Here is a 69,717-nt window from a genome sequence, read left to right on the forward strand (position 1 = left end):
GTGTGAGTGGGCTAGTTCCCATTAGATAAGAGCACCTTTGTGCCTCTCCAGGTCAGAGGGACATTCCTCTAATGGGAAATATATACTTTAGTGTGAGTGGGCTAGGTCCCATTAGACGAGGGAACCTCTCTGCCTCTCCAGGTAGGAGGGCTGTTTCTCTAATGGGAAATAGCTGCTTCGGTGTGAGTAGGCTAGTTCCCATTAGACGAGGAAAACTTTCTGCCTCTCCAGGTAGGAGGGCAGTTCCTCTGATGGGAAATAGCTGCTTCGGTGTGAGTGGGCTATTTCCCATTAGACAAGAGGACCTTTCTGCCTCTTCAGGTTGGACGGCCGTTTCCCTAATGGGAAATAGCTGCTTCGGTGTGAGTAGGCTCGTTCCCATTCGACGAGGGGACCTTTCTGCCTCTCCAGGTCGGAGGGCCGTTTCTCTAATGGGAAATAGTTGCTTCGGTGTGAATAGGCTAGTTCCAATTAGACGAGAGGACCTTTCTGCCTCTCCAGGTCGGAGGGCCATTTCGCTAATGGGAAATAGCTGCTTCGGTGTGAGTAGGCTAGTTCCCATTAGACGAGGAAAACTTTCTGCCTCTCCAGGTAGGAGGGCAGTTCCTCTGATGGGAAATAGCTGCTTCGGTGTGAGTGGGCTATTTCCCATTAGACGAGAGGACCTTTCTGCCTCACCAGGTCGGAGTGCCGTTTCTCTAATGGGAAATAGCTACTTCAGTGTGAGTGGGCTAGTTCCCATTAGACGAGAGGACCTTTCTGCCTCTCCAGTTCGCAGGGCCGTTTCTCTAATGGGAAATAGCTACTTCAGTGTGAGTGGGCTAGTTCCCATTAGACGAGAGGACCTTTCTGCCTCTCCAGGTCGGAGGGCCGTTTCTCTGATGGGAAATAGCTGCTTCGGTGTGAGTAGGCTAGTTCCCATTAGACGTGGGGACCTTTCTGCCTCTCCAGGTAGGAGGGCCGTTTCTCTAATAGGAAATAGCTGCTTCGGTGTGAGTGGGCTAGTTCCCATTAGACGAGAGGACCTTTCTGCCTCTCCAGGTAGGAAGGCCGTTTCTCTAATGGGAAATAGCTGCTTCGGTGTGAGTAGACTAGTTCCCATTAGACGAGGGAACCTCTGTGCCTCTCCAGGTAGGAGGGGAGTTTCTCTGATGGGAAATAGCTGCTTCGGTGTGAGTGGGCTAGTTCCCATTAGACAAGAGGACCTTTCTGCCTCTCCAGGTTGGACGTCCGTTTCCCTAATGGGAAATAGCTGCTTCGGTGTGAGTAGGCTCGTTCCCATTCGACGAGGGGACCTTTCTGCCTCTCCAGGTCGGTGGGCCGTTTCCCTAATGGGAAATAGCTGCTTCGGTGTGAGTAGGCTCGTTCCCATTCGACGAGGGGACCTTTCTGCCTCTCCAGGTCGGAGGGCCGTTTCTCTAATGGGAAATAGTTGCTTCGGTGTGAGTGGGCTAGTTCCCATTAGACGAGAAGACCTTTCTGCCTCTCCAGGTCGGCGGGCCATTTCTCTAATGGGAAATAGCTGCTTCGGTGTGAGTAGGCTAGTTCCCATTAGACAAGAGGACCTTTCTGCCTCTCCAGGTCGGAGGGCCGTTTCTCTAATGGGAAATAGTTGCTTCGGTGTGAGTGGGCTAGTTCCCATTAGACGAGAGGACCTTTCTGCCTCTCCAGGTCGGCGGGCCATTTCTCTAATGGGAAATAGCTACTTAAGTGTGAGGTGGCTAGTTCCCATTAGACAAGAGTATATTTCTGCCTCTCCAGGTCTGAGGGCCGTTTCTCTAATGGGAAATAGCTGCTTCGGTGTGAGTAGGCTAGTTCCCATTAGACAAGGGGACCTTTCTGCCTCTCCACGTCAGAGAGCCGATTCGCTAATGTGAAATAGCTGCTTCAGTGTGAGTAGGCTAGTTGCCATTAGACGAGAAGACCTTTCTGCCTCTCCAGGTCGGAGCGCCATTTCTCTAATGGGAAATAGCTGCTTCGGTGTGAGTAGGCTAGTTCCCATTAGACGAGGGAAACTTTCTGCCTCTCCAGGTAGGAGGGCAGTTCCTCTGATGGGAAATAGCTGCTTCGGTGTGAGTGGGCTATTTCCCATTAGACAAGAGGACCTTTCTGCCTCTCCAGGTTGGACGGCCGTTTCCCTAATGGGAAATAGCTGCTTCAGTGTGAGTAGGCTCGTTCCCATTCGACGAGGGGACCTTTCTGCATCTCCAGGTCGGAGGGCCGTTTCTCTAATGGGAAATAGTTGCTTCGGTGTGAATAGGCTAGTTCCAATTAGACGAGAGGACCTTTCTGCCTCTCCAGGTCGGAGGGCCATTTCGCTAATGGGAAATGGCTGCTTCGGTGTGAGTAGGCTAGTTCCCATTAGAGGAGAGGACCTTTCTGCCTCTCCAGGGTTGAGGGCCGTTTCTCTAATGGGAAAAAGATGTTACAGCGTGAGTGGGCTAGTTCCCATTAGACGAGAGGACCTTTCTGCCTCACCAGGTCGGAGTGCCGTTTCTCTAATGGGAAATAGCTACTTCAGTGTGAGTGGGCTAGTTCCCATTAGACGAGAGGACCTTTCTGCCTCTCCAGTTCGGAGGGCCGTTTCTCTAATGGGAAATAGCTACTTCAGTGTGAGTGGGCTAGTTCCCATTAGACGAGAGGACCTTTCTGCCTCTCCAGGTCGGAGGGCCGTTTCTCTCATGGGAAATAGCTGCTTCGGTGTGAGTGGGCTAGTTCCCATTAGACGAGAGTACCTTTCTGCCTCTCCAGGTAGGAAGGCCGTTTCTCTAATGGGAAATAGCTGCTTCGGTGTGAATAATAATAATAATAATAATAATAATTAGGCTTTTATATAGCGCTACAAACCCTCAGGTATCTGAGCGCTGCTTATTATTACCCACGGTGTGTGGTGCTCATTTATCGACCTCGGAAGGATGAAAGGCTGAGTTTGGCCCCGCCGGGATTCGTCAAAGCGGGCGCTCTACTCGCTGTGCCACTTGACCGGCTAGTTCCCATTAGACGAAGGAACCTCTCTGCCTCTCCAGGTAGGAGGGCAGTTTCTCTGATGGGAAATAGCTGCTTCGGTGTGAGTGGGCTAGTTCCCATTAGACAAGCGGACCTTTCTGCCTCTCCAGGTTGGACGTCCGTTTCCCTAATGGGAAATAGCTGCTTCGGTGTGAGTAGGCTCGTTCCCATTCGACGAGGGGACCTTTCTGCCTCTCCAGGTCGGTGGGCCGTTTCCCTAATGGGAAATAGCTGCTTTGGTGTGAGTAGGCTCGTTCCCATTCGATGAGGGGACCTTTCTGCCTCTCCAGGTCGGAGGGCCGTTTCTCTAATGGGAAATAGTTGCTTCGGTGTGAGTGGGCTAGTTCCCATTAGACGAGAGGACCTTTCTGCCTCTCCAGGTAGGAAGGCCGTTTCTCTAATGGGAAATAGCTGCTTCGGTGTGAGTAGGCTAGTTCCCATTAGACGAGGGAAACTTTCTGCCTCTCCAGGTAGGAGGGCAGTTCCTCTGATGGGAAATAGCTGCTTCGGTGTGAGTGGGCTATTTCCCATTAGACAAGAGGACCTTTCTGCCTCTCCAGGTTGGACGGCCGTTTCCCTAATGGGAAATAGCTGCTTCGGTGTGAGTAGGCTCGTTCCCATTCGACGAGGGGACCTTTCTGCCTCTCCAGGTCGGAGGGCCGTTTCTCTAATGGGAAATAGTTGCTTCGGTGTGAATAGGCTAGTTCCAATTAGACGAGAGGACCTTTCTGCCTCTCCAGGTCGGAGGGCCATTTCGCTAATGGGAAATAGCTGCTTCGGTGTGAGTAGGCTAGTTCCCATTAGAGGAGAGGACCTTTCTGCCTCTCCAGGGTTGAGGGCCGTTTCTCTAATGGGAAAAAGATGTTACAGCATGAGTGGGCTAGTTCCCATTAGACGAGAGGACCTTTCTGCCTCACCAGGTCGGAGTGCCGTTTCTCTAATGGGAAATAGCTACTTCAGTGTGAGTGGGCTAGTTCCCATTAGACGAGAGGACCTTTCTGCCTCTCCAGTTCGGAGGGCCGTTTCTCTAATGGGAAATAGCTACTTCAGTGTGAGTGGGCTAGTTCCCATTAGACGAGAGGACCTTTCTGCCTCTCCAGGTCGGAGGGCCGTTTCTCTCATGGGAAATAGCTGCTTCGGTGTGAGTGGGCTAGTTCCCATTAGACGAGAGGACCTTTCTGCCTCTCCAGGTAGGAAGGCCGTTTCTCTAATGGGAAATAGCTGCTTCGGTGTGAGTAGACTAGTTCCCATTAGATGAGGGAACCTCTCTGCCTCTCCAGGTAGGAGGGCAGTTTCTCTGATGGGAAATAGCTGCTTCGGTGTGAGTGGGCTAGTTCCCATTAGACAAGAGGACCTTTCTGCCTCTCCAGGTCGGAGGGCCGTTTCTCTAATGGGAAATAGTTGCTTCGGTGTGAGTGGGCTAGTTCCCATTAGACGAGAGGACCTTTCTGCCTCTCCAGGTCGGCGGGCCATTTCTCTAATGGGAAATAGCTACTTAAGTGTGAGGTGGCTAGTTCCCATTAGACAAGAGTATATTTCTGCCTCTCCAGGTCTGAGGGCCGTTTCTCTAATGGGAAATAGCTGCTTCGGTGTGAGTAGGCTAGTTCCCATTAGACGAGGGGACCTTTCTGCCTCTCCACGTCAGAGAGCCGATTCGCTAATGTGAAATAGCTGCTTCAGTGTGAGTAGGCTAGTTGCCATTAGACGAGAAGACCTTTCTGCCTCTCCAGGTCGGAGCGCCATTTCTCTAATGGGAAATAGCTGCTTCGGTGTGAGTGGGCTAGTTCCCATTAGACGAGAGGACCTTTCTGCCTCTCCAGGTAGGAAGGCCGTTTCTCTAATGGGAAATAGCTGCTTCGGTGTGAGTAGGCTAGTTCCCATTAGACGAGGGAAACTTTCTGCCTCTCCAGGTAGGAGGGCAGTTCCTCTGATGGGAAATAGCTGCTTCGGTGTGAGTGGGCTATTTCCCATTAGACAAGAGGACCTTTCTGCCTCTCCAGGTTGGACGGCCGTTTCCCTAATGGGAAATACCTGCTTCGGTGTGAGTAGGCTCGTTCCCATTCGACGAGGGGACCTTTCTGCCTCTCCAGGTCGGAGGGACGTTTCTCTAATGGGAAATAGTTGCTTCGGTGTGAATAGGCTAGTTCCAATTAGACGAGAGGACCTTTCTGCCTCTCCAGGTCGGAGGGCCATTTCGCTAATGGGAAATAGCTGCTTCGGTGTGAGTAGGCTAGTTCCCATTAGAGGAGAGGACCTTTCTGCCTCTCCAGGGTTGAGGGCCGTTTCTCTAATGGGAAAAAGATGTTACAGCGTGAGTGGGCTAGTTCCCATTAGACGAGAGGACCTTTCTGCCTCACCAGGTCGGAGTGCCGTTTCTCTAATGGGAAATAGCTACTTCAGTGTGAGTGGGCTAGTTCCCATTAGACGAGAGGACCTTTCTGCCTCTCCAGTTCGGAGGGCCGTTTATCTAATGGGAAATAGCTACTTCAGTGTGAGTGGGCTAGTTCCCATTAGACGAGAGGACCTTTCTGCCTCTCCAGGTCGGAGGGCCGTTTCTCTCATGGGAAATAGCTGCTTCGGTGTGAGTGGGCTAGTTCCCATTAGACGAGAGGACCTTTCTGCCTCTCCAGGTAGGAAGGCCGTTTCCCTAATGGGAAATAGCTGCTTCGGTGTGAGTGGGCTAGTTCCCATTAGACAAGAGGACCTTTCTGCCTCTCCAGGTTGGACGGCCGTTTCCCTAATGGGAAATAGCTGCTTCGGTGTGAGTAGGCTCGTTCCCATTCGACGAGGGGACCTTTCTGCCTCTCCAGGTCGGTGGGCCGTTTCTCTAATGGGAAATAGTTGCTTCGGTGTGAGTGGGCTAGTTCCCATTAGACGAGAGGACATTTCTGCCTCACCAGGTCGGAGGGCCGTTTCTCTTATGGGAAATAGCTACTTCAGTGTGAGTGGGCTAGTTCTCATTAGATGAGAGGACCTTTCGGCCTCTCCAGTTCGGTGGGCCGTTTCACTAATGGGAAATAGCTACTTCAGTGTGAGTGGGCTAGTTCCCATTAGACAAGAGGACCTTTCTGCCTCTCCAGGTTGGACGGCCGTTTCCCTAATGGGAAATAGCTGCTTCGGTGTGAGTAGGCTCTTTCCCATTCCACGAGGGGACCTTTCTGCCTCTCCAGGTCGGAGGGCCGTTTCTCTCATGGGAAATAGCTGCTTCAGTGTGAGTAGTCTAGTTCCCATTAGAGAAGGGGACCTTTCTGCTCTCCAGGTCGGAGGGCCGTTTCTCTAATGGGAAATAGCTGCTTAGTGTGAGTGGGCTAGTTCCCATTAGATAAGAGCACCTTTGTGCCTCTCCAGGTCAGAGGGACATTCCTCTAATGGGAAATATATACTTTAGTGTGAGTGGGCTAGGTCCCATTAGACGAGGGAACCTCTCTGCCTCTCCAGGTAGGAGGGCTGTTTCTCTAATGGGAAATAGCTGCTTCGGTGTGAGTAGGCTAGTTCCCATTAGACGAGGAAAACTTTCTGCCTCTCCAGGTAGGAGGGCAGTTCCTCTGATGGGAAATAGCTGCTTCGGTGTGAGTGGGCTATTTCCCATTAGACAAGAGGACCTTTCTGCCTCTCCAGGTTGGACGGCCGTTTCCCTAATGGGAAATAGCTGCTTCGGTGTGAGTAGGCTCGTTCCCATTCGACGAGGGGACCTTTCTGCCTCTCCAGGTCGGTGGGCCGTTTCCCTAATGGGAAATAGCTGCTTCGGTGTGAGTAGGCTCGTTCCCATTCGACGAGGGGACCTTTCTGCCTCTCCAGGTCGGAGGGCCGTTTCTCTAATGGGAAATAGTTGCTTCGGTGTGAGTGGGCTAGTTCCCATTAGACGAGAGGACCTTTCTGCCTCTCCAGGTCGGCGGGCCATTTCTCTAATGGGAAATAGCTGCTTCGGTGTGAGTAGGCTAGTTCCCATTAGACGAGGGGACCTTTCTGCCTCTCCACGTCAGAGAGCCGATTCGCTAATGTGAAATAGCTGCTTCAGTGTGAGTAGGCTAGTTGCCATTAGACGAGAAGACCTTTCTGCCTCTCCAGGTCGGAGGGCCGTTTCTCTAATGGGAAATAGTTGCTTCGGTGTGAATAGGCTAGTTCCAATTAGACGAGAGGACCTTTCTGCCTCTCCAGGTCGGAGGGCCATTTCGCTAATGGGAAATAGCTGCTTCGGTGTGAGTAGGCTAGTTCCCATTAGACGAGGAAAACTTTCTGCCTCTCCAGGTAGGAGGGCAGTTCCTCTGATGGGAAATAGCTGCTTCGGTGTGAGTGGGCTATTTCCCATTAGACGAGAGGACCTTTCTGCCTCACCAGGTCGGAGTGCCGTTTCTCTAATGGGAAATAGCTACTTCAGTGTGAGTGGGCTAGTTCCCATTAGACGAGAGGACCTTTCTGCCTCTCCAGTTCGCAGGGCCGTTTCTCTAATGGGAAATAGCTACTTCAGTGTGAGTGGGCTAGTTCCCATTAGACGAGAGGACCTTTCTGCCTCTCCAGGTCGGAGGGCCGTTTCTCTCATGGGAAATAGCTGCTTCGGTGTGAGTAGGCTAGTTCCCATTAGACGTGGGGACCTTTCTGCCTCTCCAGGTAGGAAGGCCGTTTCTCTAATAGGAAATAGCTGCTTCGGTGTGAGTGGGCTAGTTCCCATTAGACGAGAGGACCTTTCTGCCTCTCCAGGTAGGAAGGCCGTTTCTCTAATGGGAAATAGCTGCTTCGGTGTGAGTAGACTAGTTCCCATTAGACGAGGGAACCTCTGTGCCTCTCCAGGTAGGAGGGGAGTTTCTCTGATGGGAAATAGCTGCTTCGGTGTGAGTGGGCTAGTTCCCATTAGACAAGAGGACCTTTCTGCCTCTCCAGGTTGGACGTCCGTTTCCCTAATGGGAAATAGCTGCTTCGGTGTGAGTAGGCTCGTTCCCATTCGACGAGGGGACCTTTCTGCCTCTCCAGGTCGGTGGGCCGTTTCCCTAATGGGAAATAGCTGCTTCGGTGTGAGTAGGCTCGTTCCCATTCGACGAGGGGACCTTTCTGCCTCTCCAGGTCGGAGGGCCGTTTCTCTAATGGGAAATAGTTGCTTCGGTGTGAGTGGGCTAGTTCCCATTAGACGAGAGGACCTTTCTGCCTCTCCAGGTCGGCGGGCCATTTCTCTAATGGGAAATAGCTGCTTCGGTGTGAGTAGGCTAGTTCCCATTAGACGAGGGGACCTTTCTGCCTCTCCACGTCAGAGAGCCGATTCGCTAATGTGAAATAGCTGCTTCAGTGTGAGTAGGCTAGTTGCCATTAGACGAGAAGACCTTTCTGCCTCTCCAGGTCGGAGCGCCATTTCTCTAATGGGAAATAGCTGCTTCAGTGTGAGTAGGCTAGTTGCCATTAGACGAGAAGACCTTTCTGCCTCTCCAGGTCGGAGCGCCATTTCTCTAATGGGAAATAGCTGCTTTGGTGTGAGTAGGCTAGTTCCCATTAGACGAGGGGACCTTTCTGCCTCTCCACGTCAGAGAGCCGATTCGCTAATGTGAAATAGCTGCTTCAGTGTGAGTAGGCTAGTTGCCATTAGACGAGAAGACCTTTCTGCCTCTCCAGGTCGGAGCGCCATTTCTCTAATGGGAAATAGCTGCTTCGGTGTGAGTAGGCTAGTTCCCATTAGACGAGGGAAACTTTCTGCCTCTCCAGGTAGGAGGGCAGTTCCTCTGATGGGAAATAGCTGCTTCGGTGTGAGTGGGCTATTTCCCATTAGACAAGAGGACCTTTCTGCCTCTCCAGGTTGGACGGCCGTTTCCCTAATGGGAAATAGCTGCTTCAGTGTGAGTAGGCTCGTTCCCATTCGACGAGGGGACCTTTCTGCATCTCCAGGTCGGAGGGCCGTTTCTCTAATGGGAAATAGTTGCTTCGGTGTGAATAGGCTAGTTCCAATTAGACGAGAGGACCTTTCTGCCTCTCCAGGTCGGAGGGCCATTTCGCTAATGGGAAATGGCTGCTTCGGTGTGAGTAGGCTAGTTCCCATTAGAGGAGAGGACCTTTCTGCCTCTCCAGTGTTGAGGGCCGTTTCTCTAATGGGAAAAAGATGTTACAGCGTGAGTGGGCTAGTTCCCATTAGACGAGAGGACCTTTCTGCCTCACCAGGTCGGAGTGCCGTTTCTCTAATGGGAAATAGCTACTTCAGTGTGAGTGGGCTAGTTCCCATTAGACGAGAGGACCTTTCTGCCTCTCCAGTTCGGAGGGCCGTTTCTCTAATGTGAAATAGCTACTTCAGTGTGAGTGGGCTAGTTCCCATTAGACGAGAGGACCTTTCTGCCTCTCCAGGTCGGAGGGCCGTTTCTCTCATGGGAAATAGCTGCTTCGGTGTGAGTGGGCTAGTTCCCATTAGACGAGAGTACCTTTCTGCCTCTCCAGGTAGGAAGGCCGTTTCTCTAATGGGAAATAGCTGCTTCGGTGTGAATAATAATAATAATAATAATAATAATTAGGCTTTTATATAGCGCTACAAACCCTCAGGTATCTGAGCGCTGCTTATTATTACCCACGGTGTGTGGTGCTCATTTATCGACCTCGGAAGGATGAAAGGCTGAGTTTGACCCCGCCGGGATTCGAACCTGCGTTAACAGGCTCTGCACGGGTGTCAAAGCGGGCGCTCTACTCGCTGTGCCACTTGACCAGCTAGTTCCCATTAGACGAAGGAACCTCTCTGCCTCTCCAGGTAGGAGGGCAGTTTCTCTGATGGGAAATAGCTGCTTCGGTGTGAGTGGGCTAGTTCCCATTAGACAAGCGGACCTTTCTGCCTCTCCAGGTTGGACGTCCGTTTCCCTAATGGGAAATAGCTGCTTCGGTATGAGTAGGCTCGTTCCCATTCGACGAGGGGACCTTTCTGCCTCTCCAGGTCGGTGGGCCGTTTCCCTAATGGGAAATAGCTGCTTTGGTGTGAGTAGGCTCGTTCCCATTCGACGAGGGGACCTTTCTGCCTCTCCAGGTCGGAGGGCCGTTTCTCTAATGGGAAATAGTTGCTTCGGTGTGAGTGGGCTAGTTCCCATTAGACGAGAGGACCTTTCTGCCTCTCCAGGTAGGAAGGCCGTTTCTCTAATGGGAAATAGCTGCTTCGGTGTGAGTAGGCTAGTTCCCATTAGACGAGGGAAACTTTCTGCCTCTCCAGGTAGGAGGGCAGTTCCTCTGATGGGAAATAGCTGCTTCGGTGTGAGTGGGCTATTTCCCATTAGACAAGAGGACCTTTCTGCCTCTCCAGGTTGGACGGCCGTTTCCCTAATGGGAAATAGCTGCTTCGGTGTGAGTAGGCTCGTTCCCATTCGACGAGGGGACCTTTCTGCCTCTCCAGGTCGGAGGGCCGTTTCTCTAATGGGAAATAGTTGCTTCGGTGTGAATAGGCTAGTTCCAATTAGACGAGAGGACCTTTCTGCCTCTCCAGGTCGGAGGGCCATTTCGCTAATGGGAAATAGCTGCTTCGGTGTGAGTAGGCTAGTTCCCATTAGAGGAGAGGACCTTTCTGCCTCTCCAGGGTTGAGGGCCGTTTCTCTAATGGGAAAAAGATGTTACAGCATGAGTGGGCTAGTTCCCATTAGACGAGAGGACCTTTCTGCCTCACCAGGTCGGAGTGCCGTTTCTCTAATGGGAAATAGCTACTTCAGTGTGAGTGGGCTAGTTCCCATTAGACGAGAGGACCTTTCTGCCTCTCCAGTTCGGAGGGCCGTTTCTCTAATGGGAAATAGCTACTTCAGTGTGAGTGGGCTAGTTCCCATTAGACGAGAGGACCTTTCTGCCTCTCCAGGTCGGAGGGCCGTTTCTCTCATGGGAAATAGCTGCTTCGGTGTGAGTGGGCTAGTTCCCATTAGACGAGAGGACCTTTCTGCCTCTCCAGGTAGGAAGGCCGTTTCTCTAATGGGAAATAGCTGCTTCGGTGTGAGTAGACTAGTTCCCATTAGACGAGGAAACCTCTCTGCCTCTCCAGGTAGGAGGGCAGTTTCTCTGATGGGAAATAGCTGCTTCGGTGTGAGTGGGCTAGTTCCCATTAGACAAGAGGACCTTTCTGCCTCTCCAGGTCGGAGGGCCGTTTCTCTAATGGGAAATAGTTGCTTCGGTGTGAGTGGGCTAGTTCCCATTAGACGAGAGGACCTTTCTGCCTCTCCAGGTCGGCGGGCCATTTCTCTAATGGGAAATAGCTACTTAAGTGTGAGGTGGCTAGTTCCCATTAGACAAGAGTATATTTCTGCCTCTCCAGGTCTGAGGGCCGTTTCTCTAATGGGAAATAGCTGCTTCGGTGTGAGTAGGCTAGTTCCCATTAGACGAGGGGACCTTTCTGCCTCTCCACGTCAGAGAGCCGATTCGCTAATGTGAAATAGCTGCTTCAGTGTGAGTAGGCTAGTTGCCATTAGACGAGAAGACCTTTCTGCCTCTCCAGGTCAGAGCGCCATTTCTCTAATGGGAAATAGGTGCTTCGGTGTGAGTGGGCTAGTTCCCATTAGACGAGAGGACCTTTCTGCCTCTCCAGGTAGGAAGGCCGTTTCTCTAATGGGAAATAGCTGCTTCGGTGTGAGTAGGCTAGTTCCCATTAGACGAGGGAAACTTTCTGCCTCTCCAGGTAGGAGGGCAGTTCCTCTGATGGGAAATAGCTGCTTCGGTGTGAGTGGGCTATTTCCCATTAGACAAGAGGACCTTTCTGCCTCTCCAGGTTGGACGGCCGTTTCCCTAATGGGAAATAGCTGCTTCGGTGTGAGTAGGCTCGTTCCCATTCGACGAGGGGACCTTTCTGCCTCTCCAGGTCGGAGGGACGTTTCTCTAATGGGAAATAGTTGCTTCCGTGTGAATAGGCTAGTTCCAATTAGACGAGAGGACCTTTCTGCCTCTCCAGGTCGGAGGGCCATTTCGCTAATGGGAAATAGCTGCTTCGGTGTGAGTAGGCTAGTTCCCATTAGAGGAGAGGACCTTTCTGCCTCTCCAGGGTTGAGGGCCGTTTCTCTAATGGGAAAAAGATGTTACAGCGTGAGTGGGCTAGTTCCCATTAGACGAGAGGACCTTTCTGCCTCACCAGGTCGGAGTGCCGTTTCTCTAATGGGAAATAGCTACTTCAGTGTGAGTGGGCTAGTTCCCATTAGACGAGAGGACCTTTCTGCCTCTCCAGTTCGGAGGGCCGTTTATCTAATGGGAAATAGCTACTTCAGTGTGAGTGGGCTAGTTCCCATTAGACGAGAGGACCTTTCTGCCTCTCCAGGTCGGAGGGCCGTTTCTCTCATGGGAAATAGCTGCTTCGGTGTGAGTGGGCTAGTTCCCATTAGACGAGAGGACCTTTCTGCCTCTCCAGGTAGGAAGGCCGTTTCTCTAATGGGAAATAGCTGCTTCGGTGTGAGTAGACTAGTTCCCATTAGACGAGGGAAACTCTCTGCCTCTCCAGGTAGGAGGGCAGTTTCTCTGATGGGAAATAGCTGCTTCGGTGTGAGTGGGCTAGTTCCCATTAGACAAGAGGACCTTTCTGCCTCTCCAGGTTGGACGGCCGTTTCCCTAATGGGAATAGCTGCTTCGGTGTGAGTAGGCTTGTTCCCATTCGACGAGGGGACCTTTCTGCCTCTCCAGGTCAGAGGGCCGTTTCTCTAATGGGAAATAGTTGCTTCGGTGTGAGTGGGCTAGTTCCCATTAGACGAGAGGACCTTTCTGACTCTCCAGGTCGGCGGGCCATTTCTCTAATGGGAAATAGCTGCTTCGGTGTGAGTAGGCTAGTTCCCATTAGACGAGGGGACCTTTCTGCCTCTCCACGTCAGAGAGCCGATTCGCTAATGGGAAATAGTTGATTCAGTGTGAGTAGGCTAGTTGCCATTAGACGAGAAGACCTTTCTGCCTCTCCAGGTCGGAGCGCCATTTTTCTAATGGGAAATAGCTACTTAAGTGTGAGGTGGCTAGTTCCCATTAGACAAGAGTATATTTCTGCCTCTCCAGGTCCGAGGGCCGTTTCTCTAATGGGAAATAGCTGCTTTGGTGTGAGTAGGCTAGTTCCCATTAGACGAGGGGACCTTTCTGCCTCTCCAGGTAAGAGAGCCGATTCGCTAATGGGAAATAGCTGCTTCAGTGTGAGTAGGCTAGTTGCCATTAGACGAGAAGACCTTTCTGCCTCTCCAGGTCGGAGCGCCATTTCTCTAATGGGAAATAGCTGCTTCGGTGTGAGTGGGCTAGTTCCCATTAGACGAGAGGACCTTTCTGCCTCTCCAGGTAGGAAGGCCGTTTCTCTAATGGGAAATAGCTGCTTCGGTGTGAGTAGGCTAGTTCCCATTAGACGAGGGAAACTTTCTGCCTCTCCAGGTAGGAGGGCAGTTCCTCTGATGGGAAATAGCTGCTTCGGTGTGAGTGGGCTATTTCCCATTAGACAAGAGGACCTTTCTGCCTCTCCAGGTTGGACGGCCGTTTCCCTAATGGGAAATAGCTGCTTCGGTGTGAGTAGGCAAGTTCCCATTCGACGAGGGGACCTTTCTGCCTCTCCAGGTCAGAGGGCCGTTTCTCTAATGGGAAATAGTTGCTTCGGTGTGAATAGGCTAGTTCCAATTAGACGAGAGGACCTTTCTGCCTCTCCAGGTCGGAGGGCCATTTCGCTAATGGGAAATAGCTGCTTCGGTGTGAGTAGGCTAGTTCCCATTAGAGGAGAGGACCTTTCTGCCTCTCCAGGTCGGAGGGCCGTTTCTCTAATGGGAAATAGCTGCTTTGGTGTCAGTAGGCTAGTTCCCATTAGACGAGAGGACCTTTCTGCCTCTCCAGGGTTGAGGGCCGTTTCTCTAATGGGAAAAAGATGTTACAGCGTGAGTGGACTAGTTCCCATTAGACGAGAGGACCTTTCTGCCTCACCAGGTCGGAGGGCCGTTTCTCTAATGGGAAATAGCTACTTCAGTGTGAGTGGGCTAGTTCCCATTAGACGAGAGGACCTTTCTGCCTCTCCAGGTCGGAGGGCCGTTTCTCTCATGGGAAATAGCTGCTTCGGTGGGAGTAGGCTAGTTCCCATTAGACGTGGGGACCTTTCTGCCTCTCCAGGTAGGAGGGCCATTTCTCTAATAGGAAATAGCTGCTTCGGTGTGAGTGGGCTAGTTCCCATTAGACGAGAGGACCTTTCTGCCTCTCCAGGTAGGAAGGCCGTTTCTCTAATGGGAAATAGCTGCTTCGGTGTGAGTAGACTAGTTCCCATTAGACGAGGGAACCTCTCTGCCTCTCCAGGTAGGAGGGCAGTTTCTCTGATGGGAAATAGCTGCTTCGGTGTGAGTGGGCTAGTTCCCATTAGACAAGAGGACCTTTCTGCCTCTCCAGGTTGGACGGCCGTTTCCCTAATGGGAAATAGCTGCTTCGGTGTGAGTAGGCTCGTTCCCATTCGACGAGGGGACCTTTCTGCCTCTCCAGGTCGGTGGGCCGTTTCTCTAATGGGAAATAGTTGCTTCGGTGTGAGTGGGCTAGTTCCCATTAGACGAGAGGACATTTCTGCCTCACCAGGTCGGAGGGCCGTTTCTCTTATGGGAAATAGCTACTTCAGTGTGAGTGGGCTAGTTCTCATTAGATGAGAGGACCTTTCAGCCTCTCCAATTCGGTGGGCCGTTTCACTAATGGGAAATAGCTACTTCAGTGTGAGTGGGCTAGTTCCCATTAGACAAGAGGACCTTTCTGCCTCTCCAGGTTGGACGGCCGTTTCCCTAATGGGAAATAGCTGCTTCGGTGTGAGTAGGCTCTTTCCCATTCCACGAGGGGACCTTTCTGCCTCTCCAGGTCGGAGGGCCGTTTCTCTCATGGGAAATAGCTGCTTCAGTGTGAGTAGTCTAGTTCCCATTAGAGAAGGGGACCTTTCTGCTCTCCAGGTCGGAGGGCCGTTTCTCTAATGGGAAATAGCTGCTTAGTGTGAGTGGGCTAGTTCCCATTAGATAAGAGCACCTTTGTGCCTCTCCAGGTCAGAGGGACATTCCTCTAATGGGAAATATATACTTTAGTGTGAGTGGGCTAGGTCCCATTAGACGAGGGAACCGCTCTGCCTCTCCAGGTAGGAGGGCTGTTTCTCTAATGGGAAATAGCTGCTTCGGTGTGAGTAGGCTAGTTCCCATTAGACGAGGAAAACTTTCTGCCTCTCCAGGTAGGAGGGAAGTTCCTCTGATGGGAAATAGCTGCTTCGGTGTGAGTAGGCTATTTCCCATTAGACAAGAGGACCTTTCTGCCTCTCCAGGTTGGACGGCCGTTTCCCTAATGGGAAATAGCTGCTTCGGTGTGAGTAGGCTCGTTCCCATTCGACGAGGGGACCTTTCTGCCTCTCCAGGTCGGAGGGCCGTTTCTCTAATGGGAAATAGTTGCTTCGGTGTGAATAGGCTAGTTCCAATTAGACGAGAGGACCTTTCTGCCTCTCCAGGTCGGAGGGCCATTTCGCTAATGGGAAATAGCTGCTTCGGTGTGAGTAGGCTAGTTCCCATTAGACGAGGAAAACTTTCTGCCTCTCCAGGTAGGAGGGCAGTTCCTCTGATGGGAAATAGCTGCTTCGGTGTGAGTGGGCTATTTCCCATTAGACGAGAGGACCTTTCTGCCTCACCAGGTCGGAGTGCCGTTTCTCTAATGGGAAATAGCTACTTCAGTGTGAGTGGGCTAGTTCCCATTAGACGAGAGGACCTTTCTGCCTCTCCAGTTCGCAGGGCCGTTTCTCTAATGGGAAATAGCTACTTCAGTGTGAGTGGGCTAGTTCCCATTAGACGAGAGGACCTTTCTGCCTCTCCAGGTCGGAGGGCCGTTTCTCTCATGGGAAATAGCTGCTTCGGTGTGAGTAGGCTAGTTCCCATTAGACGTGGGGACCTTTCTGCCTCTCCAGGTAGGAGGGCCGTTTCTCTAATAGGAAATAGCTGCTTCGGTGTGAGTGGGCTAGTTCCCATTAGACGAGAGGACCTTTCTGCCTCTCCAGGTAGGAAGGCCGTTTCTCTCATGGGAAATAGCTGCTTCGGTGTGAGTAGACTAGTTCCCATTAGACGAGGGAACCTCTGTGCCTCTCCAGGTAGGAGGGGAGTTTCTCTGATGGGAAATAGCTGCTTCGGTGTGAGTGGGCTAGTTCCCATTAGACAAGAGGACCTTTCTGCCTCTCCAGGTTGGACGTCCGTTTCCCTAATGGGAAATAGCTGCTTCGGTGTGAGTAGGCTCGTTCCCATTCGACGAGGGGACCTTTCTGCCTCTCCAGGTCGGTGGGCCGTTTCCCTAATGGGAAATAGCTGCTTCGGTGTGAGTAGGCTCGTTCCCATTCGACGAGGGGACCTTTCTGCCTCTCCAGGTCGGAGGGCCGTTTCTCTAATGGGAAATAGTTGCTTCGGTGTGAGTGGGCTAGTTCCCATTAGACGAGAGGACCTTTCTGCCTCTCCAGGTCGGCGGGCCATTTCTCTAATGGGAAATAGCTGCTTCGGTGTGAGTAGGCTAGTTCCCATTAGACGAGGGGACCTTTCTGCCTCTCCACGTCAGAGAGCCGATTCGCTAATGTGAAATAGCTGCTTCAGTGTGAGTAGGCTAGTTGCCATTAGACGAGAAGACCTTTCTGCCTCTCCAGGTCGGAGCGCCATTTCTCTAATGGGAAATAGCTGCTTCAGTGTGAGTAGGCTAGTTGCCATTAGACGAGAAGACCTTTCTGCCTCTCCAGGTCGGAGCGCCATTTCTCTAATGGGAAATAGCTGCTTCGGTGTGAGTAGGCTAGTTCCCATTAGACGAGGGGACCTTTCTGCCTCTCCACGTCAGAGAGCCGATTCGCTAATGTGAAATAGCTGCTTCAGTGTGAGTAGGCTAGTTGCCATTAGACGAGAAGACCTTTCTGCCTCTCCAGGTAGGAGGGCAGTTCCTCTGATGGGAAATAGCTGCTTCGGTGTGAGTGGGCTATTTCCCATTAGACAAGAGGACCTTTCTGCCTCTCCAGGTCGGAGGGCCGTTTCTCTAATGGGAAATAGTTGCTTCGGTGTGAGTGGGCTAGTTCCCATTAGACGAGAGGACCTTTCTGCCTCTCCAGGTCGGCGGGCCATTTCTCTAATGGGAAATAGCTACTTAAGTGTGAGGTGGCTAGTTCCCATTAGACAAGAGTATATTTCTGCCTCTCCAGGTCTGAGGGCCGTTTCTCTAATGGGAAATAGCTGCTTCGGTGTGAGTAGGCTAGTTCCCATTAGACGAGGGGACCTTTCTGCCTCTCCACGTCAGAGAGCCGATTCGCTAATGTGAAATAGCTGCTTCAGTGTGAGTAGGCTAGTTGCCATTAGACGAGAAGACCTTTCTGCCTCTCCAGGTCGGAGCGCCATTTCTCTAATGGGAAATAGCTGCTTCGGTGTGAGTGGGCTAGTTCCCATTAGACGAGAGGACCTTTCTGCCTCTCCAGGTAGGAAGGCCGTTTCTCTAATGGGAAATAGCTGCTTCGGTGTGAGTAGGCTAGTTCCCATTAGACGAGGGAAACTTTCTGCCTCTCCAGGTAGGAGGGCAGTTCCTCTGATGGGAAATAGCTGCTTCGGTGTGAGTGGGCTATTTCCCATTAGACAAGAGGACCTTTCTGCCTCTCCAGGTTGGACGGCCGTTTCCCTAATGGGAAATAGCTGCTTCGGTGTGAGTAGGCTCGTTCCCATTCGACGAGGGGACCTTTCTGCCTCTCCAGGTCGGAGGGACGTTTCTCTAATGGGAAATAGTTGCTTCGGTGTGAATAGGCTAGTTCCAATTAGACGAGAGGACCTTTCTGCCTCTCCAGGTCGGAGGGCCATTTCGCTAATGGGAAATAGCTGCTTCGGTGTGAGTAGGCTAGTTCCCATTAGAGGAGAGGACCTTTCTGCCTCTCCAGGGTTGAGGGCCGTTTCTCTAATGGGAAAAAGATGTTACAGCGTGAGTGGGCTAGTTCCCATTAGACGAGAGGACCTTTCTGCCTCACCAGGTCGGAGTGCCGTTTCTCTAATGGGAAATAGCTACTTCAGTGTGAGTGGGCTAGTTCCCATTAGACGAGAGGACCTTTCTGCCTCTCCAGTTCGGAGGGCCGTTTATCTAATGGGAAATAGCTACTTCAGTGTGAGTGGGCTAGTTCCCATTAGACGAGAGGACCTTTCTGCCTCTCCAGGTCGGAGGGCCGTTTCTCTCATGGGAAATAGCTGCTTCGGTGTGAGTGGGCTAGTTCCCATTAGACGAGAGGACCTTTCTGCCTCTCCAGGTAGGAAGGCCGTTTCTCTAATGGGAAATAGCTGCTTCGGTGTGAGTAGACTAGTTCCCATTAGACGAGGGAAACTCTCTGCCTCTCCAGGTAGGAGGGCAGTTTCTCTGATGGGAAATAGCTGCTTCGGTGTGAGTGGGCTAGTTCCCATTAGACAAGAGGACCTTTCTGCCTCTCCAGGTTGGACGGCCGTTTCCCTAATGGGAATAGCTGCTTCGGTGTGAGTAGGCTTGTTCCCATTCGACGAGGGGACCTTTCTGCCTCTCCAGGTCAGAGGGCCGTTTCTCTAATGGGAAATAGTTGCTTCGGTGTGAGTGGGCTAGTTCCCATTAGACGAGAGGACCTTTCTGACTCTCCAGGTCGGCGGGCCATTTCTCTAATGGGAAATAGCTGCTTCGGTGTGAGTAGGCTAGTTCCCATTAGACGAGGGGACCTTTCTGCCTCTCCACGTCAGAGAGCCGATTCGCTAATGGGAAATAGTTGATTCAGTGTGAGTAGGCTAGTTGCCATTAGACGAGAAGACCTTTCTGCCTCTCCAGGTCGGAGCGCCATTTTTCTAATGGGAAATAGCTACTTAAGTGTGAGGTGGCTAGTTCCCATTAGACAAGAGTATATTTCTGCCTCTCCAGGTCCGAGGGCCGTTTCTCTAATGGGAAATAGCTGCTTTGGTGTGAGTAGGCTAGTTCCCATTAGACGAGGGGACCTTTCTGCCTCTCCAGGTAAGAGAGCCGATTCGCTAATGGGAAATAGCTGCTTCAGTGTGAGTAGGCTAGTTGCCATTAGACGAGAAGACCTTTCTGCCTCTCCAGGTCGGAGCGCCATTTCTCTAATGGGAAATAGCTGCTTCGGTGTGAGTGGGCTAGTTCCCATTAGACGAGAGGACCTTTCTGCCTCTCCAGGTAGGAAGGCCGTTTCTCTAATGGGAAATAGCTGCTTCGGTGTGAGTAGGCTAGTTCCCATTAGACGAGGGAAACTTTCTGCCTCTCCAGGTAGGAGGGCAGTTCCTCTGATGGGAAATAGCTGCTTCGGTGTGAGTGGGCTATTTCCCATTAGACAAGAGGACCTTTCTGCCTCTCCAGGTTGGACGGCCGTTTCCCTAATGGGAAATAGCTGCTTCGGTGTGAGTAGGCAAGTTCCCATTCGACGAGGGGACCTTTCTGCCTCTCCAGGTCAGAGGGCCGTTTCTCTAATGGGAAATAGTTGCTTCGGTGTGAATAGGCTAGTTCCAATTAGACGAGAGGACCTTTCTGCCTCTCCAGGTCGGAGGGCCATTTCGCTAATGGGAAATAGCTGCTTCGGTGTGAGTAGGCTAGTTCCCATTAGAGGAGAGGACCTTTCTGCCTCTCCAGGTCGGAGGGCCGTTTCTCTAATGGGAAATAGCTGCTTTGGTGTCAGTAGGCTAGTTCCCATTAGACGAGAGGACCTTTCTGCCTCTCCAGGGTTGAGGGCCGTTTCTCTAATGGGAAAAAGATGTTACAGCGTGAGTGGACTAGTTCCCATTAGACGAGAGGACCTTTCTGCCTCACCAGGTCGGAGGGCCGTTTCTCTAATGGGAAATAGCTACTTCAGTGTGAGTGGGCTAGTTCCCATTAGACGAGAGGACCTTTCTGCCTCTCCAGGTCGGAGGGCCGTTTCTCTCATGGGAAATAGCTGCTTCGGTGGGAGTAGGCTAGTTCCCATTAGACGTGGGGACCTTTCTGCATCTCCAGGTAGGAGGGCCGTTTCTCTAATAGGAAATAGCTGCTTCGGTGTGAGTGGGCTAGTTCCCATTAGACGAGAGGACCTTTCTGCCTCTCCAGGTAGGAAGGCCGTTTCTCTAATGGGAAATAGCTGCTTCGGTGTGAGTAGACTAGTTCCCATTAGACGAGGGAACCTCTCTGCCTCTCCAGGTAGGAGGGCAGTTTCTCTGATGGGAAATAGCTGCTTCGGTGTGAGTGGGCTAGTTCCCATTAGACAAGAGGACCTTTCTGCCTCTCCAGGTTGGACGGCCGTTTCCCTAATGGGAAATAGCTGCTTCGGTGTGAGTAGGCTCGTTCCCATTCGACGAGGGGACCTTTCTGCCTCTCCAGGTCGGTGGGCCGTTTCTCTAATGGGAAATAGTTGCTTCGGTGTGAGTGGGCTAGTTCCCATTAGACGAGAGGACATTTCTGCCTCACCAGGTCGGAGGGCCGTTTCTCTTATGGGAAATAGCTACTTCAGTGTGAGTGGGCTAGTTCTCATTAGATGAGAGGACCTTTCGGCCTCTCCAATTCGGTGGGCCGTTTCACTAATGGGAAATAGCTACTTCAGTGTGAGTAGGCTAGTTCCCATTAGAAAAGAGGACCTTTCTGCCTCTCCAGGTTGGACGGCCGTTTCCCTAATGGGAAATAGCTGCTTCGGTGTGAGTAGGCTCTTTCCCATTCCACGAGGGGACCTTTCTGCCTCTCCAGGTCGGAGGGCCGTTTCTCTCATGGGAAATAGCTGCTTCAGTGTGAGTAGTCTAGTTCCCATTAGAGAAGGGGACCTTTCTGCTCTCCAGGTCGGAGGGCCGTTTCTCTAATGGGAAATAGCTGCTTAGTGTGAGTGGGCTAGTTCCCATTAGATAAGAGCACCTTTGTGCCTCTCCAGGTCAGAGGGACATTCCTCTAATGGGAAATATATACTTTAGTGTGAGTGGGCTAGGTCCCATTAGACGAGGGAACCTCTCTGCCTCTCCAGGTAGGAGGGCTGTTTCTCTAATGGGAAATAGCTGCTTCGGTGTGAGTAGGCTAGTTCCCATTAGACGAGGAAAACTTTCTGCCTCTCCAGGTAGGAGGGAAGTTCCTCTGATGGGAAATAGCTGCTTCGGTGTGAGTGGGCTATTTCCCATTAGACAAGAGGACCTTTCTGCCTCTCCAGGTTGGACGGCCGTTTCCCTAATGGGAAATAGCTGCTTCGGTGTGAGTAGGCTCGTTCCCATTCGACGAGGGGACCTTTCTGCCTCTCCAGGTCGGAGGGCCGTTTCTCTAATGGGAAATAGTTGCTTCGGTGTGAATAGGCTAGTTCCAATTAGACGAGAGGACCTTTCTGCCTCTCCAGGTCGGAGGGCCATTTCGCTAATGGGAAATAGCTGCTTCGGTGTGAGTAGGCTAGTTCCCATTAGACGAGGAAAACTTTCTGCCTCTCCAGGTAGGAGGGCAGTTCCTCTGATGGGAAATAGCTGCTTCGGTGTGAGTGGGCTATTTCCCATTAGACGAGAGGACCTTTCTGCCTCACCAGGTCGGAGTGCCGTTTCTCTAATGGGAAATAGCTACTTCAGTGTGAGTGGGCTAGTTCCCATTAGACGAGAGGACCTTTCTGCCTCTCCAGTTCGCAGGGCCGTTTCTCTAATGGGAAATAGCTACTTCAGTGTGAGTGGGCTAGTTCCCATTAGACGAGAGGACCTTTCTGCCTCTCCAGGTCGGAGGGCCGTTTCTCTCATGGGAAATAGCTGCTTCGGTGTGAGTAGGCTAGTTCCCATTAGACGTGGGGACCTTTCTGCCTCTCCAGGTAGGAGGGCCGTTTCTCTAATAGGAAATAGCTGCTTCGGTGTGAGTGGGCTAGTTCCCATTAGACGAGAGGACCTTTCTGCCTCTCCAGGTAGGAAGGCCGTTTCTCTAATGGGAAATAGCTGCTTCGGTGTGAGTAGACTAGTTCCCATTAGACGAGGGAACCTCTGTGCCTCTCCAGGTAGGAGGGGAGTTTCTCTGATGGGAAATAGCTGCTTCGGTGTGAGTGGGCTAGTTCCCATTAGACAAGAGGACCTTTCTGCCTCTCCAGGTTGGACGTCCGTTTCCCTAATGGGAAATAGCTGCTTCGGTGTGAGTAGGCTCGTTCCCATTCGACGAGGGGACCTTTCTGCCTCTCCAGGTCGGTGGGCCGTTTCCCTAATGGGAAATAGCTGCTTCGGTGTGAGTAGGCTCGTTCCCATTCGACGAGGGGACCTTTCTGCCTCTCCAGGTCGGAGGGCCGTTTCTCTAATGGGAAATAGTTGCTTCGGTGTGAGTGGGCTAGTTCCCATTAGACGAGAGGACCTTTCTGCCTCTCCAGGTCGGCGGGCCATTTCTCTAATGGGAAATAGCTGCTTCGGTGTGAGTAGGCTAGTTCCCATTAGACGAGGGGACCTTTCTGCCTCTCCACGTCAGAGAGCCGATTCGCTAATGTGAAATAGCTGCTTCAGTGTGAGTAGGCTAGTTGCCATTAGACGAGAAGACCTTTCTGCCTCTCCAGGTCGGAGCGCCATTTCTCTAATGGGAAATAGCTGCTTCAGTGTGAGTAGGCTAGTTGCCATTAGACGAGAAGACCTTTCTGCCTCTCCAGGTCGGAGCGCCATTTCTCTAATGGGAAATAGCTGCTTCGGTGTGAGTAGGCTAGTTCCCATTAGACGAGGGGACCTTTCTGCCTCTCCACGTCAGAGAGCCGATTCGCTAATGTGAAATAGCTGCTTCAGTGTGAGTAGGCTAGTTGCCATTAGACGAGAAGACCTTTCTGCCTCTCCAGGTCGGAGCGCCATTTCTCTAATGGGAAATAGCTGCTTCGGTGTGAGTAGGCTAGTTCCCATTAGACGAGGGAAACTTTCTGCCTCTCCAGGTAGGAGGGCAGTTCCTCTGATGGGAAATAGCTGCTTCGGTGTGAGTGGGCTATTTCCCATTAGACAAGAGGACCTTTCTGCCTCTCCAGGTTGGACGGCCGTTTCCCTAATGGGAAATAGCTGCTTCAGTGTGAGTAGGCTCGTTCCCATTCGACGAGGGGACCTTTCTGCATCTCCAGGTCGGAGGGCCGTTTCTCTAATGGGAAATAGTTGCTTCGGTGTGAATAGGCTAGTTCCAATTAGACGAGAGGACCTTTCTGCCTCTCCAGGTCGGAGGGCCATTTCGCTAATGGGAAATGGCTGCTTCGGTGTGAGTAGGCTAGTTCCCATTAGAGGAGAGGACCTTTCTGCCTCTCCAGGGTTGAGGGCCGTTTCTCTAATGGGAAAAAGATGTTACAGCGTGAGTGGGCTAGTTCCCATTAGACGAGAGGACCTTTCTGCCTCACCAGGTCGGAGTGCCGTTTCTCTAATGGGAAATAGCTACTTCAGTGTGAGTGGGCTAGTTCCCATTAGACGAGAGGACCTTTCTGCCTCTCCAGTTCGGAGGGCCGTTTCTCTAATGGGAAATAGCTACTTCAGTGTGAGTGGGCTAGTTCCCATTAGACGAGAGGACCTTTCTGCCTCTCCAGGTCGGAGGGCCGTTTCTCTCATGGGAAATAGCTGCTTCGGTGTGAGTGGGCTAGTTCCCATTAGACGAGAGTACCTTTCTGCCTCTCCAGGTAGGAAGGCCGTTTCTCTAATGGGAAATAGCTGCTTCGGTGTGAATAATAATAATAATAATAATAATAATTAGGCTTTTATATAGCGCTACAAACCCTCAGGTATCTGAGCGCTGCTTATTATTACCCACGGTGTGTGGTGCTCATTTATCGACCTCGGAAGGATGAAAGGCTGAGTTTGGCCCCGCCGGGATTCGAACCTGCGTTAACAGGCTCTGCACGGGTGTCAAAGCGGGCGCTCTACTCGCTGTGCCACTTGACCGGCTAGTTCCCATTAGACGAAGGAACCTCTCTGCCTCTCCAGGTAGGAGGGCAGTTTCTCTGATGGGAAATAGCTGCTTCGGTGTGAGTGGGCTAGTTCCCATTAGACAAGCGGACCTTTCTGCCTCTCCAGGTTGGACGTCCGTTTCCCTAATGGGAAATAGCTGCTTCGGTGTGAGTAGGCTCGTTCCCATTCGACGAGGGGACCTTTCTGCCTCTCCAGGTCGGTGGGCCGTTTCCCTAATGGGAAATAGCTGCTTTGGTGTGAGTAGGCTCGTTCCCATTCGACGAGGGGACCTTTCTGCCTCTCCAGGTCGGAGGGCCGTTTCTCTAATGGGAAATAGTTGCTTCGGTGTGAGTGGGCTAGTTCCCATTAGACGAGAGGACCTTTCTGCCTCTCCAGGTAGGAAGGCCGTTTCTCTAATGGGAAATAGCTGCTTCGGTGTGAGTAGGCTAGTTCCCATTAGACGAGGGAAACTTTCTGCCTCTCCAGGTAGGAGGGCAGTTCCTCTGATGGGAAATAGCTGCTTCGGTGTGAGTGGGCTATTTCCCATTAGACAAGAGGACCTTTCTGCCTCTCCAGGTTGGACGGCCGTTTCCCTAATGGGAAATAGCTGCTTCGGTGTGAGTAGGCTCGTTCCCATTCGACGAGGGGACCTTTCTGCCTCTCCAGGTCGGAGGGCCGTTTCTCTAATGGGAAATAGTTGCTTCGGTGTGAATAGGCTAGTTCCAATTAGACGAGAGGACCTTTCTGCCTCTCCAGGTCGGAGGGCCATTTCGCTAATGGGAAATAGCTGCTTCGGTGTGAGTAGGCTAGTTCCCATTAGAGGAGAGGACCTTTCTGCCTCTCCAGGGTTGAGGGCCGTTTCTCTAATGGGAAAAAGATGTTACAGCATGAGTGGGCTAGTTCCCATTAGACGAGAGGACCTTTCTGCCTCACCAGGTCGGAGTGCCGTTTCTCTAATGGGAAATAGCTACTTCAGTGTGAGTGGGCTAGTTCCCATTAGACGAGAGGACCTTTCTGCCTCTCCAGTTCGGAGGGCCGTTTCTCTAATGGGAAATAGCTACTTCAGTGTGAGTGGGCTAGTTCCCATTAGACGAGAGGACCTTTCTGCCTCTCCAGGTCGGAGGGCCGTTTCTCTCATGGGAAATAGCTGCTTCGGTGTGAGTGGGCTAGTTCCCATTAGACGAGAGGACCTTTCTGCCTCTCCAGGTAGGAAGGCCGTTTCTCTAATGGGAAATAGCTGCTTCGGTGTGAGTAGACTAGTTCCCATTAGACGAGGGAACCTCTCTGCCTCTCCAGGTAGGAGGGCAGTTTCTCTGATGGGAAATAGCTGCTTCGGTGTGAGTGGGCTAGTTCCCATTAGACAAGAGGACCTTTCTGCCTCTCCAGGTCGGAGGGCCGTTTCTCTAATGGGAAATAGTTGCTTCGGTGTGAGTGGGCTAGTTCCCATTAGACGAGAGGACCTTTCTGCCTCTCCAGGTCGGCGGGCCATTTCTCTAATGGGAAATAGCTACTTAAGTGTGAGGTGGCTAGTTCCCATTAGACAAGAGTATATTTCTGCCTCTCCAGGTCTGAGGGCCGTTTCTCTAATGGGAAATAGCTGCTTCGGTGTGAGTAGGCTAGTTCCCATTAGACGAGGGGACCTTTCTGCCTCTCCACGTCAGAGAGCCGATTCGCTAATGTGAAATAGCTGCTTCAGTGTGAGTAGGCTAGTTGCCATTAGACGAGAAGACCTTTCTGCCTCTCCAGGTCGGAGCGCCATTTCTCTAATGGGAAATAGCTGCTTCGGTGTGAGTGGGCTAGTTCCCATTAGACGAGAGGACCTTTCTGCCTCTCCAGGTAGGAAGGCCGTTTCTCTAATGGGAAATAGCTGCTTCGGTGTGAGTAGGCTAGTTCCCATTAGACGAGGGAAACTTTCTGCCTCTCCAGGTAGGAGGGCAGTTCCTCTGATGGGAAATAGCTGCTTCGGTGTGAGTGGGCTATTTCCCATTAGACAAGAGGACCTTTCTGCCTCTCCAGGTTGGACGGCCGTTTCCCTAATGGGAAATAGCTGCTTCGGTGTGAGTAGGCTCGTTCCCATTCGACGAGGGGACCTTTCTGCCTCTCCAGGTCGGAGGGACGTTTCTCTAATGGGAAATAGTTGCTTCGGTGTGAATAGGCTAGTTCCAATTAGACGAGAGGACCTTTCTGCCTCTCCAGGTCGGAGGGCCATTTCGCTAATGGGAAAAAGATGTTACAGCGTGAGTGGGCTAGTTCCCATTAGACGAGAGGACCTTTCTGCCTCACCAGGTCGGAGTGCCGTTTCTCTAATGGGAAATAGCTACTTCAGTGTGAGTGGGCTAGTTCCCATTAGACGAGAGGACCTTTCTGCCTCTCCAGGTCGGAGGGCCGTTTCTCTCATGGGAAATAGCTGCTTCGGTGTGAGTGGGCTAGTTCCCATTAGACGAGAGGACCTTTCTGCCTCTCCAGGTAGGAAGGCCGTTTCTCTAATGGGAAATAGCTGCTTCGGTGTGAGTAGACTAGTTCCCATTAGACGAGGGAAACTCTCTGCCTCTCCAGGTAGGAGGGCAGTTTCTCTGATGGGAAATAGCTGCTTCGGTGTGAGTGGGCTAGTTCCCATTAGACAAGAGGACCTTTCTGCCTCTCCAGGTTGGACGGCCGTTTCCCTAATGGGAATAGCTGCTTCGGTGTGAGTAGGCTTGTTCCCATTCGACGAGGGGACCTTTCTGCCTCTCCAGGTCAGAGGGCCGTTTCTCTAATGGGAAATAGTTGCTTCGGTGTGAGTGGGCTAGTTCCCATTAGACGAGAGGACCTTTCTGACTCTCCAGGTCGGCGGGCCATTTCTCTAATGGGAAATAGCTGCTTCGGTGTGAGTAGGCTAGTTCCCATTAGACGAGGGGACCTTTCTGCCTCTCCACGTCAGAGAGCCGATTCGCTAATGGGAAATAGTTGATTCAGTGTGAGTAGGCTAGTTGCCATTAGACGAGAAGACCTTTCTGCCTCTCCAGGTCGGAGCGCCATTTTTCTAATGGGAAATAGCTACTTAAGTGTGAGGTGGCTAGTTCCCATTAGACAAGAGTATATTTCTGCCTCTCCAGGTCCGAGGGCCGTTTCTCTAATGGGAAATAGCTGCTTCGGTGTGAGTAGGCTAGTTCCCATTAGACGAGGGGACCTTTCTGCCTCTCCAGGTAAGAGAGCCGATTCGCTAATGGGAAATAGCTGCTTCAGTGTGAGTAGGCTAGTTGCCATTAGACGAGAAGACCTTTCTGCCTCTCCAGGTCGGAGCGCCATTTCTCTAATGGGAAATAGCTGCTTCGGTGTGAGTGGGCTAGTTCCCATTAGACGAGAGGACCTTTCTGCCTCTCCAGGTAGGAAGGCCGTTTCTCTAATGGGAAATAGCTGCTTCGGTGTGAGTAGGCTAGTTCCCATTAGACGAGGGAAACTTTCTGCCTCTCCAGGTAGGAGGGCAGTTCCTCTGATGGGAAATAGCTGCTTCGGTGTGAGTGGGCTATTTCCCATTAGACAAGAGGACCTTTCTGCCTCTCCAGGTTGGACGGCCGTTTCCCTAATGGGAAATAGCTGCTTCGGTGTGAGTAGGCAAGTTCCCATTCGACGAGGGGACCTTTCTGCCTCTCCAGGTCAGAGGGCCGTTTCTCTAATGGGAAATAGTTGCTTCGGTGTGAATAGGCTAGTTCCAATTAGACGAGAGGACCTTTCTGCCTCTCCAGGTCGGAGGGCCATTTCGCTAATGGGAAATAGCTGCTTCGGTGTGAGTAGGCTAGTTCCCATTAGAGGAGAGGACCTTTCTGCCTCTCCAGGTCGGAGGGCCGTTTCTCTAATGGGAAATAGCTGCTTTGGTGTCAGTAGGCTAGTTCCCATTAGACGAGAGGACCTTTCTGCCTCTCCAGGGTTGAGGGCCGTTTCTCTAATGGGAAAAAGATGTTACAGCGTGAGTGGACTAGTTCCCATTAGACGAGAGGACCTTTCTGCCTCACCAGGTCGGAGGGCCGTTTCTCTAATGGGAAATAGCTATTTCAGTGTGAGTGGGCTAGTTCCCATTAGACGAGAGGACCTTTCTGCCTCTCCAGGTCGGAGGGCCGTTTCTCTCATGGGAAATAGCTGCTTCGGTGGGAGTAGGCTAGTTCCCATTAGACGTGGGGACCTTTCTGCCTCTCCAGGTAGGAGGGCCGTTTCTCTAATAGGAAATAGCTGCTTCGGTGTGAGTGGGCTAGTTCCCATTAGACGAGAGGACCTTTCTGCCTCTCCAGGTAGGAAGGCCGTTTCTCTAATGGGAAATAGCTGCTTCGGTGTGAGTAGACTAGTTCCCATTAGACGAGGGAACCTCTCTGCCTCTCCAGGTAGGAGGGCAGTTTCTCTGATGGGAAATAGCTGCTTCGGTGTGAGTGGGCTAGTTCCCATTAGACAAGAGGACCTTTCTGCCTCTCCAGGTTGGACGGCCGTTTCCCTAATGGGAAATAGCTGCTTCGGTGTGAGTAGGCTCGTTCCCATTCGACGAGGGGACCTTTCTGCCTCTCCAGGTCGGTGGGCCGTTTCTCTAATGGGAAATAGTTGCTTCGGTGTGAGTGGGCTAGTTCCCATTAGACGAGAGGACATTTCTGCCTCACCAGGTCGGAGGGCCGTTTCTCTTATGGGAAATAGCTACTTCAGTGTGAGTGGGCTAGTTCTCATTAGATGAGAGGACCTTTCTGCCTCTCCAGTTCGGTGGGCCGTTTCACTAATGGGAAATAGCTACTTCAGTGTGAGTGGGCTAGTTCCCATTAGACAAGAGGACCTTTCTGCCTCTCCAGGTTGGACGGCCGTTTCCCTAATGGGAAATAGCTGCTTCGGTGTGAGTAGGCTCTTTCCCATTCCACGAGGGGACCTTTCTGCCTCTCCAGGTCGGAGGGCCGTTTCTCTCATGGGAAATAGCTGCTTCAGTGTGAGTAGTCTAGTTCCCATTAGAGAAGGGGACCTTTCTGCTCTCCAGGTCGGAGGGCCGTTTCTCTAATGGGAAATAGCTGCTTAGTGTGAGTGGGCTAGTTCCCATTAGATAAGAGCACCTTTGTGCCTCTCCAGGTCAGAGGGACATTCCTCTAATGGGAAATATATACTTTAGTGTGAGTGGGCTAGGTCCCATTAGACGAGGGAACCTCTCTGCCTCTCCAGGTAGGAGGGCTGTTTCTCTAATGGGAAATAGCTGCTTCGGTGTGAGTAGGCTAGTTCCCATTAGACGAGGAAAACTTTCTGCCTCTCCAGGTAGGAGGGCAGTTCCTCTGATGGGAAATAGCTGCTTCGGTGTGAGTGGGCTATTTCCCATTAGACAAGAGGACCTTTCTGCCTCTCCAGGTTGGACGGCCGTTTCCCTAATGGGAAATAGCTGCTTCGGTGTGAGTAGGCTCGTTCCCATTCGACGAGGGGACCTTTCTGCCTCTCCAGGTCGGAGGGCCGTTTCTCTAATGGGAAATAGTTGCTTCGGTGTGAATAGGCTAGTTTCAATTAGACGAGAGGACCTTTCTGCCTCTCCAGGTCGGAGGGCCATTTCGCTAATGGGAAATAGCTGCTTCGGTGTGAGTAGGCTAGTTCCCATTAGAGGAGAGGACCTTTCTGCCTCTCCAGGTCGGAGGGCCGTTTCTCTAATGGGAAATAGCTGCTTTGGCGTCAGTAGGCTAGTTCCCATTAGACGAGAGGACCTTTCTGCCTCTCCAGGGTTGAGGGCCGTTTCTCTAATGGGAAAAAGATGTTACAGCGTGAGTGGACTAGTTCCCATTAGACGAGAGGACCTTTCTGCCTCACCAGGTCGGAGTGCCGTTTCTCTAATGGGAAATAGCTACTTCAGTGTGAGTGGGCTAGTTCCCATTAGACGAGAGGACCTTTCTGCCTCTCCAGTTCGGAGGGCCGTTTCTCTAATGGGAAATAGCTACTTCAGTGTGAGTGGGCTAGTTCCCATTAGACGAGGGAACCTCTCTGCCTCTCCAGGTAGGAGGGCAGTTTCTCTGATGGGAAATAGCTGCTTCGGTGTGAGTGGGCTAGTTCCCATTAGACAAGAGGACCTTTCTGCCTCTCCAGGTTGGACGGCCGTTTCCCTAATGGGAAATAGCTGCTTCGGTGTGAGTAGGCTCGTTCCCATTCGACGAGGGGACCTTTCTGCCTCTCCAGGTCGGTGGGCCGTTTCTCTAATGGGAAATAGTTGCTTCGGTGTGAGTGGGCTAGTTCCCATTAGACGAGAGGACATTTCTGCCTCACCAGGTCGGAGGGCCGTTTCTCTAATGGGAAATAGCTACTTCAGTGTGAGTGGGCTAGTTCTCATTAGACAAGAGGACCTTTCTGCCTCTCCAGTTCGGTTGGCCGTTTCACTAATGGGAAATAGCTGCTTCGGTGTGAGTAGGCTAGTTCCCATTAGACGAGGGAACCTTTCTGCCTCTCCAAGTAGGAGTCCAGTTTCTCTGATGGGAAATAGCGGCTTCGGTGTGAGTGGGCTAGTTCCCATTAGACAAGAGGACCTTTCTGCCTCTCCAGGTTGGGCGTCCGTTTCTCTAATGGGAAATTGCTGCTTCGGTGTGAGTAGGCTCGTTCCCATTCGACGAGGGGACCTTTCTGCCTCTCCACGTCGGAGGGCCGTTTCTCTAATGGGAAATAGTTGCTTCGGTGTGAGTAGGCTCGTTCCCATTCGACGAGAGGACCTTCCTGCCTCTCCAGGTCGGAGAGCCGTTTCTCTAATGGGAAATAGCTGCTTCGGTGTGAGTAGGCTAGTTCCCATTAGACGAGGGAACCTTTCTGCCTCTCCAAGTAGGAGTCCAGTTTCTCTGATGGGAAATAGCGGCTTCGGTGTGAGTGGGCTAGTTCCCATTAGACAAGAGGACCTTTCTGCCTCTCCAGGTTGGGCGTCCGTTTCTCTAATGGGAAATTGCTGCTTCGGTGTGAGTAGGCTCGTTCCCATTCGACGAGGGGACTTTTCTGCCTCTCCACGTCGGAGGGCCGTTTCTCTAATGGGAAATAGTTGCTTTGGTGTGAATAGGCTAGTTCCAATTAGACGAGAGGACCTTTCTGCCTCTCCAGGTCGGAGGGCCATTTCTCTAATGGGAAATAGCTGCTTCGGTGTGAGTAGGCTAGTTCCCATTAGACGAGAGGACATGTCGGCCTCTCCAGGGCGGAGGGCCGTTTCTCTAATGGGAAAAAGGTGTTGCAGTGTGAGTGGGCTAGTTGCCATTAGATGAGAGGACCTTTCTGCCTCACCAGGTCGGAGGGCCGTTTCTCTAATGGGAAATAGCTGTTTCAGTGTGAGTGGGCTAGTTCCCATTAGACGAGAGGACCTTTCTGGCTCTCCAGGTTGGAGGGCCGTTTCTCTAATGGGAAATAGCTGCTTTGGTGTGAGTAGGCATGTTCCCATTAGACGAGAGGAACTTTCTGCCTCTCTTGGTCGGAGGGCCGTTTATCTAATGGGAAATAGCTGCTTCATTGTGAGTGGGATACTTCCCATTAGACGAGAGGACGTTTCTGTCTCTCCAGTTCGGAGGGCCGTTCCTCTAATCGGAAATAGCTGCTTCGGTGTGAGTTAGCTAGTTCCCATTAGACGAGAGGACCTTTCTGACTCTCCAGGTCAGTTGGCCGTTTCCCTAATGGTAAATCGCTACTTCGGTGTGAGTGGGCTAATTCCCATTAGACGAGAGTACCTTTCTGCCTCTCCAGGTCAGAGGGCCGTTTCTCTAATGGGAAAAAGCTGTTTCGGTGTGAGTGGGCTAGTTCCCATTAGACGAGAGGACCTTTCTGCCTCTCCAGGTCGGAGGGCCGTTTCCCTAATGGGAAATAGCTGCTTCGGTGTGAGTGGGCTAATTCCCATTAGACAAGAGTACCTTTCTGCCTCTCCAGGTCAGAGGGCCGTTTCTCTAATGGGAAATAGCTGCTTCGGTGTGAGTGGGCTAGTTCCCATTAGACGAGAGGACCTTTCTGCCTCTCCAGGTCGGCGGGCCATTTCTCTAATGGGAAATAGCTGCTTCGGTGTGAGTAGGCTAGTTCCCATTAGACGAGGGGATCTTTCTGCCTCTCCACGTCAGAGAGCCGATTCGCTAATGGGAAATAGCTGCTTCAGTGTGAGTAGGCTAGTTGCCATTAGACGAGAAGACCTTTCTGCCTCTCCAGGTCGGAGCACCATTTCTCTAATGGGAAATAGCTGCTTCGGTGTGAGTGGGCTAGTTCCCATTAGACGAGAGGACCTTTCTGCCTCTCCAGGTAGGAAGGCCGTTTCTCTAATGGGAAATAGCTGCTTCGGTGTGAGTAGGCTAGTTCCCATTAGACGAGGGAAACTTTCTGCCTCTCCAGGTAGGAGGGCAGTTCCTCTGATGGGAAATAGCTGCTTCGGTGTGAGTGGGCTATTTCCCATTAGACAAGAGGACCTTTCTGCCTCTCCAGGTTGGATGGCCGTTTCCCTAATGGGAAATAGCTGCTTCGGTGTGAGTAGGCTCGTTCCCATTCGACGAGGGGACCTTTCTGCCTCTCCAGGTCAGAGGGCCGTTTCTCTAATGGGAAATAGTTGCTTCGGTGTGAATAGGCTAGTTCCAATTAGACGAGAGGACCTTTCTGCCTCTCCAGGTCGGAGGGCCATTTCGCTAATGGGAAATAGCTGCTTTGGTGTCAGTAGGCTAGTTCCCATTAGAGGAGAGGACCTTTCTGCCTCTCCAGGGTTGAGGGCCGTTTCTCTAATGGGAAAAGATGTTACAGCGTGAGTGGGCTAGTTCCCATTAGACGAGAGGACCTTTCTGCCTCACCAGGTCGGAGTGCCGTTTCTCTAATGGGAAATAGCTACTTCAGTGTGAGTGGGCTAGTTCCCATTAGACGAGAGGACCTTTCTGCCTCTCCAGTTCGCAGGGCCATTTCTCTAATGGGAAATAGCTACTTCAGTGTGAGTGGGCTAGTTCCCATTAGACGAGAGGACCTTTCTGCCTCTCCAGGTTGGAGGGCCGTTTCTCTCATGGGAAATAGCTGCTTCGGTGTGAGTAGGCTAGTTCCCATTAGACGTGGGGACCTTTCTGCCTCTCCAGGTAGGAGGGCCGTTTCTCTAATAGGAAATAGCTGCTTCGGTGTGAGTGGGCTAGTTCCCATTAGACGAGAGGACCTTTCTGCCTCTCCAGGTAGGAAGGCCGTTTCTCTAATGGGAAATAGCTGCTTCGGTGTGAGTAGACTAGTTCCCATTAGACGAGGGAACCTCTCTGCCTCTCCAGGTAGGAGGGGAGTTTCTCTGATGGGAAATAGCTGCTTCGGTGTGAGTGGGCTAGTTCCCATTAGACAAGAGGACCTTTCTGCCTCTCCAGGTTGGACGTCCGTTTCCCTAATGGGAAATAGCTGCTTCGGTGTGAGTAGGCTCGTTCCCATTCGACGAGGGGACCTTTCTGCCTCTCCAGGTCGGTGGGCCGTTTCCCTAATGGGAAATAGCTGCTTCGGTGTGAGTAGGCTCGTTCCCATTCGACGAGGGGACCTTTCTGCCTCTCCAGGTCGGAGGGCCATTTCTCTAATGGGAAATAGTTGCTTCGGTGTGAGTGGGCTAGTTCCCATTAGACGAGAGGACCTTTCTGCCTCTCCAGGTCGGCGGGCCATTTCTCTAATGGGAAATAGCTGCTTCGGTGTGAGTAGGCTAGTTCCCATTAGACGAGGGGACCTTTCTGCCTCTCCACGTCAGAGAGCCGATTCGCTAATGTGAAATAGCTGCTTCAGTGTGAGTAGGCTAGTTGCCATTAGACGAGAAGACCTTTCTGCCTCTCCAGGTCAGAGCGCCATTTCTCTAATGGGAAATAGCTGCTTCAGTGTGAGTAGGCTAGTTGCCATTAGACGAGAAGACCTTTCTGCCTCTCCAGGTCGGAGCGCCATTTCTCTAATGGGAAATAGCTGCTTCGGTGTGAGTAGGCTAGTTCCCATTAGGCGAGGGGACCTTTCTGCCTCTCCACGTCAGAGAGCCGATTCGCTAATGTGAAATAGCTGCTTCAGTGTGAGTAGGCTAGTTGCCATTAGACGAGAAGACCTTTCTGCCTCTCCAGGTCGGAGCGACATTTCTCTAATGGGAAATAGCTGCTTCGGTGTGAGTAGGCTAGTTCACATTAGACGAGGGAAACTTTCTGCCTCTCCAGGTAGGAGGGCAGTTCCTCTGATGGGAAATAGCTGCTTCGGTGTGAGTGGGCTATTTCCCATTAGACAAGAGGACCTTTCTGCCTCTCCAGGTTGGACGGCCGTTTCCCTAATGGGAAATAGCTGCTTCGGTGTGAGTAGGCTCGTTCCCATTCGACGAGGGGACCTTTCTGCCTCTCCAGGTCAGAGGGCCGTTTCTCTAATGGGAAATAGTTGCTTCGGTGTGAATAGGCTAGTTCCAATTAGACGAGAGGACCTTTCTGCCTCTCCAGGTCGGAGGGCCATTTCGCTAATGGGAAAAAGATGTTACAGCGTGAGTGGGCTAGTTCCCATTAGACGAGAGGACCTTTCTGCCTCACCAGGTCGGAGTGCCGTTTCTCTAATGGGAAATAGCTACTTCAGTGTGAGTGGGCTAGTTCCCATTAGACGAGAGGACCTTTCTGCCTCTCCAGTTCGGAGGGCCGTTTCTCTAATGGGAAATAGCTACTTCAGTGTGAGTGGGCTAGTTCCCATTAGACGAGAGGACCTTTCTGCCTCTCCAGGTCGGAGGGCCGTTTCTCTCATGGGAAATAGCTGCTTCGGTGTGAGTGGGCTAGTTCCCATTAGACGAGAGGACCTTTCTGCCTCTCCAGGTAGGAAGGCCGTTTCTCTAATGGGAAATAGCTGCTTCGGTGTGAGTAGACTAGTTCCCATTAGACGAGGGAACCTCTCTGCCTCTCCAGGTAGGAGGGCAGTTTCTCTGATGGGAAATAGCTGCTTCGGTGTGAGTGGGCTAGTTCCCATTAGACAAGAGGACCTTTCTGCCTCTCCAGGTTGGACGTCCGTTTCCCTAATGGGAAATAGCTGCTTCGGTGTGAGTAGGCTCGTTCCCATTCGACGAGGGGACCTTTTTGCCTCTCCAGGTCGGTGGGCCGTTTCCCTAATGGGAAATAGCTGCTTCGGTGTGAGTAGGCTCGTTCCCATTCGACGAGGGGACCTTTCTGCCTCTCCAGGTCGGAGGGCCGTTTCTCTAATGGGAAATAGTTGCTTCGGTGTGAGTGGGCTAGTTCCCATTAGACGAGAGGACCTTTCTGTCTCTCCAGGTCGGCGGGCCATTTCTCTAATGGGAAATAGCTGCTTCGGTGTGAGTAGGCTAGTTCCCATTAGACGAGGGGACCTTTCTGCCTCTCCACGTCAGAGAGCCGATTCGCTAATGTGAAATAGCTGCTTCAGTGTGAGTAGGCTAGTTGCCATTAGACGAGAAGACCTTTCTGCCTCTCCAGGTCGGAGCGCCATTTCTCTAATGGGAAATAGCTGCTTCGGTGTGAGTGGGCTAGTTCCCATTAGACGAGAGGACCTTTCTGCCTCTCCAGGTAGGAAGGCCGTTTCTCTAATGGGAAATAGCTGCTTCGGTGTGAGTAGGCTAGATCCCATTAGACGAGGGAAACTTTCTGCCTCTCCAGGTAGGAGGGCAGTTCCTCTGATGGGAAATAGCTGCTTCGGTGTGAGTGGGCTATTTCCCATTAGACAAGAGGACCTTTCTGCCTCTCCAGGTTGGACGGCCGTTTCCCTAATGGGAAATAGCTGCTTCGGTGTGAGTAGGCTCGTTCCCATTCGACGAGGGGACCTTTCTGCCTCTCCAGGTCGGAGGGACGTTTCTCTAATGGGAAATAGTTGCTTCGGTGTGAATAGGTAGTTCCAATTAGACGAGAGGACCTTTCTGCCTCTCCAGGTCGGAGGGCCATTTCGCTAATGGGAAATAGCTGCTTCGGTGTGAGTAGGCTAGTTCCCATTAGAGGAGAGGACCTTTCTGCCTCTCCAGGGTTGAGGGCCGTTTCTCTAATGGGAAAAAGATGTTACAGCGTGAGTGGGCTAGTTCCCATTAGACGAGAGGACCTTTCTGCCTCACCAGGTCGGAGTGCCGTTTCTCTAATGGGAAATAGCTACTTCAGTGTGAGTGGGCTAGTTCCCATTAGACGAGAGGACCTTTCTGCCTCTCCAGTTCGGAGGGCCGTTTCTCTAATGGGAAATAGCTACTTCAGTGTGAGTGGGCTAGTTCCCATTAGACGAGAGGACCTTTCTGCCTCTCCAGGTCGGAGGGCCGTTTCTCTCATGGGAAATAGCTGCTTCGGTGTGAGTGGGCTAGTTCCCATTAGACGAGAGGACCTTTCTGCCTCTCCAGGTAGGAAGGCCGTTTCTCTAATGGGAAATAGCTGCTTCGGTGTGAGTAGACTAGTTCCCATTAGACGAGGGAACCTCTCTGCCTCTCCAGGTAGGAGGGCAGTTTCTCTGATGGGAAATAGCTGCTTCGGTGTGAGTGGGCTAGTTCCCATTAGACAAGAGGACCTTTCTGCCTCTCCAGGTTGGACGGCCGTTTCCCTAATGGGAATAGCTGCTTCGGTGTGAGTAGGCTCGTTCCCATTCGACGAGGGGACCTTTCTGCCTCTCCAGGTCAGAGGGCCGTTTCTCTAATGGGAAATAGTTGCTTCGGTGTGAGTGGGCTAGTTCCCATTAGACGAGAGGACCTTTCTGCCTCTCCAGGTCGGCGGGCCATTTCTCTAATGGGAAATAGCTGCTTCGGTGTGAGTAGGCTAGTTCACATTAGACGAGGGGACCTTTCTGCCTCTCCACGTCAGAGAGCCGATTCGCTAATGGGAAATAGTTGATTCAGTGTGAGTAGGCTAGTTGCCATTAGACGAGAAGACCTTTCTGCCTCTCCAGGTCGGAGCGCCATTTCTCTAATGGGAAATAGCTACTTAAGTGTGAGGTGGCTAGTTCCCATTAGACAAGAGTATATTTCTGCCTCTCCAGGTCCGAGGGCCGTTTCTCTAATGGGAAATAGCTGCTTCGGTGTGAGTAGGCTAGTTCCCATTAGACGAGGGGACCTTTCTGCCTCTCCAGGTCAGAGAGCAGATTCGCTAATGGGAAATAGCTGCTTCAGTGTGAGTAGGCTAGTTGCCATTAGACGAGAAGACCTTTCTGCCTCTCCAGGTCGGAGCGCCATTTCTCTAATGGGAAATAGCTGCTTCGGTGTGAGTGGGCTAGTTCCCATTAGACGAGAGGACCTTTCTGCCTCTCCAGGTAGGAAGGCCGTTTCTCTAATGGGAAATAGCTGCTTCGGTGTGAGTAGGCTAGTTCCCATTAGACGAGGGAAACTTTCTGCCTCTCCAGGTAGGAGGGCAGTTCCTCTGATGGGAAATAGCTGCTTCGGTGTGAGTGGGCTATTTCCCATTAGACAAGAGGACCTTTCTGCCTCTCCAGGTTGGACGGCCGTTTCCCTAATGGGAAATAGCTGCTTCGGTGTGAGTAGGCTCGTTCCCATTCGACGAGGGGACCTTTCTGCCTCTCCAGGTCAGAGGGCCGTTTCTCTAATGGGAAATAGTTGCTTCGGTGTGAATAGGCTAGTTCCAATTAGACGAGAGGACCTTTCTGCCTCTCCAGGTCGGAGGGCCATTTCGCTAATGGGAAATAGCTGCTTCGGTGTGAGTAGGCTAGTTCCCATTAGAGGAGAGGACCTTTCTGCCTCTCCAGGTCGGAGGGCCGTTTCTCTAATGGGAAATAGCTGCTTTGGTGTCAGTAGGCTAGTTCCCATTAGACGAGAGGACCTTTCTGCCTCTCCAGGGTTGAGGGCCGTTTCTCTAATGGGAAAAAGATGTTACAGCGTGAGTGGACTAGTTCCCATTAGACGAGAGGACCTTTCTGCCTCACCAGGTCGGAGTGCCGTTTCTCTAATGGGAAATAGCTACTTCAGTGTGAGTGGGCTAGTTCCCATTAGACGAGAGGACCTTTCTGCCTCTCCAGTTCGGAGGGCCGTTTCTCTAATGGGAAATAGCTACTTCAGTGTGAGTGGGCTAGTTCCCATTAGACGAGAGGACCTTTCTGCCTCTCCAGGTCGGAGGGCCGTTTCTCTCATGGGAAATAGCTGCTTCGGTGTGAGTGGGCTAGTTCCCATTAGACGAGAGGACCTTTCTGCCTCTCCAGGTAGGAAGGCCGTTTCTCTAATGGGAAATAGCTGCTTCGGTGTGAGTAGACTAGTTCCCATTAGACGAGGGAACCTCTCTGCCTCTCCAGGTAGGAGGGCAGTTTCTCTGATGGGAAATAGCTGCTTCGGTGTGAGTGGGCTAGTTCCCATTAGACAAGAGGACCTTTCTGCCTCTCCAGGTTGGACGGCCGTTTCCCTAATGGGAAATAGCTGCTTCGGTGTGAGTAGGCTCGTTCCCATTCGACGAGGGGACCTTTCTGCCTCTGCGGGTCAGAGGGCCGATTCTCGAATGGGAAATACCTGCGTCAGTGTGAGTGGGCTAGTTCCCATTAGACGAGAGGATCTTTCTGCCTCTCCAGGTTGGAGGGCCGTTTCTCTAATGGGAAAAAGCTGCTTTGGTGTGAGTAGGCTTGTTCCCATTAGACGAGAGGAACATTCTGCCTCTCTTGGTCGGAGGGCCGTTTATCTAATGGGAAATAGCTGCTTCGGTGTGAGTAAGCTAGTTCCCATTAGACGAGAGGACCTTTCTGCCTCTCCGGGTCGGAGGGCTGTTTCTCTAATGGGAAATAGCTGCTTCGGTGTGAGTGGGCTACTTCCCATTAGACAAGAGGACCTTTCTGCCTCTCCAGGTCGGAGGGCTGTTCCTCTAATGGGAAATAGCTGCTTCGGTGTGAGTGGGCTAGTTCCCATTAGACGAGAGGACCTTTTTGCCTCTCCAGGTCGGAGGGACGTTTCTCTAATGGGAAATAGCTGCTTCGGTGTGAGTGGGCTAGTTCCCATTAGAAGAGAGGACGTTTCTGCCTCTCCAGGTCGGAGGGCCATTTCTCTAATGGGAAATAGCTGCTTCGGTGTGAGTAGGCTAGTTCCCATTAGACGAGGGGACCTTTCTGCCTCTCCACGTCAGAGAGCCGGTTCTCTAATGGGAAATAGCTGCTTCAGTGTGAGTAGGCTAGTTCCCATTAGACGAGAAGACCTTTCTGCCTCTCCAGGTCGGAGCGCCATTTCTCTAATGGGAAATAGCTGCTTAAGTGTGAGGTGGCTAGTTCCCATTAGACGAGAGTACCTTTCTGCCTCTCCAGGTCGGAGGGCCGTTTCTCTAATGGGAAATAGCTGCTTCGGTGTGAGTGGGCTAGTTCCCATTAGACGAGAGGATCTTTCTGCCTCTCCAGGTCGGAGGGCCGTTTCCCTAATGGGAAATAGCTGCTTTGGTGTGAGTAGGCTAGTTCCCGTTAGACGAGGGAACCTTTCTGCCTCTCCAGGTCGGAGGGCCGTTTCTCTAATGGGAAATAGCTGCTTCAGTGTGAGTGGGCTAGTTCCCATTAGACAAGAGCACCTTTCTGCCTCTCCAGGTCAGAGGGCCATTTCTCTAATGGGAAATAGATACTTCAGTGTGAGTGGGCTAGTTCCCATTAGACAAGAGCACCTTTCTGCCTCTCCAGGTCAGAGTGTTAGGCAGAAACCTGTGCAGTTCCCTTAGGGACCACTGCAAAAGATTTAGGACTACAGGTGGTTGGCAGTAAACCCAATTGGTAGCAGTCTGTACCACCCAGATTTACCTGGTAGCTGTGGCTGAGCAGTCAGACTTCTCTCAAGATGAGTTAGGCAGTATGAAGAGTATACACAATAGGTACAAAGACACAGTAGTACAAGCAAACACTGACCAGAGCTTTGGTGTAAAAGTATATAATTATTTATTTAAAGACACACTTGTAAATTACACTAGCACAAAAAGAGGTAAGTAGATTCAACACACAGTCACTATTACTAGATGTACATCCCTCATTCCTTATTAGACAAGTCTTAGCTAACACCACTTATTTCCAGACAGAGGTGAGCACTTAACTAAAGATGGCACTCCAATAAGTTAAGAAAAAGGGAGGGAAAAGGCAGAAATTAGGAAAAGCACACAACACAATACTTTAGAAGCACCCAGCAAGGCAGGAAAGTCAAGTATACTTGTGAGCAAAAAGTTCAGAGGCCAGGCTCCCTCTTAGAGAGAACAGAGCACCAATGCGCGCAAGATCACACAGTTTAAAAGTCTTGAAAAGTCTTGCAGGGAGTTCAGAAAAGAATTAAGTCAGCTCAGAAAAGTTCAGTTAGCCAGCCTAGGGCCAACCCAAGTGGTAAGTGGAGGCTTTAAGAGTCACCCCACACAGTCCGTTGCGAGGGAGGCCAAGAGGACACAGTACCTTCAAAGTGGAGAGGATCCTCCAGCGGGGGCAGTTGTTCCTGGCAGCAGGTGCAAGTCACGGCGTCGTCCAGAGGAAGCGATGGTCTCGACGTGGAGGAAAGCTGAAGGCCTTTGCACTACCAGGGAAGAAACCAGCCGCGGAGTTCTCCGGTTAAAAGGTATGATCCTTTTATTCGTGTTAGTGGAAAAACCGTGGTATCCAGGTTGCCGGGGTGCTCGGCACAGGCAAGGCGGCCACGAGATGATCCGGTATGTCGAAAAGACGGGCAAACTGGTTATCCCCACCAGTCAAAGGAAGAAGACTCTCCGGGCTGGAGATCTCCTCTGTCGTCGGGGAAAGTGGCGAGACGGTTCAGCAGGGCTCCACCTTTGGTGTCGTCGTTGCAGGTCGGCTCTGCTTCTCCCTCTTCGGATTCTTTAGGTCCTGTGGCGACTTCTGAAGTTCCAGTCCCCAAAGCCCTGCTTTTATGCAGCAAACCCCCATTCATTCAGCCTAGCTGTCAATCAAACATGCTAAGTGGTGAGCCGGGCAGCTCACCACTTGGGCCAATCACACAAGAGTGCGACTTGAGTTGCCAAGGCAACTCAGTCCAGGGTGCCTAAAACCCCTCCCACACCCCCTGTGGTACCCAGACAGAGTGGCACCACTTTTGGAGGCTTCTGTGGAGAAGCCCGCCAAAAAAGTGGAACAAAGGGCTCGACTTCGGTTGGAGTCACAGAAGCGAACACAAACACAATTTTGGAACTGAATTTCGGCAAAAAATACCAACCAGTGATTTTATATTAATTTAATAAACCGGCAGTATGTTCGAGGCTATATTAAAAAGTGGTAGCCTCGAACAATGCGAAAATCCCATAGGAAAATATTTGCGGTCGAATATAAAAAGTAGTATCCACTGCCACCAGCCAAAACTCGATCAGGGGGGACGGAGACGTGCCCCCTCGAACAACAGACCCCGGGGCAATCGAATTGCCCCGACCAGTACGTCCACAATATGATGGTTTGTACTGCTTTCTGTTCATAATTTGGGACTAGTAAAGCCAATGGTGACTTTACATGCCCTGGGTGACAGTAGTCAGTCCCAGGGTATGGAGTTCATGTTGGGGGTCACTATGACACCCCTGGGTTACTGCACTGAGGGTGCTGTGTAACCCACATACCAAAAACACATGAAGCCCTATGGGGTAAAGGACCCCATAGCCCATAAAACACATTCAAAGTCAAAGGAACACCTCAAATCATGTCTATGAGTGGGAGTAAAAGAGTCTCACTCTTAGCAGGAGAGAAAAAAACTAAACCCCAAAAATCCAGCAAAGCTGCTGAGGGACTCAACATGATTGGGAAATTAGTCTTAACAGAGAATTCTCCCTAACAAAGAGGGCTGTTACTCTAATTCGAAATAGGTGCTTCGGTGTGAGTAGGCTAGTTCCCATTAGACGAGAGGACCGTTTCTCTAATGGGAAATAGCTTCTTTAGTGTGAGTGGGCTAGTTCCCATTAGACAAGAGCACCTTTCTGCCTCTCCAGGTAGGAGGGCCATTTCTCTAATGGGAAATAGCTGCTTCGGTGTGAGTACGCTAGTTCCCATTAGACGAGAGGACCTTCATGCCTCTCCAGGTCGGAGAGCCGTTTCTCTAATGGGAAATAGCTGCTTCGGTGTGAGTAGGCTAGTTCCCATTAGACGAGAGGACCTTTCTGTCTCTCCAGGTCAGAGGGCTGTTTCTCTAATGGGAAACAGCTGCTTCAGTTTGAGTGGGCCAGTTTCCATTAGACGAGAGGACCTTTCTGCCTCTCCAGGTCGGAGGGCTGTTTCTCTAATGGGAAACAGCTGCTTCAGTTTGAGTGGGGTAGTTCCCATTAGACGAGTAGACCTTTCTGCCTCTCCAGGTCGGAGGGCTGTTTCTCTAATGGGAAACAGCTGCTTCAGTTTGAGTGGGCTAGTTCCCATTAGACGAGAGGACCTTTCTGCCTCTCCAGGTAGGAGGGGAGTTTCTCTGATGGGAAATAGCTGCTTCGGTGTGAGTGGGCTAGTTCCCATTAGACAAGAGGACCTTTCTGCCTCTCCAGGTCGGAGGGCCGTTTCTCTGATGGGAAATAGCTGCTTTGGTGTGAGTAGGCTTGTTCCCATTAGACGAGAGGAACATTCTGCCTCTCTCGGTCGGAGGGCCGTTTATCGAATGGGAAATAGCTGCTTCGGTGTGAGTAAGCTAGTTCCCATTAGACGAGAGGACCTTTCTGCCTCTCCAGGTCGGAGGGCCGTTTCTCTAATGGGAAATAGCTGCTTCGGTGTGAGTGGGCTACTTCCCATTAGACGAGAGGACCTTTCTGCCTCTCCAGGTCGGAGGGCCGTTCCTCTAATGGGAAATAGCTGCTTCGGTGTGAGTGGGATAGTTCCCATTAGACGAGAGGACCTTTCTGCCTCTCCAGGTCGGAGGGCCGTTTCTCGAATGGGAAATAGCTGCTTTGGTGTGAGTGGGCTAATTCCCATTAGACGAGAGTACCTTTCTGCCTCTCCAGGTCAGAGGGCCGTTTCTCTAATGGGAAATAGCTGCTTCGGTGTGAGTGGGCTAGTTCCCATTAGACGAGAGGACCTTTCTGCCTCTCCAGGTCGGAGGGCCGTTTCTCTAATGGGAAATAGCTGCTTCGGTGTGAGTAGGCTAGTTCCCATTAGACAAGGGGACCTTTCTGCCTCTCCACGTCAGAGAACCTATTCTCTAATGGGAAATAGCTGCTTCAGTGTGAGTAGGCTAGTTCCCCTTAGACGAGAAGACCTTTCTGCCTCTCCAGGTCGGAGCGCCATTTCTCTAATGGGAAATAGCTGCTTCAGTGTGAGTGGGCTAGTTCCCTTTAGACAAGAGGACCTTTCTGCCTCTCCAGGTCGGAGGGCCATTTCTCTAATGGGAAATAGCTGCTTCAGTGTGAGTAGGGTAGTTCCCATTAAACGAGAGGACCTGTCTGCCTTTGTAGGTCAGAGGGCCGTTTCTCAAATGGGAAATAGCTGCTTCAGTGTGCGTCGGCTAGATTCCATTAGATAAGAGGATCTTTCTGTCTCGCCAGGTCGGAGGGCCATTTCTCTAATGGAAAATAGCTGCTTCGGTGTGAGTAGGCTAGTTCCCATTAGAAGAGAGGACCTTTCTGCCTCACCAGGTCAGAGGGCTGTTTCTCTAATGGGAAATAGCCGCTTCGGTGTGAGTGGGCTAGTTCCCATTAGACGAGAGGACCTTTCTGCATCTCCAGGTCGGAGGGCCATTTCTCTAATGGGAAATAGCTGCTTCGGTGTGAGTAGGCTCGTTTCCATTAGACGAGAGGAATATTCTGCCTCTCCAGGTCGGAGGGCCATTTCTCTAATGGGAAATAGCTGCTTAAGTGTGAGTAGGATAGTTCCCATTAAACGAGAGGACCTGTCTGCCTTTCTAGGTCGGAGGGCCGTTTCTCTAATGGGAAATAGCTGCTTCGGTGTGAGTGGGCTCCTTCCCATTAGAGGAGAGGACCTTTCTGCCTCTGCAGGTTGGAGGGCCGTTCCTCTAATGGGAAATAGCTGCTTCGGTGTGAGTGGGCTAGTTCCCATTAGACAAGATGACCTTTCTGCCTCTCCAGGTCGGAGGGCCGTTTCTCTAATGGGAAATAGCTGCTTCGGTGTGAGTGGGCTAATTCCCATTAGACGAGAGTACCTTTCTGCCTCTCCAGGTCGGAGGGCCGTTTCTCTAATGGGAAATAGCTGCTTCGGTGTGAGTAGGCTAGTTCCCATTAGACGAGGGGACCTTTCTGCCTCTCCATGTCAGAGAGACGATTCTCTAATGGGAAATAGCTGCTTCAGTGTGAGTAGGCTAGTTCCCCTTAGACGAGAAGACCTTTCTGCCTCTCCAGGTCGGAGTGCCATTTCTCTAATGGGAAATAGCTGCTTCAGTGTGAGTGGGCTAGTTCCCATTATACGAGAGGACCTTTCTGCCTCTCCAGGTCGGAGGGCCATTTCTCTAATGGGAAATAGCTGCTTCGGTGTGAGTAGGCTATTTCCCATTAGACGAGGGGACCTTTCTGCATCTCCACGTCAGAGAGCCGATTCTCTAATGGGAAATAGCTGCTTCAGTGTGAGTAGGCTAGTTCCCATTCGACGAGAAGACCTTTCTGCTCTCTCCAGGTCGGAGCACCATTTCTCTAATCGGAAATAGCTGCTTAAGTGTGAGGTGGCTAGTTCCCATTAGACAAGAGTACCTTTCTGCCTCTCCAGGTCGGTGGGCCGTTTCTCTAATGGGAAATAGCTGCTTCGGTGTGAGTGAGCTATTTCCCATTAGACGAGAGGACCTTTCTGCCTCTCCAGGTAGGAAGGCCGTTTCTCTAATGGGAAATAGCTGCTTCGGTGTGAGTAGGCTAGTTCCCATTAGACGAGGGAACCTTTCTGCCTCTCCAGGTAGGAGAGCAGTTTCTCTGATGGGAAATAGCTGCATCGGTGTGAGTGGGCTAGTTCCCATTCGACGAGGGGACCTTTCTGCCTCTCCAGGTCGGAGGGCCGTTTCTCTAATGGGAAATAGCTGCTTCGGTGTGAGTAGGCTAGTTCCCATTAGACGAGGGAACCTTTCTGCCTCTCCAGGTAGGAGAGCAGTTTCTCTGATGGGAAATAGCTGCATCGGTGTGAGTGGGCTAGTTCCCATTCGACGAGGGGACCTTTCTGCCTCTCCAGGTCGGAGGGCCGTTTCTCTAATGGGAAATAGTTGCTTCGGTGTGAATAGGCTAGTTCCAATTAGACGAGAGGACCTTTCTGTCTCTCCAGGTCGGAGGGACGTTTCTCTAATGGGAAATAGCTGCTTCGGTGTGAGTAGGCTAGTTCCCATTAGAGGAGAGGACCTTTCTGCCTCTCCAGGTCGGAGGGCCGTTTCTCTAATGGGAAATAGCTGCTTTGGTGTGAGTAGGCTAGTTCCCATTAGACGAGAGGACCTTTCTGACTCTCCAGGGTTGAGGGCCGTTTTTCTAATGGGAAAAAGCTGTTACAGTGTGAGTGGGCTAGTTCCCATTAGACGAGAAGACCTTTCTGCCTCACCAGGTCAGAGCGCCGTTTCTCTAATGGGAAATAGCTGTTTCAGTGTGAGTGGGCTAGTTCCCATTAGACAAGAGGACCTTTCTGCCTCACCAAGTCAGAGGGCCGTTTCTCTAATGGGAAATAGTTGCTTCAGTTTGAGTGGGCTAGTTCCCATTAGACGAGAGGACCTTTCTGCCTCTACGGTTCAGAGGGCCGATTCTCGAATGGGAAATACCTGCGTCAGTGTGAGTGGGCTAGTTCCCATTAGACGAGAGGATCTTTCTGCCTCTCCAGGTTGGAGGGCCGTTTCTCTAATGGGAAATAGCTGCTTTGGTGTGAGTAGGCTTGTTCCCATTAGACGAGAGGAACATTCTGCCTCTCTTGGTCGGAGGGCCGTTTATCTAATGGGAAATAGCTGCTTCGGTGTGAGTAAGCTAGTTCCCATTAGACGAGAGGACCTTTCTGCCTCTCCGGGTCGGAGGGCTGTTTCTCTAATGGGAAATAGCTGCTTCGGTGTGAGTGGGCTACTTCCCATTAGACAAGAGGACCTTTCTGCCTCTCCAGGTCGGAGGGCTGTTCCTCTAATGGGAAATAGCTGCTTCGGTGTGAGTGGGCTAGTTCCCATTAGACGAGAGGACCTTTTTGCCTCTCCAGGTCGGAGGGACGTTTCTCTAATGGGAAATAGCTTCTTCGGTGTGAGTGGGCTAATTCCCATTAGACGAGAGTACCTTTCTGCCTCTCCAGGTCAGAGGGCCGTTCCTCTAATGGAAAATAGCTGCTTCGGTGTGAGTGGGCTATTTCCCATTAGAAGAGAGGACCTTTCTGCCTCTCCAGGTCGGAGGGCCATTTCTCTAATGGGAAATAGCTGCTTCGGTGTGAGTAGGCTAGTTCCAATTAGACAAGGGGACCTTTCTGCCTCTCCACGTCAGAGAGCCGATTCTCTAATGGGAAATAGCTGCATCAGTGTGAGTAGGCTAGTTCCCCTTAGACGAGAAGACCTTTCTGCCTCTCCAGGTCGGAGCGCCATTTCTCTAATGGGAAATAGCTGCTTCAGTGTGAGTGGGCTAGTTGCCATTAGACGAGAGGACCTTTCTGCCTCTCCAGGTCGGAGGGCCATTTCTCTAATGGGAAATAGCTGCTTCAGTGTGAGTAGGGTAGTTCCCATTAAACGAGAGGACCTGTCTGCCTTTTTAGGTCAGAGGGCCGTTTCTCAAATGGGAAATAGCTGCTTCAGTGTGCGTCGGCTAGATTCCATTAGATAAGAGGATCTTTCTGTCTCGCCAGGTCGGAGGGCCATTTCTCTAATGGAAAATAGCTGCTTCGGTGTGAGTAGGCTAGTTCCCATTAGAAGAGAGGACCTTTCTGCCTCACCAGGTCAGAGGGCTGTTTCTCTAATGGGAAATAGCTGCTTCGGTGTGAGTGGGCTAGTTCCCATTAGACGAGAGGACCTTTCTGCATCTCCAGGTCGGAGGGCCATTTCTCTAATGGGAAATAGCTGCTTTGGTGTGAGTAGGCTTGTTCCCATTAGACGAGAGGAACATTCTGCCTCTCTTGGTCGGAGGGCCGTTTATCTAATGGGAAATAGCTGCTTCGGTGTGAGTAAGCTGGTTCCCATTAGACGAGAGGACCTTTCTGCCTCTCCAGGTCGGAGGGCCGTTTCTCTAATGGGAAATAGCTGCTTCGGTGTGAGTGGGCTCCATCCCATTAGAGGAGAGTACCTTTCTGCCTCTCCAGGTTGGAGGGCCGTTCCTCTAATGGGAAATAGCTGCTTCGGTGTGAGTGGGCTAGTTCCCATTAGACAAGAGGACCTTTCTGCCTCTCCAGGTTGGAGGGCCGTTTCTCTAATGGGAAATAGCTGCTTCGGTGTGAGTGGGCTAATTCCCATTAGACAAGAGTTCCTTTCTGCCTCTCCAGGTCAGAGGGCCGTTTCTCTAATGGGAAATAGCTGCTTCTGTGTGAGTGGGCTAGTTCCCATTAGACAAGAGGACCTTTCGGCCTCTCCAGGTCAGAGGGCCATTTCTTTAATGGGAAATAGCTGCTTCGGTGTGAGTAGGCTAGTTCCCATTAGACAAGGGGACCTTTCTGCCTCTCCATGTCAGAGAGCCGATTCTCTAATGGGAAATAGCTGCTTCAGTGCGAGTAGGCTAGTTCCCCTTAGACGAGAGGACCTTTCAGCCTCTCCAGGTCAGAGGGCCATTTCTCTAATGGGAAATAGCTGCTTCGGTGTGAGTGGGCTAATTCCCATTAGACAAGAGTTCCTTTCTGCCTCTCCAGGTCAGAGGGCCGTTTCTCTAATGGGAAATAGCTGCTTCTGTGTGAGTGGGCTAGTTCCCATTAGACGAGAGGACCTTTCGGCCTCTCCAGGTCAGAGTGCCATTTCTCTAATGGGAAATCGCTGCTTCAGTGTGAGTGGGCTAGGTCCCATTAAACGAGAGGACCTTTCTGCCTCTCCAGGTCGGAGGGCCATTTCTCTAATGGGAAATAGCTGCTTCAGTGTGAGTAGGGTAGTTCCCATTAAAGAAGAGGACCTGTCTGCCTTTCTAGGTCGGAGGGCCGTTTCTCAAATGGGAAATAGCTGCTTCAGTGTGAGTCGGCTAGTTTCCATTAGATAAGAGGATCTTTCTGTCTCGCCAGGTCAGAGGGCCATTTCTCTAATGGGAAATAGCTGCTTCAGTGTGAGTAGGCTAGTTCCCATTAGAAGAGAGGACCTTTATGCCTCACCAGGTCAGAGGGCTGTTTCTCAAATGGGAAATAGCTGCTTCAGTGTGAGTAGGCTAGTTTCCATTAGACGAGAGGAACATTCTGCCTCTCCAGGTCGGAGGGCCATTTCTCTAATGGCAAATAGCTGCTTCAGTGTGAGTAGGCTAGTTCCCATTAGAAGAGAGGACCTTTCTGCCTCACTGTTAAGACGGATTTCTGAACTCTGTCCTGGTGGCGCAGAAGTTCAGAAGGCCAACCTAATTACTTGGAACAGGGTAACCTCTGGACGAGCCAGACCAATCAAGGTAGCGATCGCGGCGGTCAAGACTAGGTCTCAAGAGAGGTGAGGGTGACTGAAAGCCCGCAATGAGCACACAAATCAAGATCACTTACAAACTACTCCAAACAGGTGTTATATAAAAAATATATACACATTTATTTTAAGGCCTTTAAAATAATGAACGTAGCGAGAAAATCACAATATCACAATATTAAACCAACACATACCATATCAACACAATATATATACAAATACGACAGTCGCAAGCGTTATATGCATGAAATGTGTAGTCCACCTGAAAGGGAAGGAAAACAGGCAGTGCGAGATAATGCTTTAGACTCAGTTCGCCTTCAGAGGCACCTAACTAGATGGAAGTCCGAGCCCTGCGAAGAGTGGAGCCTTGTGCTCAAAGTACCTGCACGCGCTGGTGCCAACGGGCAAAAGGAGAAGCTCTTCGAAGGAAGTCAGGCAGTTCAGTTTAGTGCATAAAGAAGAAGAACAAGTTCCGCGACTCAAGCACAGCCTCCACAGTGGGCAGAAGCAGAGCGCGAGTACGGAAAAGGGTGCTGTTTTACACAGCGGGGAAAAGCAATGGGCTCCTGCAGGAGGGCGACCAGATCCTAGCTATGCTACTCACCGGTCCCCGATGCAAGCAGACCCAGGCTTCTCCGCGTCAGTTTCAGCAGCTGGCAGGTTCAGAAGAGCAGGGAACGCCTCGTTGTCGTGTTGAGTAAAAAGACGTCCCAATCGAAGAAACCCGCACAGTTTGTCACCACAGCAGGGCAACGGAGCGGCCGTGTGTATCTGAGCCAAATGTACACTACTCACTTCAGACCTGGGAACGCCAAGTGTTCGAAGCGTGTGAGAGTGACAAGGACTCGAAATACTACACAACCTGGCGGCGGTTACAGAGCAAGACTCCCGTGTAAGTTGGTCAGTCAACTGGATTGCCCAGAGACGCTTCCGAAGGCTTACTGGCAGGAGATGGTGAAGATGCCGAGAATAGCTGTTCCCGCTATTCCAAGGGTCGAAGTACCAGTACAGGCCTTCTGGTTCGATCAAAGGTGAAAAGGGTTTCACAAGGTGACAGCAGTGCAGAGGAGGAGTCCTTCAGCGGGTCACCAGCGATTCCTCGGTCCAGCCTCTTGGTTGCAGGATACTTGGCTCCTGTATTCCTTCGTTCGTGAGAACTCAGGAGATCGACATGGTAGTGGTGTTTCCAGCCCCCTCTTATCCACGGTTCCCTTCGCGCCAAAACGGAGGGGACCCAATGGGAGATCCGCTCATCAACACTCACACCATTCGTGGACCAATCACGAACCACGGTGGTCCCAGGCATTCACACCACCCTAGACTCTCTGGCACCCAGGATGTGTATTGGGACCAGACATCCCAGCCCACATCCTGGAGGCACCCACATGACATGTAGAAGCCCGCGAAAGCATCCGTGTTTCGTGGGAAAGTACATGCCCAAATAAGAAAGGCCCCGGGTCGGCTCGACCTGGGGAAGGTGAAGGGAGCAAGACGGTCAGCGGACAGGACAAAGGAGCCTCGTGGTCTGGCCATTTTGGGAGCCAGGCCACCATTTTGGGTTAAGCGCGAGAAACGCGCTTAGAACGCCAAAAGGAGCTCAAAACACAAGAAAACGATCGCTGCCACCATTCCCGTCCCTGAATTACTTGCACCGATCAAATACAATCCTAAACGAGTATCTAGGGCCTGTAGAAGGCTAGAGACCCAAGAGAGCTGTAACTTAGCTTACAGTGTCCTCTTGTGTCATGTTGCACTAAAGCCGCAACATGATAAAAGAAACTACGGGAAACAGCGTTCCCCGGTACTGACTGTCTTAAGGGCATGTCAGTTTCCCCGTAAGAAAGGAGCGAAAGCCCAGAGGAGTGCGGCAGAAGGCTGCACTTCTCTGGCAAAGTCAAGAACAAGGTGAAAAACAATAGCAAAAAGTTTAGGGGTTGCCACATGGAAGGAAAATTACCTACAATTACGAAATCTTTCCTAACACTCGCCCCTCCCAGACTATGGACAGGGGGAACTAATCCACCCCTGGATGAGTCTCTTGTTCAGGTCGGTTAAACATTCTGGACAACCCATCAGCATTGCTATGTTGGACACCTGGCCAATGCTCAATAGTGAAGTCGAAGCCTTGTAGACTTATGGACCACCTAAGCAACTTTGGATTCTCCCCCTTCATGTTCATTAGCCACTTTAACGGCTTATGGTCAGTTTGCACAGTGAAGTGGGTCCCATAGAGGTAGGGCCTCAGCTTCCTTAGGGCCCACACAACAGAGAAACATTCTTTCTCTACCGTGGACCATCTGAGCTCTCTGTCCATAAGCTGGCGACTAATAAAACCGATAGGGTGTTCCTTACCCTTCTCATCTACTTGTGATAGTACAGCTCCTATCCCAGTGTCAGAGGCGTCCGTCTGCACGATAAAAGGTCTTTGATAATCAGGGGCCCTGAGGACAGGGGCCTGGCACAAGGAGTCTTTTAAGCCATTGAAGGCCTTCTCACACTCGTCGGTCCAAGTTACCTTCTTGGGTTTCTTCGGAGTTGTGAGGGCAGTCAGAGGAGCAGCTATGGTGCCATAGTCTGCCACAAAATTGCGGTAATACCCCGTGAGTCCTAAGAAGGCTCTCACTTGGGTTTGCGTAGTGGGGGTAGGCCAGTCTTGTACTGCTTGTACTTTACTGGGAAGAGGCTGTATCCTCCCTCCACCTACTTCATGTCCAAGGTAAACCACTGAGCCTTGTCCAATCTGGCATTTACTAGCCTTTATGGTAGGTGTGCTTTCTGAAGAGCCTGGAGCACAATCCCGAGGTGTTTCACATGGTCTTCCCAGGTGGCACTGAAAACTGCTATATCGTCCAGATATGCAAGACAGAATTCGTCCAACCCATTCAACACATGATTCACAAGCCTCTGGAAAGTGGCAGGTGCATTCTTCAACCCGAACGGCATTACCCGGAATTGGTAAAGGCCGTCTGGAGTAGAAAATGCTGTCTTCTCCTTGGCATGTTCTGCTAAAGCTATTTGCCAATAGCCAGCAGTGAATTCAAACGTGCTGAGGTACTTGGAGGCACCCAAAGTATCCACCAGCTCATCTGTTCGAGGCAAGGGGTGTGCATCTGTCTTGGTGACAGCATTCAGAGCCCTGTAATCAACGCAGAACCTCAATTCAGAAGTGCCTGCCTTTGGAACCAAAACCACAGGGCTGGACCAAGGACTACTAGAGGGTTCAATCACCCCAAGGTCTAACATCTTGTTGACCTCGGTCTTAATATAAGACCGTACTTTGTCTGACATCCTGTATCCCCTACTTTTGGTAGGTACACTGTCTCCTGTGTCAATGTTATGTTTGCACCAAGGTGTCAAACCAGGCGACTGTGAAAACAGGGGTGAAAACTGCCTAAGCAAACTTTTCACCTCAGCCTGCTGATCAGAAGTCAGGTGAGGGGCCACTCGGACACCCTCAAAGGAGCTATCTGAAGGACCGCTTTGGAACAGGTCGGGGAGAGGTTCAGACTCCTCTTCCTCAACGTCTGAAGCCAGTAGCAGTGCTGCGATTTCGACACTTGGGACGAAAGCCTTCAGCCTATTCACGTGAAACACTTTTGGAGCCTGTCCAGGCCTTCCAAGGTCCACTAAATAGTTAACCTCACCCAGGGGCTCCACCACTGTGTAAGGGCCTGACCATTTGTCCTGTAAAGCTCGAGGCCTTATGGGATTCATGATCAGGACTTGCTGACCAGGTGTAAAGTTGATGAGGGAAGCTTTCTGGTCGTACCAATGTTTCACCAGCGCTTGCCCTGCCTTCAATTTATCACTAGCCAAGCCCATCAGAAGTACCATCCGTTTTCTGAGCCCTAGCACATAATCAACTACGTTGGTAGTAACAGGGGGAGTGGGCATCTCCCATCCCTCTTTGACGATGGCAAAGGTCCCCGTACGGGATGACCAAACATAAGTTTGAAGGGGCTGAAGCCAACACCCTCCTGTGGTACCTCTCGGTAGGCAAACAGTAAGCATGGTAAAAGAATATCCCATTTTCTTCTCTGAGGCTCCTCCAGAGCCCCAATCATGCTCTTTAACGTTCTGTTGAAACGTTCCACCAGACCATTGGTCTGGGGGTGGTATGCAGAAGAGAACTTGTAGGTGACCCCACATTCTTTCCACATAGCCTGCATATACTTCGACATAAAGTTGCTGCCACGATCTGACACAACTTCTTTAGGGAAGCCAACCCTAGTAAATATGCCGAGTAAAGCTTTTGCAACTGACTTGGCAGTTACAGTTTTCAATGGGATGGCCTCAGGATACCTGGTTGCATGGTCGACCAGCACCAGGATAAACCTATTGCCCGAGGATGTTTGCGGGTCAAGGGGACCAACGATGTCGATCCCTACCCTTTCAAATGGTACCCCCACAACTGGGAGCGGTACCAACGGAGCTTGGATTGTCGCGCCAACCTTACCAGACAACTGGCAGGAGGCACAACTCCTGCAGTGACTTTCTACTTGCACCCCCATCTTGGGCCAGTAGAAGTGCATGGATAACCTTTGCTTGGTCCTCTTCATACCAAGGTGACCAGCAAGGGGAACTTCATGCGCCAACTGCAGGAGGAAGGGCCTAACAGCAAGGGGAACCACCAACCTCCTATGGTCTCCTTCTGTAGACTCTGTGGGCTCACTATACAGGAGTCCACCTTCCCAATAAATCCTATGCTTCCCAGGAGGTTCACCCTCAAGCTGGGAGCAGGCCTGTCTCCTTAGGCCTTCCAGAGATGGGCACTCACGTTGGCCTTTACTGAATTCGTCCCTATCAGGACCTCTTCATCTAACAAGTCTTTTAGTTCAGGATGATCGTTGGGGTCGAATACTTCAGGCATCGCCACCTCCTCGTCAGGCCCGGGCGATTGACCAACTTCCTCCACTGCAGTGGTAGGCGAGCTCGGGGGGATATTCTCTTTCCCTCGTCGTGACTTGTCGACTCCTTTCGCCTTGGGTTTCCCCTTCGGCTGGGGCGGCGTATTGGACTTGGCCAATGCTGCCCGTGCTTGAGACCGTGTGTAGGGTCTTTCGGCAGTGTCTCCTACGAGCCCTAAAGCTCTGAGATCATTACCTAACAAGACCTTTCCCGGGACGTTTCTCTGAATGCTCACTGGAATCCTGACTGCTGTACCATTTAAAGTAAGATTTACAGGTATTACTGGAAACATACAGAGGGGGCCGTCAGCCAACTTAGTGGGCATCAGAGTAGCTCTGGCAACATCCTCTGAGTCTACCAAGGTAGAATCCACTACAGTGCGACTGCACCCACTATCCCTAAGAGCTGGAGTATCTAATCCATTGATCAGCACACTGTCTTTAAAGTAGTGCTTGGTATTATCCGGAATCCTAGCATAAGCCTCTGCGACTTTAGGCTCCCAGGAACCCAGGGACACTAAAACTACCTCAGCCTCTATCCCGCTGGGAAATGAGTCTGAGGAGAAGGATGCTCCTGTAATCTCTTCTTCCTCGTAGGAGGAGAAGGCCAGATTAGCGGAGTGGACCCCCAAAGGTCTAACCTTACAACGGGGATCCCCCTTCACGTGGTCAGTTGCTCCACAAGCAAAACAAGATCCATTGGGTCTGTTTACATAGGGAGGCTTATTGTAACGAGAGTTCTGTTTCGGAGGCTGACCTCCACTACCCTGTGAGTTCTCTTGTGTCTTACCCTTGTTTTTCTTTTTGTGGCCCTTATGAGAAGAAGATTTAGCAGATTCTCCACCCTCCATATCTTTGGACTTTTTCCCTTCCTCCTGCTTACCAGGATGAGTTTTGTCCTTATGGGACACTCGATGTGACACCCATAAGTCTGCTGCAATGGCCAGCTTCTTAGGATCTATCTCCTTCGAATCGGCCAAATGCTGCTTAAGCTCCGGGGAAGAAGAAGCAAAAATGTGTTCCAGCATGACAAGATTTATCATGCCTTCGAAGGTAGAAACCTTATAACCTTCGACCCAGCCAGTTAAGTTTTTCAAGGATTCAGTGACATAAGATACCCAAGTACCACCTTCCTTTTTCTTATACTCTCTGAAACGTTTCAAATATTGGGCCGGAGTCTTCCCAAACTTTAAAATGAGAGTTTGCTTTAACATTGCGAAATCAGCTCGCTCAGCCTTTGACATTTCCATAATGGCACTACAGCCAGAATGGGGCAGTCTGCTGAGTAACCAGGCAATCTTATCAGCATTGTCAACTTGTTGAACTTCGCATGCATACTCAAACGCATTCAGCCAGTCCATAATGTCATTCCTTTCTTCATACACACTGAGCAGATCTTTCGGAAACCGTGGATGAGAGGAGGCCCCAGACCCATGTCCAGGACCCTTGGACCCATTTGCAACCTGAAGCTTGGCCAGTTCCAACTGGTGATCCCTGTCTTTTTGTTTTTCTGCCTGTTCGATTTTTAGTCTGGCTATGCTGAATTCAAGCTCCTGCTGCCTAAACCGCAGCTCTTGCTTCTTGAATTCAAGCATAGCCTCCCCATCAGCACTGGCAGAGGAAACATTAGACATCTTGTTCTCCCTGTCCTCGTGGTCGCGATGGATCAGTGCAGTGGCAGAACCGTCGGTTCTGCCAGTGAGAGCAGCCCCACCACCTTCCGCACTGTCCTCAGAAGTTATAGCGTCAAGCTGCGCTTCTTGCCACGCCACGATTCTTTGGATCATTTCCAATTTCGTGCCTTGAGAGGAAACACCTCTCTCCGCACACATCTTCTTCAATGTTTCTGATTTGGAAGCATTTAAAGTTAACAAGGTATTTGTTTCCATACTGTTAGATAGGACTATGGCCTTTTTAAAGTTATACTACAACAATTCACTACGTGTCCTGGTTGGAATAACCTGAAATGCCTTAGTTCGTGCGCAACACTGGATACCTTCAGTCGTATCCCACCGCTGTACACCAATTTGTTAAGACGGATTTCTGAACTCTGTCCTGGTGGCGCAGAAGTTCAGAAGGCCAACCTAATTACTTGGAATAGGGTAACGTCTGGACGAGCCAGACCAATCAAGGTAGCGATCGCGGCGGTCAAGACTAGGTCTCAAGAGGGGTGAGGGTGACTGAAAGCCCGCAATGAGCACACAAATCAAGATCACTTACAAACTACTCCAAACAGGTGTTATATAAAAAATATATACACATTTATTTTAAGGCCTTTAAAATAATGACCGTAGCGAGAAAATCACAATATCACAATATTAAACCAACACATACCATATCAACACAATATATATACAAATACGACAGTCGCAAGCGTTATATGCACGAAATGTGTAGTCCACCTGAAAGGGAAGGAAAACAGGCAGTGCGAGATAATGCTTTAGACTCAGTTCGCCTTCAGAGGCACCTAACTAGATGGAAGTCCGAGCCCTGCGAAGAGTGGAGCCTTGTGCTCAAAGTACCTGCACGCGCTGGTGCCAACGGGCAAAAGGAGAAGCTCTTCGAAGGAAGTCAGGCAGTTCAGTTTAGTGCATAAAGAAGAAGAACAAGTTCCGCGACTCAAGCGCAGCCTCCACAGTGGGCAGAAGCAGAGCGTGAGTACGGACAAGGGTGCTGTTTTACACAGGGGGGAAAAGCAATGGGCTCCTGCAGGAGGGCGACCAGATCCTAGCTATGCTACTCACAGGTCCCCGATGCAAGCAGACCCAGGCTTCTCCGCGTCAGTTTCAGCAGCTGGCAGGTTCAGAAGAGCAGGGAATGCCTCGTTGTCGTGTTGAGTAAAAAGACGTCCCAATCGAAGAAACCCGCACAGTTTGTCACCACAGCAGGGCAACGGAGCGGCCGTGTGTATCTGAGCCAAATGTACACTACTCACTTCAGACCTGGGAACGCCAAGTGTACGAAGCGTGTGAGAGTGACAAGGACTCAAAATACTACACAACCTGGCGGAGGTTACAGAGCAAGACTCCCGTGTAAGCTGGTCAGTCAACTGGATGGCCCAGAGACGCTTCCGAAGGCTTACTGGCAGGAGATGGTGAAGATGCCGAGAATAGCTGTTCCCGCTATTCCAAGGGTCGAAGTACCAGTACAGGCCTTCTGGTTCGATCAAAGGTGAAAAGGGTTTCACAAGGCGACAGCAGTGCAGAGGAGGAGTCCTTTAGCGGGTCACCAGCGATTCCTCGGTCCAGCCTCTTGGTTGCAGGATACTTGGCTCCTGTATTCCTTCGTTCGTGAGAACTCAGGAGATCGACATGGTAGTGGTGTTTCCAGCCCCCTCTTATCCACGGTTCCCTTCGCGCCAAAACGGAGGGGACCCAATGGGAGATCCGCTCATCAACACTCACACCATTCATGGACCAATCACAGACCACGGTGGTCCGAGGCATTCACACCACCCTAGACTCTCTGGCACCCAGGATGTGTATTGGGACCAGACATCCCAGCCCACATCCTGGAGGCACCCACATGACATGTAGAAGCCCGCGAAAGCATCTGTGTTTCGCGGGAAAGTACATGCCCAAATAAGGAAGGCCCCGGGTCGGCTCGACCTGGGGAAGGTGAAGGGAGCAAGACGGTCAGCGGACAGGACAAAGGAGCCTCGTGGTCTGGCCATTTTGGGAGCCAGGCCACCATTTTGGGTTAAGCGCGAGAAACGCGCTTAGAACGCCAAAAGGAGCTCAAAACACAAGAAAACGATCGCTGCCACCATTCCCGTCCCTGAATTACTTGCACCGATCAAATACAATCCTAAACGAGTATCTAGGGCCTGTAGAAGGCTAGAGACCCAAGAGAGCTGTAACTTAGCTTACAGTGCCCTCTTGTGTCATGTTGCACTAAAGCCGCAACATGATAAAAGAAACTACGGGAAACAGCGTTCCCCGGTACTGACTGTCTTAAGGGCATGTCAGTTTCCCCGTAAGAATGGAGCGAAAGCCCAGAGGAGTGCGGCAGAAGGCTGCACTTCTCTGGCAAAGTCAAGAACAAGGTGAAAAACAACAGAAAAAAGTTTAGGGGTTGCCAGATGGAAGGAAAATTACCTACAATTACGAAATCTTTCCTAACACTCACCAGGTCAGAGAGCTGTTTCTCTAATGGGAAATAGCTGCTTCAGTGTGAGTAGGGTAGTTCCCATTAAACGAGAGGACCTGTCTGCCTTTCTAGGTAGGAGGACCGTTTTTCGAATGCGAAATAGCTGCTTCAGTGTGAGTCGGCTAGTTTCCATTAGATAAGAGGATCTTTCTGTCTCGCCAGGTCGGAGGGCCATTTCTCTAATGGGAAATAGCTGCTTCGGTGTGAGTAGGCTAGTTCCCATTCGACGAGGGGACCTTTCTGCCTCTCCAGGTCAGAGGGCCGTTTCTCTAATAGGAAATAGCTGCTTTGGTGTGAGTGGGCTAGTTCCCATTAGACGAGAAGACCTTTCTGCATCTCCAGGTCAGAGGGCCATTTCTCTAATGGGAAATAGCTGCTTCGGTGTGAGTAGGCTAGTTTCCATTAGACGAGAGGAAGATTCTGCCTCACCAGGTCGTAGGGCCTTTTCTCTACTGGGAAATAGCTGCTTCGGTGTGAGTAGGCTAGTTCCCATTAGACGAGAGGACCTTACTGCCTCTCCAGGTCGGAGGGCCATTTCTCTAATGGGAAATAGCTGCTTTGGTGTGTGTAGGCTAGTTCCCATTCGACGAAGGGACCTTTCTGCCTCTGCAGGTCGAAGGGCCGTTTCTCTACTGAGAAATAGCTGCTTCGGTGTGAGTGGGCTAGTTCCCATTAGACGAGAGGACCTTTCTGCTTCTCCAGGTTGGAGGGCCGTTTCTCTAAAGGGAAATAGCTGCTTCGGTGTGAGTAGGCTCGTTCCCATTAGACGAGAGGACCTTTCTGCCTCTCCAGGTCGGAGGGCCGTTTCTCTAATGGGAAATAGCTGCTTCGGTGTGAGTGGGCTAATTCCCATTAGACGAGAGTACCTTTCTGCCTCTCCAGGTCTGAGGGCCGTTTCTCTAATGGGATATAGCTGCTTCAGTGTGAGTGGGCTAGTTCCCATTAGACGAGAGGATCTTTCTGCCTCTCCAGGTCGGAGGGCCGTTTCTCTAATGGGAAATAGCTACTTCGGTGTGAGTAGGCTAGTTCCCATTAGACAGGGGGACCTTTCTTCCTCTCCAGGTCAGAGGGCCATTTCCCTAATGGGAAATAGCTGCTTTGGTGTGAATAGGCCAGTTCCAATTAGACGAGAGGACCTTTCTGCTTCTCCAGGTTGGAGGGCCGTTTCTCTAATGGGAAATAGCTGCTTCGGTGTGAGTGGGCTAGTTCCCATTAGACGAGAGCACCTTTCTGCCTCTCCAGGTCGGAGGGCCGTTTCTCTAATGGGAAATAGCTACTTCGGTGTGAGTAGGCTAGTTCCCCTTAGACAGGGGGACCTTTCTTCCTCTCCAGGTCAGAGGGCCATTTCCCTAATGGGAAATAGCTGCTTCGGTGTGAATAGGCCAGTTCCAATTAGACGAGAGGACCTTTCTGCTTCTCCAGGTTGGAGGGCCGTTTCTCTAATGGGAAATAGCTGCTTCGGTGTGATTGCTTCGGTGTGAGTGGGCTAGTTCCCATTAGACGAGAGCACCTTTCTGCCTCTCCAGGTGGAGGGCCGTTTCCCTAATGGGAAATAGCTGCTTCGGTGTGAGTGGGCTAATTCCCATTAGACGAGAGTACCATTCTGCCTCTTCAGGTCAGAGGGCCGTTTCTCTAATGGGAAATAGCTGCTTCGGTGTGAGTGGGCTAGTTCCCATTAGAAGAGAGGACCTTTCTGCCTCTCCAGGTCGGAGGGCGTTTCTCTAATGGGAAATAGCTGCTTCAGTGTGAGTAGACTAGTTCCCATTAGACGATTGGACCTTTCTGCCTCTCCACGTCAGAGAGCCGATTCTCTAATGGGAAATAGCTGCTTCAGTGTGAGTAGGCTAGTTCCCATTAGACGAGAAGACCTTTCTGCCTCTCCAGGTCGGAGCGCCATTTCTCTAATGGGAAATAGCTGCTTAAGTGTGAGGTGTCTAGTTCCCATTAGACGAGAGTACCTTTATGCCTCTCCAGGTCGGAGGGCCGTTTCTCTAAAGGGAAATAGCTGCTTCGTGTGAGTGGGCTAGTTCCCATTAGACGAGAGGACCTTTCTAACTCTCCAGGTAGGAAGGCCATTTCTCTAATGGGAAATAGCTGCTTCGGTGTGAGTAGGCTAGTTCCCATTAGACGAGGGAACCTTTCTGCCTCTCTAGGTTGGACGGCCGTTTCTCTAATGGGAAATAGCTGCTTCGGTGTGAGTAGGCTCTTTCCCATTCGACAAAGGGACCTTTCTGCCTCTCCAGGTCAGAGGGCCGTTTCTCTAATGGTAAATAGTTGCTTCGGTGTGAATAGGCCAGTTCCAATTAGACGAGAGGACCTTTCTGCTTCTCCAGGTTGGAGGGCCGTTTCTCTAATGGGAAATAGCTGCTTCGGTGTGAGTGGGCTAGTTCCCATTAGACGAGAGGACCTTTCTGCCTCTCCAGGTCGGAGGGCCGTTTCTCTAATGGGAAATAGCTGCTTCGGTGTGAGTGGGCTAATTCCCATTAGACAAGAGTACCTTTCTGCCTCTCCAGGTCGGAGGGCCGTTTCTCTAATGGGAAATAGCTACTTCGGTGTGAGTAGGCTAGTTCCCATTAGACAGGGGGACCTTTCTTCCTCTCCAGGTCAGAGGGCCGTTTCTCTAATGGGAAATAGCTGCTTCGGTGTGAGTGGGCTAATTCCCATTAGACGAGAGTACCTTTCTGCCTCTCCAGGTCGGAGGGCCGTTTCTCTAATGGGAAATAGCTACTTCGGTGAGAGTAGGCTAGTTCCCATTAGACAGGGGGACCTTTCTTCCTCTCCAGGTCAGAGGGCCATTTCTCTAATGGGAAATAGCTACTTCGGTGTGTGTAGGCTAGTTATTAGATGAGGGGACCTTTCTGCCTCTCCAGGTTGGAGGGCCGTTTCTCTAATGGGAAATAGCTGCTTCAGTGTGAGTGGGCTAGTTCCCATTAGACAAGAGCACCTTTCAGCCTCTCCAGGTCAGAGGGCCATTTCTCTAATGGGAAATAGATACTTCATTGTGAGTGGGCTTGTCCCCATTAGACGAGAGCACCTTTCTGCCTCTCCAGGTCAGAAGGGCGTTACTCTAATTCGAAAAAGCTGCTTCGGTGTGAGTGGGCTAGTTCCCATTAGACAAGAGGAACTTTCTGCCTCTCCAGGTAGGAGGGCCGTTTCTCTAAAGGGAAAAAGCTGCTTCGGTGTGTGTAGGCTAGTTCCCATTAGACGAGGGAACCTTTCTGCCTCTCCAGGTCGGAGGGCCGTTTCTCTAATGGGAAATAGCCGCTTCAGTATGAGTGGGCTAGTTCCCATTAGACAAGAGCACCTTTCTGTCTCTCCAGGTAGGAGGGCCATTTCTCTAATGGGAAATAGATACTTCAGTGTGAGTGGGCTAGTTCCCATTAGACAAGAGCACCTTTCTGCCTCTCCAGGTCAGAGTGTTAGGCAGAAACCTGTGCAGTTCCCTTAGGGACCACTGCAAAAGATTTAGGACTACAGGTGGTTGGCAGTAAACCCAATTGGTAGCAGTCTGTACCACCCAGATTTACCTGGTAGGTGTGGCTGAGCAGTCAGACTTCTCTCAAGATGAGTTAGGCAGTATGAAGAGTATACACAATAGGTACAAAGACACAGTAGTACAAGCAAACACTGACCAGAGCTTTGGTGTAAAAGTATATAATTATTTATTTAAAGACACACTTGTAAATTACACTAGCACAAAAAGAGGTAAGTAGATTCAACCCACAGTCACTATTACTAGATGTACATCCCTTATTCCTTATTAGACAAGTCTTAGTTAACACCACTTATTTCCAGACAGAGGTGAGCACTTAACTAAAGATGGCACTCCAATAAGTTAAGAAAAAGGGAGGGAAAAGGCAGAAATTAGGAAAAGCACACAACACAATACTTTAGAAGCACCCAGCAAGGCAAGAAAGTCAAGTATACTTGTGAGCAAAAAGTTCAGAGGCCAGGCTCCCTCTTAGAGAGAACAGAGCACCAATGCGCGCAAGATCACACAGTTTAAAAGTCTTGAAAAGTCTTGCAGGGAGTTCAGAAAAGAATTAAGTCAGCTCAGAAAAGTTCAGTTAGCCAGCCTAGGGCCAACCCAAGTGGTAAGTGGAGGCTTTAAGAGTCACCCCACACAGACCGTTGCGAGGGAGGCCAGGAGGACACAGTACCTTCAAAGTGGAGAGGACCCTCCAGTGGGGGCAGTTGTTCCTGGCAGCAGGTGCAAGTCACGGCGTCGTCCAGAGGAAGAGATGGTCTCGACGTGGAGGAAAGCTGAAGGCCTTTGCACTGCCAGGGAAGAAACCAGCTGCGGAGTCCTCCGGTTAAAAGGTATGATCCTTTTATTCGTGGTAGTGGAAAAACCGCGGTATCCAGGTTGCCGGGGTGCTTGGCACAGGCAAGACGGCCACGAGATGATCCGGTATGGCGAAAAGACGGGCAAACTGGTTACCCCCACCAGTCAAAGGAAGAAGACTCTCCGGGCTGGAGAGCTCCTCTGTCGTCGGGAAAAGTGGTGAGACGGTTCAGCAGGGCTCCACCGTTGGTGTCATCGTTGCAGGTCGGCTCTGCTTCTCCCTCTTCGGATTCTTTAGGTCCTGTGGCGACTTCTGAAGTTCCAGTCCCCAAAGCCCTGCTTTTATGCAGCAAACCCCCATTCATTCAGCCTAGCTGTCAATCAAACATGCTAAGTGGTGAGCCGGGCGGCTCACCACTTGGGCCAATCGCACAAGAGTGCGACTTGAGTTGCCAAGGCAACTCAGTCCAGGGTGCCTAAAACCCCTCCCACACCCCCTGTGGTACCCAGACAGAGTGGCACCACTTTTGGAGGCTTCTGTGGAGAAGCCCGCCAAAAAGTGGAACAAAGGGCCCGACTTCGGTTGGAGTCACAGAAGCGAACACAAACACAATTTTGGAACTGAATTTCAGCAAAAAATACCAACCAGTGATTTTATTTTAATTTAATAAACCGACAGTATGTTCGAGGCTATACTAAAAAGTGGTAGCCTCGAACAATGCGAAAATCCCATAGGAAAATATTTGCGGTCGAATATAAAAAGTAGTATCCACTGCCACCAGCCAAAACTCGATCAGGGGGGACGGAGACGTGCCCCCTCGAACAACAGACCCCGGGGCAATCGAATTGCCCCGACCAGTATGTCCACAATATGATGGTTTGTACTGCTTTCTGTTCATAATTTGGGACTAGTAAAGCCAATGGTGACTTTACATGCCCTGGGAGACAGTAGTCAGTCCCAGGGTATGGAGTTCATGTTGGGGGTCACTATGACACCACTGGGTTACTGCACTGAGGGTGCTGTGTAACCCACATACCAAGAAAACATGAAGCCCTATGGGGTAAAGGACCCCATAGCCCATAAAACACATTCAAAGTCAAAGGAACACCTCAAATCATTGCTAAGAGTGGGAGTAAAAGAGTCTCACTCTTAGCAGGAGAGAAAAAAACTAAACCCCAAAAATCCAGCAAAGCTGCTGGGGGACTCAACATGATTGGGAAATTAGTCTTAACAGAGAATTCTCCCTAACAAAGAGGGCTGTTACTCTAATTCGAAATAGGTGCTTCGGTGTGAGTGGGCTAGTTCCCATTAGATGAGAGGACCGTTTCTCTAATGGGAAATAGCTGCATCAGTGTGACTAGGGTAGTTCCCATTAAACAAGAGGACCTGTCTGCCTTTGTAGGTCAGAGGGCCGTTTCTCAAATGGGAAATAGCTGCTTCAGTGTGGGTCGGCTAGATTCCATTAGATAAGAGGATCTTTCTGTCTCGGCAGGTCGGAGGGCAATTTCTCTAATGGAAAATAGCTGCTTCGGTGTGAGTAGGCTAGTCCCCATTAGAAGAGAGGACCTTTCTGCCTCTCCAGGTCGGAGGGCCGTTTCTCTAATGGGAAATAGCTGCTTTGGTGTGAGTGGGCTACTTCCCATTAGACGAGAGGACCTTTCTGCCTCTCCAGGTCAGAGGGCCGTTTCTCTAATGGGAAATAGCTGCTTTGGTGTGAGTGGGCTAATTCCCATTAGACGAGAGGACCTTTCTGCCTCTCCAGGTCGGAGGGCCGTTTCTCTAATGGGAAATAGCTGCTTCGGTGTGAATGGGCTACTTCCCATTAGACTAGAGGACCTTTCTGCCTCTCCAGGTCAGAGGGCCATTTCTTTAATGGGAAATAGCTGCTTTGGTGTGAGTGGGCTAGTTCCCATTAGACGAGAGGACCTTTCTGCCTCTCCAGGTCGGAGGGCCGTTTCTCTAATGGGAAATAGCTGCTTCAGTGTGAGTAGGCTAGTTCCCATTAGACAAGGGGACCTTTCTGCCTCTCCACGTCAGAGAGCCGATTCTCTAATGGGAAATAGCTGCTTCAGTGTGAGTAGGCTAGTTCCCCTTAGATGAGAAGACCTTTCTGCCTCTCCAGGTCGGAGCGCCATTTCTCTAATGGGAAATAGCTGCTTCAGGGTGAGTGGGCTAGTTCCCATTAGACGAGAGGACCTTTCTGCCTCTCCAGGTCGGAGGGCCATTTCTCTAATGGGAAATAGCTGCTTCAGTGTGACTAGGGTAGTTCCCATTAAACAAGAGGACCTGTCTGCCTTTGTAGGTCAGAGGGCCGTTTCTCAAATGGGAAATAGCTGCTTCAGTGTGGGTCGGCTAGATTCCATTAGATAAGAGGATCTTTCTGTCTCGGCAGGTCGGAGGGCCATTTCTCTAATGGAAAATAGCTGCTTCAGTGTGAGTAGGCTAGTTCCCATTAGAAGAGAGGACCTTTCTGCCTCACCAGGTCAGAGGGCTGTTTCTCTAATGGGAAATAGCTGCTTCGGTGTGAGTGGGCTAGTTCCCATTAGACGAGCGGACCTTTCTGCATCTCCAGGTCGGAGGGCCATTTCTCTAATGGGAAATAGCTGCTTCGGTGTGAGTAGGCTCGTTTCCATTAGACGAGAGGAACATTCTGCCTCTCCAGGTCGGAGGGCCATTTCTCTAATGGGAAATAGCTGCTTCAGTGTGAGTAGGGTAGTTCCCATTAAACGAGAGGACCTGTCTGCCTTTCTAGGTCTGAGGGCCTTTCTCAAATGGGAAATAGCTGCTTCAGTGTGAGTCGGCTAGTTTCCATTAGATAAGAGGATCTTTCTGTCTCACCAGGTCGGAGGGCCGTGTCTCTAATGGGAAATAGTTGCTTCAGTTTGTGTGGGCTAGTTCCCATTAGACGAGAGGACCTTTCTGGCTCTCCAGTTTGGAGGGCCGTTTCTCTAATGGGAAATTGCTGCGTCAGTGTGAGTGGGCTAGTTCCCATTAGACGAGAGGACCTTTCTGCCTCTCCAGGTTGGAGGGCCATTTCTCTAATGGGAAATAGCTGCTTTGGTGTGAGTAGGCTTGTTCCCATTAGACGAGAGGAACATCCTGCCTCTCTTGGTCGGAGGGCCGTTTATCTAATGGGAAATAGCTACTTCGGTGTGAGTAAGCTGGTTCCCATTAGACGAGAGGACCTTTCTGCCTCTCCAGGTCGGAGGGCCGTTTATCTAATGGGAAATAGCTGCTTCGGTGTGAGTGGGCTCCTTCCCATTAGTGGAGAGGACCTTTCTGCCTCTCCAGGTAGAGGGCCATTTCTCTAATGGGAAATAGCTGCATCAGTGTGACTAGGGTAGTTCCCATTAAACAAGAGGACCTGTCTGCCTTTGTAGGTCAGAGGGCCGTTTCTCAAATGGGAAATAGCTGCTTCAGTGTGGGTCGGCTAGATTCCATTAGATAAGAGGATCTTTCTGTCTCGGCAGGTCGGAGGGCCATTTCTCTAATGGAAAATAGCTGCTTCGGTGTGAGTAGGCTAGTTCCCATTAGAAGAGAGGACCTTTCTGCCTCTCCAGGTCGGAGGGCCGTTTCTCTAATGGGAAATAGCTGCTTTGGTGTGAGTGGGCTACTTCCCATTAGACGAGAGGACCTTTCTGCCTCTCCAGGTCGGAGGGCCGTTTCTCTAATGGGAAATAGCTGCTTTGGTGTGAGTGGGCTAATTCCCATTAGACGAGAGTACCTTTCTGCCTCTCCAGGTCAGAGGGCCATTTCTTTAATGGGAAATAGCTGCTTTGGTGTGAGTGGGCTAGTTCCCATTAGACGAGAGGACCTTTCTGCCTCTCCAGGTCGGAGGGCCGTTTCTCTAATGGGAAATAGCTGCTTCAGTGTGAGTAGGCTAGTTCCCATTAGACAAGGGGACCTTTCTGCCTCTCCACGTCAGAGAGCCGATTCTCTAATGGGAAATAGCTGCTTCAGTGTGAGTAGGCTAGTTCCCCTTAGACGAGAAGACCTTTCTGCCTCTCCAGGTCGGAGCGCCATTTCTCTAATGGGAAATAGCTGCTTCAGGGTGAGTGGGCTAGTTCCCATTAGACGAGAGGACCTTTCTGCCTCTCCAGGTCGGAGGGCCATTTCTCTAATGGGAAATAGCTGCTTCAGTGTGACTAGGGTAGTTCCCATTAAACAAGAGGACCTGTCTGCCTTTGTAGGTCAGAGGGCCGTTTCTCAAATGGGAAATAGCTGCTTCAGTGTGGGTCGGCTAGATTCCATTAGATAAGAGGATCTTTCTGTCTCGGCAGGTCGGAGGGCCATTTCTCTAATGGAAAATAGCTGCTTCAGTGTGAGTAGGCTAGTTCCCATTAGAAGAGAGGACCTTTCTGCCTCACCAGGTCAGAGGGCTGTTTCTCTAATGGGAAATAGCTGCTTCGGTGTGAGTGGGCTAGTTCCCATTAGACGAGCGGACCTTTCTGCATCTCCAGGTCGGAGGGCCATTTCTCTAATGGGAAATAGCTGCTTCGGTGTGAGTAGGCTCGTTTCCATTAGACGAGAGGAACATTCTGCCTCTCCAGGTCGGAGGGCCATTTCTCTAATGGGAAATAGCTGCTTCAGTGTGAGTAGGGTAGTTCCCATTAAACGAGAGGACCTGTCTGCCTTTCTAGGTCTGAGGGCCTTTCTCAAATGGGAAATAGCTGCTTCAGTGTGAGTCGGCTAGTTTCCATTAGATAAGAGGATCTTTCTGTCTCACCAGGTCGGAGGGCCGTGTCTCTAATGGAAAATAGTTGCTTCAGTTTGAGTGGGCTAGTTCCCATTAGACGAGAGGACCTTTCTGCCTCTCCAGGTCGGAGGGCCGTTTCTCTAATGGGAAATTGCTGCGTCAGTGTGAGTGGGCTAGTTCCCATTAGACGAGAGGACCTTTCTGCCTCTCCAGGTTGGAGGGCCATTTCTCTAATGGGAAATAGCTGCTTTGGTGTGAGTAGGCTTGTTCCCATTAGACGAGAGGAACATTCTGCCTCTCTTGGTCGGAGGGCCGTTTATCTAATGGGAAATAGCTACTTCGGTGTGAGTAAGCTGGTTCCCATTAGACGAGAGGACCTTTCTGCCTCTCCAGGTCGGAGGGCCGTTTATCTAATGGGAAATAGCTGCTTCGGTGTGAGTGGGCTCCTTCCCATTAGTGGAGAGGACCTTTCTGCCTCTCCAGGTTGGAGGGCCGTTCCTCTAATGGGAAATAGCTGCTTCGGTGTGAGTGGGCTAGTTCCCATTAGACAAGAGGACCTTTCTGCCTCTCCAGGTCGGAAGACCTTTTCTCTAATGGGAAATAGCTGCTTCGGTGTGAGTGGGCTAATTCCCATTAGACAAGAGTACCTTTCTGCCTCTCCAGGTCAGAGGGCCGTTTCTCTAATGGGAAATAGCTGCTTCGGTGTGAGTGGGCTAATTCCCATTAGACAAGAGTACCTTTCTGCCTCTCCAGGTCGGAGGGCCGTTTCTCTAATGGGAAATAGCTGCTTCAGTGTGATATAGGCTAGTTCCCATTAGACAAGGGGACCTTTCTGCCTCTCCACGTCAGAGAGCCGATTCTCTAATGGGAAATAGCTGCTTCAGTGTGAGTAGGCTAGTTCCCCTTAGACGAGAAGACCTTTCTGCCTCTCCAGGTCGGAGCGCCATTTCTCTAATGGGAAATAGCTGCTTCAGTGTGAGTTGGCTAGTTCCCATTAGACGAGAGGACCTTTCTGCCTCTCCAGGTTGGAGGGCCATTTCTCTAATGGGAAATAGCTGCTTTGGTGTGAGTAGGCTTGTTCCCATTAGACGAGAGGAACATTCTGCCTCTCTTGGTCGGAGGGCCGTTTATCTAATGGGAAATAGCTGCTTCGGTGTGAGTAAGCTGGTTCCCATTAGACGAGAGGACCTTTCTGCCTCTCCAGGTCGGAGGGCCGTTTATCTAATGGGAAATAGCTGCTTCGGTGTGAGTGGGCTAGTTCCCATTAGACAAGAGGACCTTTCTGCCTCTCCAGGTCGGAGGACCGTTTCTCTAATGGGAAATAGTTGCTTCAGTTTGAGTGGGCTAGTTCCCATTAGACGAGAGGACCTTTCTGCCTCTCCAGGTCGGAGGGCCGTTTCTCTAATGGGAAATTGCTGCGTCAGTGTGAGTGGGCTAGTTCCCATTAGACGAGAGGACCTTTCTGCCTCTCCAGGTTGGAGGGCCATTTCTCTAATGGGAAATAGCTGCTTTGGTGTGAGTAGGCTTGTTCCCATTAGACGAGAGGAACATTCTGCCTCTCTTGGTCGGAGGGCCGTTTATCTAATGGGAAATAGCTGCTTCGGTGTGAGTAAGCTGGTTCCCATTAGACGACAGGACCTTTCTGCCTCTCCAGGTCGGAGGGCCGTTTATCTAATGGGAAATAGCTGCTTCGGTGTGAGTGGGCTCCTTCCCATTAGTGGAGAGGACCTTTCTGCCTCTCCAGGTTGGAGGGCCGTTCCTCTAATGGGAAATAGCTGCTTCGGTGTGAGTGGGCTAGCTCCCATTAGACAAGAGGACCTTTCTGCCTCTCCAGGTCGGAGGACCGTTTCTCTAATGGGAAATAGCTGCTTCGGTGTGAGTGGGCTAATTCCCATTAGACAAGAGTACCTTTCTGCCTCTCCAGGTCAGAGGGCCGTTTCTCTAATGGGAAATAGCTGCTTCAGTGTGAGTAGGCTAGTTCCCATTAGACAAGGGGACCTTTCTGCCTCTCCACGTCAGAGAGCCGATTCTCTAATGGGAAATAGCTGCTTCAGTGTGAGTAGGCTAGTTCCCCTTAGACGAGAAGACCTTTCTGCCTCTCCAGGTCGGAGCGCCATTTCTCTAATGGGAAATAGCTGCTTCAGTGTGAGTGGGCTAGTTCCCATTAGACGAGAGGACCTTTCTGCCTCTCCAGGTCCGAGGGCCATTTCTCTAATGGGAAATAGCTGCTTCAGTGTGACTAGGGTAGTTCCCATTAAACAAGAGGACCTGTCTGCCTTTGTAGGTCAGAGGGCCGTTTCTCAAATGGGAAATAGCTGCTTCAGTGTGGGTCGGCTAGATTCCATTAGATAAGAGGATCTTTCTGTCTCGGCAGGTCGGAGGGCCATTTCTCTAATGGACAATAGCTGCTTCGGTGTGAGTAGGCTAGTTCCTATTAGAAGAGAGGACCTTTCTGCCTCACCAGGTCAGAGGGCTGTTTCTCTAATGGGAAATAGCTGCTTCGGTGTGAGTGGGCTAGTTCCCATTAGACGAGCGGACCTTTCTGCATCTCCAGGTCGGAGGGCCATTTCTCTAATGGGAAATAGCTGCTTCGGTGTGAGTAGGCTCGTTTCCATTAGACGAGAGGAACATTCTGCCTCTCCAGGTCGGAGGGCCATTTCTCTAATGGGAAATAGCTGCTTCAGTGTGAGTAGGGTAGTTCCCATTAAACGAGAGGACCTGTCTGCCTTTCTAGGTCTGAGGGCCGTTTCTCAAATGGGAAATAGCTGCTTCAGTGTGAGTCGGCTAGTTTCCATTAGATAAGAGGATCTTTCTGTCTCACCAGGTCGGAGGGCCGTATCTCTAATGGGAAATAGTTGCTTCAGTTTGAGTGGGCTAGTTCCCATTAGACGAGAGGACCTTTCTGCCTCTCCAGGTCGGAGGGCCGTTTCTCTAATGGGAAATCGCTGCGTCAGTGTGAGTGGGCTAGTTCCCATTAGACGAGAGGACCTTTCTGCCTCTCCAGGTTGGAGGGCCATTTCTCTAATGGGAAATAGCTGCTTTGGTGTGAGTAGGCTTGTTCCCATTAGACGAGAGGAACATTCTGCCTCTCTTGGTCGGAGGGCCGTTTATCTAATGGGAAATAGCTGCTTCGGTGTGAGTAAGCTGGTTCCCATTAGACGAGAGGACCTTTCTGCCTCTCCAGGTCGGAGAGCCGTTTATCTAATGGGAAATAGCTGCTTCGGTGTGAGTGGGCTCCTTCCCATTAGTGGAGAGGACCTTTCTGCCTCTCCAGGTTGGAGGGCCGTTCCTCTAATGGGAAATAGCTGCTTCGGTGTGAGTGGGCTAGTTCCCATTAGACAAGAGGACCTTTCTGCCTCTCCAGGTCGTAGGACCGTTTCTCTAATGGGAAATAGCTGCTTCGGTGTGAGTGGGCTAATTCCCATTAGACAAGAGTACCTTTCTGCCTCTCCAGGTCAGAGGGCCGTTTCTCTAATGGGAAATAACTGCTCCTGTGTGAGTGGGCTAGTTCCCATTAGACAAGGGGACCTTTCTGCCTCTCCATGTCAGAGAGCCAATTCTCTAATGGGAAATAGCTGCTTCAGTGTGAGTAGGCTAGTTCCCCTTAGACGAGAAGACCTTTCTGCCTCTCCAAGTCGGA

This window comes from Ambystoma mexicanum, chromosome 1p, assembly GCF_040938575.1.
Source record: "Ambystoma mexicanum isolate Mex_15411 chromosome 1p, UKY_AmexF1_1, whole genome shotgun sequence".
Classification (NCBI taxonomy): Eukaryota; Metazoa; Chordata; class Amphibia; order Caudata; family Ambystomatidae; genus Ambystoma; species Ambystoma mexicanum.